Source organism: Erithacus rubecula, assembly GCF_903797595.1.
Source record: "Erithacus rubecula genome assembly, chromosome: 11".
Lineage (NCBI taxonomy): Eukaryota > Metazoa > Chordata > Aves > Passeriformes > Muscicapidae > Erithacus > Erithacus rubecula.
In genome coordinates this window covers 7,752,713-7,824,291 of record NC_136663.1, presented here as the reverse complement: position 1 = coordinate 7,824,291, position 71,579 = coordinate 7,752,713, and the positions used below count along the sequence as shown (strand labels likewise).

At 39.7% G+C, this 71,579-nt stretch overlaps 4 protein-coding genes and 1 long non-coding RNA gene across 6 annotated transcripts; 4 read left to right on the top strand and 1 right to left on the bottom strand.

Annotated features, from left to right (window-relative positions):
* The first annotated feature begins 15,284 nt into the window (after positions 1-15,284).
* On the top strand, positions 15,285-21,922 carry AHSG (alpha 2-HS glycoprotein). The gene is made up of 7 exons (XM_079314895.1): positions 15,285-15,568; positions 16,859-16,969; positions 18,083-18,167; positions 19,029-19,192; positions 19,470-19,583; positions 20,386-20,466; positions 21,289-21,922. Exons 1-7 carry the CDS (start codon positions 15,365-15,367, stop codon positions 21,562-21,564), a joined length of 1,035 nt encoding a protein of 344 aa, XP_079171021.1. The 5' UTR covers positions 15,285-15,364; the 3' UTR covers positions 21,565-21,922.
* Positions 21,923-25,589: 3,667 nt separating this feature from the next.
* Positions 25,590-35,405, top strand: FETUB (fetuin B). The gene is made up of 7 exons (XM_079315654.1): positions 25,590-25,905; positions 30,246-30,356; positions 31,741-31,828; positions 32,358-32,524; positions 33,351-33,464; positions 34,358-34,441; positions 34,918-35,405. The coding sequence occupies exons 1-7, from the start codon at positions 25,684-25,686 to the stop codon at positions 35,332-35,334; spliced, it is 1,203 nt and encodes a 400-aa protein (XP_079171780.1). The 5' UTR covers positions 25,590-25,683; the 3' UTR covers positions 35,335-35,405.
* Positions 35,406-42,900: 7,495 nt separating this feature from the next.
* On the top strand, positions 42,901-51,508 carry HRG (histidine rich glycoprotein). The gene is made up of 7 exons (XM_079314881.1): positions 42,901-43,194; positions 44,377-44,484; positions 45,451-45,538; positions 46,043-46,209; positions 47,863-47,979; positions 49,503-49,589; positions 50,199-51,508. Exons 1-7 carry the CDS (start codon positions 42,997-42,999, stop codon positions 51,105-51,107), a joined length of 1,674 nt encoding a protein of 557 aa, XP_079171007.1. The 5' UTR covers positions 42,901-42,996; the 3' UTR covers positions 51,108-51,508.
* Positions 51,161-52,492, bottom strand: LOC306806308. The gene is made up of 2 exons (XR_013775447.1): positions 52,318-52,492; positions 51,161-52,267 (listed from the first exon to the last, which is right to left on the bottom strand). It is a non-coding gene; the product is annotated as an uncharacterized lncRNA (long non-coding RNA).
* A 1,444-nt stretch (positions 52,493-53,936) lies between these two features.
* On the top strand, positions 53,937-70,320 carry KNG1 (kininogen 1). Of its 2 annotated transcripts, XM_079314872.1 has the most exons (11): positions 53,937-54,297; positions 57,091-57,201; positions 58,131-58,215; positions 60,472-60,644; positions 62,300-62,407; positions 64,001-64,082; positions 64,578-64,744; positions 66,182-66,289; positions 67,226-67,315; positions 68,795-68,954; positions 69,303-70,320. In XM_079314872.1, exons 1-11 carry the CDS (start codon positions 54,103-54,105, stop codon positions 69,485-69,487), a joined length of 1,464 nt encoding a protein of 487 aa, XP_079170998.1. In that variant the 5' UTR covers positions 53,937-54,102; the 3' UTR covers positions 69,488-70,320. The 2 variants fall into 2 exon arrangements, with proteins under 2 accessions (XP_079170998.1, XP_079170997.1); XM_079314871.1 differs by having other exon boundaries at positions 68,795-70,320.
* The last annotated feature ends 1,259 nt before the right edge of the window (positions 70,321-71,579 follow it).

Genomic DNA, 71,579 nt, shown 5'->3' with positions numbered 1-71,579 from the left:
TGACATGACCCAACATTAGTTAAAGATTGCTACATTTTATTCCACTCTCCTCTCTCTGTCCATCTTATCCTTCCTCCCTTATTCTTCCCTCCAAAGTCTATTCATAAGTCTTACATGCTACTGTTACAAGTTAAGCAACCCTGTTGTTACTGTTGGAAATACAGTGCATTTTTTATTTGCTGTTCTCCAATCGCAAGCCTGAAGTTCTGCTTTCTCATTCTCATGCCCAGTCTAAAAGGCTTCTAGTACAAAAAGTGCCTTGTCCCCCGTGCCCACTTCTCTCCATAAAAGTGTACAGATTTTGCTGTACAAATACAGATTTTGCTGTGACATTTTCTCTCTTTCATCTCTGCCAATGGCTTTTTAGGGAAATGGTAAGCAGGCAGTTTGTTGCTAATTCCTTTATGTTATGTTTGGAACAAGGCTACAGATCATCATAAAATGAAGAGATGCAAAAGGTTTATGCACCATTGTCATCAGGCTTAAACAGACTGGGATTGTCTCTTGGATGAACCACAAACTCCTCGTGCATGTCTGCAAAGATGCAGCTCTTTCCAATAATCATTCCTCTATTTAACTCACACCCAGCCTTGGGTCTGCTCAGCTGCTGGAGGCTCCTCACACAGGCCAGCAGCCTGTGGGCTTGTTTTGGGGAGATCTTGATTCCCAGAAAGGAAATCAAGCTCAGTTTCTTCTCCAGCACAGGACTTGCAGGCAAGACCCCTGCCACAGGCTGAGGTCACAAACTTTTGATATTTAGTCCTTCCCCCCTTCTCTTGTCTTGCCAGCTAGGCAGGATTTTTTTTTTTAAATAATCCCACAGTACCTATCACCAGGTGCTTCCTTCCACTAGAGAGGATTCTAAGGCTGTCGTCACTCATTCTCATTTATTTATAATATTTTAATATCATTCTCCCTCGGACTTCTCCAGTGAGATGAGGCTACCTTAAAGTATATATGTGCATTAGTTATCCCTGCCTGCATTTAACCTTTTCAAGGCCAGTGTAGAGTTTTTGCATGAGGTCCCAAAAATATAAAAAAGAGAGAGTTAAAACGGACTGACTGTGAGCTTCTCCTTATTGCATCACAGTGTGATGGTTTGGGTATTTACTAAAGAAAGAAAGTGGTTTGGTGTTGACCTAAATGTTGTTCATTAACTTATTTTCCATCTCCCATGTTTCAAACTATGCTGAAACACAGTATTTGTTCCTTTGGAGAACATGTTATGTAAACTTCTGATGAAAAGTAAATATTTTCTTTGAAGGAAATGTTTATACCTGATCCAGTCTGAAACATGGAAGCTACTACAAAGGAGCAAAGAAGGTCTCACTACTCTGACATGTCTCAGTTTAGGTAAACAAATATGAAAGCCAATACCACATAAGGAATAGCTTCCAGGCAGTCACTGGTTTTAAATCTACTGGGAAACAGATGAATATTTAGGACTGTATCATCCCCTCTTTAATGGCATTATGGTTGTAATTTTTTTCTATAAGCTGTGCTTAGAAATGCTAAAACTTGAACAAATTCAGCATTCTTGTGCCTGAAACATTAATCCATATCACAAGCCTTATACAAAGGCCATGAAAAACAGAATTCTTATCCTTGACCACCAGCAGCTTTGAGTAGTCTTGTACCTCCTTCAAGCTAAGGCAGTGCTTGTTGTCTGTTGATTTCCAGATGCTTCACCAAACAGGTATTCAGCTTCCCCAGTGTGGTGCCACCTGTTTCACATGCCCAGGAACTGAAGCTGACGCAGCTGGTGCCTCCAACCACCACAGTAATGCCGGTGACAGCCTTGCTTTGCGTCGGCCGTTTGCCCAAGTCATCTCCAGAGATCCCTTCCATAAATTTTTTATGATTCAGTGACTCGACTGATTAGATTATCCAGGTTCCCCTCTGGCGGTTGTTGTTTCCCATGTGGCTGCACAGCCACTCGCAGGATCTGCGTTAACCCAACTGCTGGAGTTAACCTGCCAAAGAACCAACCTCACCACAGCGAATGATTCATCTTCTGATGGCAGAACTGCCGGCATCACCGCCCGGCGTGGCTGGGTGAACGAAGGAGCAATGCCAGGGCAGGGTGAGAGCCTGTGGCCAGAGCCGGGAACGGGACCTCCCCTTTCCGGGCCACTTAGCGGCTACATCAGCGACCCGGAACAGCAACCGTGCCTTGGGGACAGACGTGGGAACGAGCCTGCCCCGTCCCCCGCCTGTCACAGTGCCACAGGTGTGGCTGAGCACCGCTGATGGACACCTGCCAGATTGCCCCGGGTTTGCTTGGGGAGCGTTAGCCATGGCTCTTGGCATCTGGACTGCAGGCACAGAGCCGTGGCTGAAAACAGTTGGCAGGGGCAGTCCCTGAGCCTCGTGATTAAAATCTGTTAGTAGCACCATCTCCTCAATTTTCTGCCAGCATGTTCACCAACTTGCTGAAGGTACAAACCCCTGCATCATGAATATGCCTCTCTGGGACATGCCACTTGTGAACGTTTTCCACAATTTTCTGAACACCAAAAATTTAAAGCATTAAGAGAGTTTGGCATGAGGTAAAATGTTCTTAAGCCCATACACAGCACTTCCTCTAGTTTCTAGCTACTCTGAATCATTTTTTATTTGTAGGCTCAGGTTCTTCTGCCCTAATAGCTTATCTTCAAAAACATGCTCTTATTTCAGATTCAGTTTCTTTGACCTTTGTTACACAGCAAACTTGAACTTCTGCTCTAAGAAAGCCAGTTCATCTCTTCCTGTCTTCTTCCATAAGCTTCCCGTAGAACTCTGCAAGTCTGTTTAGCACCATCTTGTTATCTCTTTTGCTCTTGGAATTTTCCATTCTGTAATGCATTCAAAGTTAGCTAAACTGGTTTCCCAGCTCAAGTTTTCCATTTGAATATCAATCATCCAAAAGCGTGAGTACAAATTTCAGTGTTAAGTATCCCACATTGTCCCTAGTCTGAAGGGGCAGGCCAGTAATGCTTCTTTAAAATATCTACAAAACTTTACATGCTGGCTATTCTAACCTGATTAGTTTCAGTGGAATTTAGTGGGCTTTCCTATTTTCCCCTCCTACAATTCCTTTCACAGGCTTTAGCTACTGAGAGGTTTTGATTTGTGGAATCCAAGGTCACAAATATCCAAAGACCTCCACTCCATCTCCCTGCTCTACCCAACCTGTCTGGCTCATTGCTCCTGTGTTTTTTCCATGGGCATTGTTGCACCTTCTCCATCTCTGGTAAATATAAACTGGATGGGACAGAGTGGGAACTGGAAATGGAAATACCTATTTCAGAAACTATTTCTGCCCCCAAGTAAGATGTTTTGTGTTCAGCTCCAGCTGCAGAAAGGGCCTTTGGACTGGGATAGGTGCATTTACTCCTGAATACAGTGCTAATCTGTTGGAACAATGTGTTTCTTCTCACAGAGACCTACTTCTTATGGAATTATTACTTTTTCTGGATTTATTAGGAGGCATCTTTGGGGTGAGTTACCGTTGATTTCAGAATGCAGAAGAAGCAAAGGGCATATATTCCTTACAGAGCAAACTGTCTTTTACTGACAAACACATATTGATCCTAGCAGTTGGACCCAATTGTGACTGAGATCTGTAATCCCTATTAGTTTATTACTTAGAGATGCAAGGAAAAAGGGTTTTCCTCCCTCATTACTGTCATAACACAACAGAGAAATTGTTCATTTCTTACTGACTTAAATTTTATTTTCAACAAAACTGAATAGAAATTATTTAATCATTCATCATCTATTTACCTTTCATATCAAAGCAAAGTTAGCATAGGCAGCTTCATGATGCATATAAAAGAAATCCCAACAGAGACCATTCCAGGATTTTAGGGGAAATCATTTGTATCATTATTATTCTACCGGGCTGCCTGCAATTTTCATCTCAAACCCAATACATTTTCCCCCCAGTATCTGCAATGACTTCCAAAATTATGCAGATGATTATTTTATTAGCATGTACCCAGATGGTAGACTGCCAGGCACAGTTACTGTCATTGCATGTAGCTCTCTGTAATGCAAGAATTACTGTGAAAACAGTGCATTTGGCCACTGGTTATATAAATAAAGACCAAAGCAACAGTTACAAACTCAATTCAAACAAAATCAATAAAAGGTATGTGAATCATCAAACTAGCAACATTAGACATAATGTTAACGCTAATCTTTTCATGTCAGTCTAGCCCAACACTGAGTTGTAGGAAATGTCTGACAGGCTTCTGCCCCATAATGTAATTTCTTGTTGACTTTATTTAAAGCCAGTTCTATTTAAAGCAGTTCATCACAACTCTTGCAGTTTACTCTATGGATACATCTTAGACCACAACTGAAAGACAAGGACCTAAGAGCTAAGCAGCCTACAGTAAACAGGGAAAAATACACATTCACTTTAAAACATCATTTTTGTGGCAATCAGATCCCCCTGCGACATTTGCTACACTAGAGTGGTAGCGATGTTTATTCCAATACTGTATTTTGTATAAATGGAATGTTTGTCTCTTCCTACCTCCAAGGGATACAGTTTGTAAAATCATTTTGGATATGAAAAGCACTGTGGGGATAAAGTAGCCTGTGTACTGTAGGATCACCTAGTGCACACAAAGCCCCAGAACTGTGTGGCTGCAGAGAACACTGTGGAGTGGGGCTGGATGGGCTGCTGGTATCAACAGTGGCTGATGAGCTGCCACGTGCAGAAGGAGCCAACAGAGCCTTGGTATGTCAGCATCCATCCTCACCCTGGGGCTCCTCGATTGCTGAGCACTCCCCTCCTCCTCTCCTTGCTTTGATTTCTTCCTCTGGGGTCCATCTGGTCTCTATGGTTCCTCTCAGCAGCTGTGGACTCCTCTTTTCTGGCACTGACACGACAGTGACCAACTAGCCTCGGGTGGTTTGCCCTTACTCAGCCCCCAGACAAAGAAGTATTTTATCCTGTCTGGGCACAAGGACCAAATACAGCCTGGGGACTCCTTCCCTCACCGAATCCTGGACCCACCTCTCTTCTCTGCAGCACATTGTGCATTGCACTCTGTCTTCCCCCACAGACAGATCTCTGTGGGGAAATGGGATGGCAGCAGAAGTTGCCTGGCTTCCTCTGTTGGACTGTGACATGCAGGTAGAGAACTGTGGCAGGTGCTTGGAAAACTTCTCCCTGTCTTCTTCAGGAAGAGGCAGAAGGCTACCAGCCTAACCATACGGGTTAAGGCATGCCCCAAAAGTGTGAAAGCATAATCCACAAGAGCAGGAGTTAGCATATCAAGGAGACAGCAATCTGAATACACCTTACACTGTTTCAGAAATCTGTTCTCTATCTGTTCAGGCACGGGTGGGAAGATTGTACTGCTGGATCTGGACGAGCTAGAAGCCAAGTGTTATATTAAAATCTGTGTGCCACAGGAGGCTTGTGAACACAGGTCTTTTGTTGAAATATACTATATATACTATATCTGCAGATTTGGTTTAGCTTTACACCTTGATTCTTCTGGCACAGCTGTTCACATTAGGAAAGTCAAACATGATGACAGATCTGATAGCTGGCACTGTCTGATGCAAACATGGGAAGCAGGAAGCAAGAAAAATCAAAGAAGAAAAATGTGTCTGTCCTTTAATGCACAACAGCAAACACTCCAGCCACATTCTCGCTGAAAGGAATTTGATGTCTCGGTCAGTGCTTTGCCTAATGAGCTACCAACATCAATCTGTCATCATCTGTATTATTTGAAATGGCCTCTGCTGACACAAGGTATATTCATGTACTGGCCCTCCTGGGCACTTGAGAGTTCAAGTCCTGGGCAGTTTATACCACACTGAATGATAATGAAGGGTAACAGAATAATCATTGGCTTTCTTCTCTCAAGGGGAGGCAAGAATGTTGTTGCAGGGATCTCCCCCAGCCAAGAATGGCTTTTGATTGCAGAGCTGGGAATATGAGTTATTTGTTTCTCTGTGCACAAATAGTCTCCAGCAATTCTTTGCAACAGTGCTTTAGCTCTCCAAAGCACATGTAGCGCATCTGTCCATCTGTCCTGGCATTTCCACGAGCCTGCCCCAAATATCCAACTCTCAAAAACTTGAAGGGCTATATCAAAAGCCAAGGAAGAGATGAATACTGACAATAGGTGGGAATTTCAAACAAAGAAATTTCCTTTTAGTGCCTGTCTTTACCTGTTCCTACAATACACACATAACATTACACAATCATCTTTGACATCTTCAGCCATACTCAGAAAATTACTGTTTCTGGAAGTATCTTCTGAGAGAGATTTTAGATTGTAAGGTTTCTAACCAACACCCAGCAGTTGTTTCAAAACTTGAATCTTTAACTTGCATCATTTGACGGAAGCTTCACAAAAATGAAGCAAATAACTTGTCAAGAAACTTAATACAAATGACAACTATATTTTTATTGGTCCAAAGTTTGCAAAAGATCTTGTTTCCTTTCATAAATTACCTGGCAGTTGCAACACCATAATCCTAGCCAGGCCTTATGTTCCCATGTTAATGCACACATAAAACTGCAGTTGAGCTGTAGGTGAGTTACATAACAAGACAAATAACAATGTTTGACACCAGTATTGCCAACCTTTCTCTTAGGAACTCAAAGGTTTCAAAATGTATGAACTAGACCTCACCTCCTCTTCTATAACAAGCAAATATTATGTTCACTTTTGTCAGTGAAAGTATTTAATCCAGCTACCCCAAGGACAGTCTCATTTGTGAGAATTGAGTATGAGCTACAGGATGGTTTCTTTGCTCCTCACATATCCTAAAGTGAAGGCAAGAGTTAGGAAGAGGTCAAATAAGAGTGTTTACAAAGAAATGTTTCACACCAAACTGCTTTTGGTAAGCAAAGAAGATAAGACTGTCCCTAGAGAGGCATTGCCATGTGTGCTCTTAAAGGTAGATTAAGAAAATACCTGTCAAAACAGAAATAAAGTGGCAGATAAAGTCACCATTTCAGGTGGTTTTCAAACATTTTGCCTTGTGAAGTCCTAAAATTTTTCAGTGTAAGCGCAGCTAACCCTATAACAAAAATGGGTTTCAAATTCATGTAACACTTTACTGCAGATAATGTGACAAGGGGCAGCTCTTCAGACCCTATGAGAACTCAGGGAGGTGATGGCCTCAAGGCCAAGCTCAGAAGTGGAATTCTTTCTGAAGAGAGTGCAAGAGACATATCTGTCAGTGACAAGGCTGAATGGCTCAAAGGGATGGTGATGGCAGAAGGGACAAGGTGAGATCCAGGTGAAAGTTGAGCAAGAAGGTCTGATCTTGGCCAGGGCATTGCAGATACGAGGAGAAAATTGAGCTTGATGCTCTTGTGAATGGGGAACCACTTGGAGAAATGTTGAAATACTGCCTTGCTTAGGGAGTAGGACCTATGGTAGAGGAAGTCGTCATATGGAGATCATCATAACGTGAACATACTGAGATACAGTGACAGATAAAATAGGGATTGTAGATACATTTGACAGGAAGAAAATTATGCTCTAGACCCAGAGTAGTTGTGTTAGACAAGAGGATTCAAAAAGACCCAAGATCCCCTTCAAGAGACAGAAAAATGGAAATAACTAATGGAAAAATCAGAAATTTACAGAGACTAATGATGCTCAACAGAACAGCAGAGGGGATGTGCCAGGGGCAAAGGCTGAGATGCCCAATACAGAGCCTTGTAACCTCACCAAAGCAGTTCTGTGAGTTCTCTTTGCCTGCTTTATTCATAAATCCGTAGGTACAAAAACTGTATTCTGCACTAGCCAGTTACGTGTACAGTTTCTAACTGGCAACACTTAACATCACTGTTTGGTTCAGAATTTCTGGGCTGAGTGTAAACAAAGCTACAGCTCTTTCCTCTGGCATAAGAAAACAAATTCACAAACATATCAGGAAAAAAGTGTTGACAGGCACCTCTTTATAGAAATGTGACACTGGATGTTGTTTTTAATCAGCCCATGATGCTCACATCCACATCTCCTTTTCTCAGAGACACTAAGGAGGAGGTCACCTGGGCACTGGTGTGTCTGTTCAGAGAGCCTCGTGTTTATTGCTCCTGACAGCCTGGGCTCCCTGTCTACTGAGAATCTGAGGCTGTGTAAATTAAGCAAGGAAAGCTGTAAGTGTAGTTACTTTGTTGTCATAAAAGTCATCCGTACTTTATGTCTAACATGCAAAATTTCAACTCCTTAAGCAGGAATGTCTATATAAATTCTTTCAAACTGCACTAACTTGAAAAGACCCACTTCCCCTGTTGCAAATGTGTTATTAATATATCGCCTCCATGCTATTAAATTAAAATGTCCCCCTCATGTTTCCAATCTTACTTCCAGATTTTTAGCCATGTGGCTGGAAGGCACCAGAGAGTTGAATTAAATGGGTGATTTAGGGACATGTAGCAGTGAAAAAAAAAAACCCTATAGGACTTCATCATCTGCCTCACTAAAAATAAATAACTTTAATTTTTTTAAGACTCTTGCTTGTCAGAATTATGTAAATCTCACTGGGATATTGACTGAGTTTGTCATGCCCCTGAAGGAGTGCTCCAAGGTGAGAAAGGATATCAGTTTGCCATCCTCCCACCTGCCATTCCCTAGCCCTGCCTGAAATAGTGTGGACTCCCCTGTCACTCATGCCAATGAGCCTCTACATGGAAACACATGCACCATTTTCAAAACAGGAACCCAGCATAAGCAGGATTTCAACAATTTCATGTACTCAGACTGCCACAGCATAACAATGAATGTGCAATTTTTTCTACAAAACTCAGTGGAAAAAGCACTTACCTACAGTGCCAAGAGTGAACTTTGTTTCTCACATCAAAAATATGTCATTGCAGCTGAGCATGTGGGTATCCAGAGAGCACAGCAGGCTGCCCTTACACTTGCTACTAAATTCCAGGATTTAACTCAGCAAGGGAAGATAACATGTGGAGTTATCATGTGAAGTTCCCCATCAAAGAGACTAAAAGCGTCATAGAACATGACAGCACCCAGACAAATTGTGCACTTACATCTTTAAAGATTTCTGTAGTAGAGGGAATTAATGTGGGCATGTTTCAATTTGTGTTTTTAAACTGCAGCCATGTGTCTGTGGATACTCTGGTAATGCCAGGACAGGCACTGGTTCTCCCAGGGAGTGGAGCTGAAATTCCCTTGCTGTTCATGGAGATGAGGAGAGGTCAGAGTGACTGCAGGGCGTTTGTTTACTCAATGTGAAATACCTTGTTTCTGCTTCTGAACCACTGTTTGCTCCTGTGGTTCAGCCCTGGGTCTCTTCCCAGGTATCCTGCTCTGTTTGTTCTAGGTTCTGCTATGGAGCAATGATCAGGGGAACACCCACATAAGCTGAAGAATAAGCTATAGCATAAAACCATAAAGCCAAACCCCCCCAAATCTCTTTCTGCAGCTGCTAATCTCTGATTTCACAGTTGCCACCTATCCATCTCCAACACAGCTTTCCCACACCCATCAAATTGCACAGGAATGATACCCAGAGAACCATGACATCCCTGCAGGGCTGAAGCAAAAATATCCCACTGTTTAGAGTTGCATGGCAACATAAATAACTTTGACCTCGATAAAAGGGTAAAAAAGTATAACAAATTTAGGAAGGGGGGGGTCTCCCATGCCAGATCAGTGTAACACAGGGTAAGTCAATCAGGGGCTTGAAAACCCTCAACTCATAAAACTGCTCTTGTTACTGATTGCAACATCAAAACACAGAGCAGGGAAAATGCGGAAATGGGGAGGAAAATTTAAATCAATCAAAAACTTCCCTAAGACAAAACATCTTATATAATCTTCCCACTGGGAAGAGAAGGAGAATAGACTTTCATGTAATAAGTGCTAGTTTTGTCAGTTGATGTACTTCTGGAAGACACTCAAGTATTTCACTGGCATAGACAATAGAAGAGCAAAATAGAACAAGAGAGAACAGAACAGAAATAGACTTGATTGGCTTTGTCTGGGAGAGCTGGTCAAAAATTAAAATTTCCATTTCAGTAAAATTTTCAAAATTCTTGACAACTTTTATGCTCTTTCAAATGAAAAGAAAAATAAAAGCAATATAGTTTTTTTAAAAGAAACTCTAACTAGTGAAAAATGTCTCTGAAATAATAAATACTAAATCTGGAAGATCAAATTTCAACTCTCTCTATCTTCCTACATTTCTGATAAGTCCAGGAAATATTCTTATCTAAGGTTTTACTGACTGGCATCTGGTTTTCCTGACTCTTGGATTCCTCTAATGTTTTGAATACATCCTTCTACCCAGTGATACCAAACACTTGTACAAAATTCAGTGAGTTATTTCAGATCACAGAATTAAAAGGGAAAATAGTGATTTTCATCCTATAGTTAAAATGCAATAAAGAATTACATACTGAGATCAGCAAAGCTGGCTGAAAAAGAATGTGTAGCTGGACATCCAGGACTAGAGGCTCCCAAATTAGACGTCGTGTCTGCACACTTTATATCTCATAGTAAGAAATTTCTCAACTGCACATAACATAGCAAACTAGGGAATGTGGTCAGCCTTCCTTCTCCTAAAGACTCTCATATTTAACAAAAATAAATTAATTTACACATAATATTCTACTATTACAATCTGGTAAAACTGTTCAGACTTCACAGTTTTCCTTCAGCCTGAAATTCCTGTTATAGGGACAATGGGGGTCTCGGACTGAAGTGATTCTGAGCCAATTTACATCTGCTGAAGATTTGCCCATGTAGTGGAAAGGGGCCAATAAGACTATGCAAATCAATTAGTCTAATTTGTCATGAGGTTTTCCCAGACCTCTATGGATTTTCACATACTTTATTTTTAAATGCTGATTATACTGTCATTTAAGGGAGCAATATGCTGCTTTGACAAGACTGGTGACTTAAACTTTCTGACATTTTCCCTGCAGACATTTTCTTGCCTTTGCGTGCAGGTTTCTGAGTAGGTGATGGCTATATAGAAGGCAGCCCTGATGTTCCAATATCTTGTGAACTCGATGATCCAAAAGTAATGTACTTAATCAAGTGTAAAGCAAAAGGTGATTAAGTTTTGCAGTACTGTACAATGCCTGACTGCTCAGAAATGCATCTTTTGATGTGGTGCAGAGAATTGGACCAGTTCTGTCTGCTTTACCAAAAAATGACGTTTTAGTAATCTGAAAAGAGAGCCTCAGAAATCCCCACAAGTGTTTAACTTTGATGTGAAGCTTTAAAAAGATGATATTTATCTGTTTGCTTGGTTAATTTGCTTGAATTTTAAGCTCAGGAAAGTGTCAGTTTGACATCTAGGGAAGTGGTTCTTTGCTTTTTTTTCCAAATGAGGTTGAACAGGGGCAGCAAGTTTCCAATCATCACTAGTTGTTCCAAGCATCCAACCAAAAAAAAAAAAAAAAAAAAAAAGAGAAAAAGCAAAAAAGAAAACCATCAACTCACCTTTCCATTGTGGCTTATATGAATTATTAAGAACTGAGATTCAGTGGAGCCTCAATTTCTGAGCATAGAATCAATACTATATTTTATATAACAAGTGCAGTAAACCCAGCTTGTTCTGCTTCCATTGCAGTGAAGCTTTGCCAAGTCTCTGAGGCAACCTAATTCACCAGGGCCTGAGTCTCACACCAGTGATGTGAAAGGTGGATTAAGGTGGATTGAAAACTGGCTGAACAGCTGGGGCTGGAGGAGCTGACCATGGCACAAAGCCGAGATGGAGGCCAGTAAGCAGTGGTGCAGCACAGGGGCAATACTGGGGTCCAGTCCTGTTTAATGTGATCTGGATGATGAGCAAAACTGAGAGAAGTGACTGATATGCCACAGGGTCATGCTGTCATTGAGAGGGACTGTGACAGGCTGCAGGACTGGGCTGGCAGCAGCCTCATGAAGTTCAGTGAGAAATCTGAAATCCTGACCCTGGGAGAGCACAAGTAGGACAAACATGCTGGGCCCCACCTAGCAGGAAAGCAGCTGGTCAGAAAAGGACCTGGGGGTCCTGGCAGGCACCAAGCTGAGCCAGTGATGCTCCCCTGCTGCACAGAGGGGTAACAGCACCCTGAGCTGCACTGGGCAAAGCATGGCCAGCAGCTTTAGGGAGGGGATCCTTCCCCTGTATTCAGAACTGCTGAGGCCACACCTGGTATCTGTGCTCAGTTCTGAGCCCCTCAATAGGGAAAAGACAGGCACATACTGGAGACAGTGTGGAAAAAGGTCACAAAGGTAACTAAAATACTGGAGCATCTCCTGGGAGGAAAGGCTGAGAGAGCTGGGACTACCTAGCACAGAGAAGAGAAGGCTTGGAAGGACTGAATGGATACAAATACCACAAGGGAGGGTGCAAAGGGGTGGAACAGGACTGCAATCAGTGGTGTCCTGTGACAGGACCAGGGGCAATGAGCACAAACTGAAACAGAAGGTTCTGTCTGAACATCAAGAAACACACCTTGCTGTGAGGGCAACCAAGCATGGGCACAGGTTGCCCAGAGAGGTTGTGGAGTCTCCTTCCTGGGAGATAACCAAAAGCCACCTGGACATGGTTCTGGGTGACTGTTTCAAGGTGGCCTTGAATCCCTACCTGTGCAGTGGGGCTGGACAAGGTGACCCCCAGATGTCCTTTCCAAACCATTCTGTGGTACTGTGATGCTGTGAAAGACTTGTTCACTTCAGTGGGGTTGAGATGTCACCTTCTGTGCAGGAGCCCGTGGGATGCAGCTCACTTTCTTGTGCTGTAAGAACTATTTGCAGCCACTACTGCAAATATAGGACAATGTGTTACTGTGTCTCAGGCATGAAAGAGAGAGAATAGATCAGCCCTGAGTTCAGTGAGAAGTTATCTCTGCAATTATTGCCTCTTGAGTGAGGGTGCTGTAAAAGGCCAGCTGTGATGGGCCACAGACCTGCAGGGAACTGACACCACAGAGGGAATAATTAGGCAGATGTGTGTCAGGCTGTACCCAAAAGGTGTGTAAGGCTCCTTTGTCACATTGCCTGTGTCACGATCCTGATTGTATTTTTAAACTCCTTTCCCAAACATAAAAACCAAACACACATTTCTGCACACATATCACAAGTCACCAAAAACCTGCTAACTGCAAACATTCTGTATTGCACTGAACATTAATAATCATGTGGGCACATTTCTGATCCTCTGAACAAAGAAACTTCACAGCCCCTGAGAGGGGAAGGGCTTGAGTAAGCCTATAGAGAAACTAAGGAGAGGTACAGCAGGCTTCAAAGTATTTCCTTTTTGTCTTGCTTGGTAAATGGAATACGGAATGTGAGTGACAATGAAGAGGGAAGAAAGAAGATAATAAATCCTGTTTGCTATTTGAGGTTTTAAGTTGTTCTTTGAAACTGGAACCTGAAGTTGACTGAACTGGGTTATATATAATATTGAGGAATATGTAGAGTTTGACTGCAGAAATGTTATACATCCTACAGTATTTGCTATTCTGTAGTAGAAAAGATGTAACCTAAGAAACTGAGTAATGACCACATGAAATTTATGAATAATATTCTAAGTCCTTCACTAGCATAATTATATGTCACTCAGGTGAAAAGCAATTTCAATCTGCACCTGCTGGAAGTTCACCTCAATGTTTCATACCAAAGGAAAAGGGGAATTAAAAGATTTACAGGTTAGAAACTGAACTGTGCATTAACAGTAAAGAGTAAAATACTATCTTTCTAAATAAATTTCCCGTGATTCAAAAGATGCCCACAAGGAACACTTAAAGAGTGTTTTTGGGACACCCAAACTTTATTATTTAATTGTTCCAGGCCAAAGTCAGGAAAACAAATGATCATCCACACAACAGAACAAATGCCAAAAAAACCCACCCTGCTTCAAGTCATGGAGAAGAAACAAATCATACTTAGACCAATTTTTTAATGCAAGAGAGAGAAAAAGCCTTTCTTTTTTCCACAAATCTCTTCAATTTGGAAATCCTAGCATACAAAACACACCTCATGCCACACAACTGAAGCAAATCATCCAATCTTTTCAGTCTCTTTCCATTCCTCTTTCTTTATCATGCAGTCTGTCCAATTGAACCATTTCTATTTGTAGTGTTTTCTGTATTCATAGATTCTAGAAGAGAGAGGCATGACTCAAGACTACTTCTTTTCCCAAAACTTTTACCCTCTCTCACAATATTGTGTAAACTGAGGAGAAATACTTATTATTAAAAGTAAAAACCCTCCAACTTCTAATTATGCCAAAGTCCTTCTATTGATCTCAAACCCGAAGTTAATTCCTCAACTCTAAAAATGACAACAGAGATTCAGACATGTTAAAGCCAGAAGGGACCTTTACTGTCTTGCAGCCTGGTCACTGCCCTAACATGGATGGTAGAAACCTGCTCTGAAACCCCTGCATGAAAACCATTTCTATTGGCTGAGCCAGACTGTCTAGCTAGAATCTGTCCAGCCAAAGTCATCTCACCTTAAATTAAAGATTGTAAATGCTGGACACGTCATAGATGCTTTATTCTGCTACATAAAATATTTTTTTTTATCCTGTTACTCTTCTGTAAATATGTACACTGTGAATATAAATATAAGATTGGATCCAGCATTCCTAAGCATTTAAGCAGCTAATTTTCCTCTATATTCTTCTTAAAACACTTTGTGCTCTTTAGGATCTTCTGCCAAATCCTCAAATCTGTACAACATATTCCAGAAACATTCCTATAAGATGCCTGCTTTGCAAAATAAAACTCCAAGAACCATTGGACATATTCAGATTATTCAGAGAAAGAAAGAGCTGATGCAAAGGATTTAGGAACTATGCCTCATTTCCTATTCCAAATAAATTCAGTAGCAAAAGTTGCTATTCAATTACATTTGCTGTTGAATGTGATCCTTAGAACTACTTAAAATTCCATTTTCTAAATTATCATGCTACTGATCTCACAATTTAGATTGGTGTCTGGTGAGATTTGGGCCCCAACAGAATGTGTCCTGTTTACAAGAAAGCTTAATTAGCATTAGCATCTCTACACATTTAACAGAAGGGATCACATTCCTCTTACATGGACAGTATTTGGTTGGTAGAAGTGTCTAAAAATTGTGCTACATTTTTGCTGACGCTTTCTTCTTAAGCTGCTTTAGCAGACTTCGCAATATCCTACCTGATAAAATTTACTTTGGCCAAAATTAATCAGTCAGCTTGATGTCCCAACATTTACTTTTCTCTTTTGTTGTTTGCAATGCTTCTTGGAACTGGGACAAATATCAGGTGTGTGCCCATGTAAATCTGAGGTATGTACTATATAAATGAGGCCCCAGTTCTCGCTACCTAGCTACCATCTGAGCTGTATTCTTAGATCTTTATTTCTGAAAGGGATCAGTTTTCCTCAGGTGCCATGAAGGCACTAGTAGCTTTAATACTGCTTGTTCAGCTTCCAATTCACAAAGCTGTACCAGCAGCTCCCCCTGCTCCCTTGGGCTGTGATGACCCAGAATCTGAAGCAGCAGCTGAAGTTGCTGTGAATTATATTAATGGCCACAGTCATCATGGATACAAGTTTACCTTAAACAGAATTGAGGATATCCGTGTGGTACCCCAGGTAAGTGAGGAGCTTGCCGGCAGAACACTGTGTTCACCTGGGGATGCTTGGAAATCACCAGTGCAAGAGCCAGCAAGGGCTGTATCCCCACACGGGGAAATCAGCACGGCTCTGTTGATTGAAATGGGGCAAGGACACCTGCTAGCAGTGGAGAATCCAGGTCACTGGAATGTATCTCTCAAAGAGCAGAACCGACAGGGAGGGGGAAATATTCAGTTTTTGTACAATGCTAGAAAGGGCTCAGTTTACAAATGCAGCATGTTTGCTAGAGCAGATTATTGCAGTTGCTGATTCGTAAACCCAGCAGCTAATCTGCAGAAAAACTGAGGATAATATTGAGATACAGGTAATTACTTATTGGCTAAATACGTACCTATCAAAACTCCATGCTATTAGTGATTTTGTAGTAGGCATTAATTTTACCTAATGTCCCATTGAGCTGTCAAGAGGTCTAAAAGGAAATAACAGAAGCTTATTTTCCCTAAGATCTATTGCCATCATTGCAGGCAAAGGCCACAAAAATGGTCACGAATACAATGTATGTGCCAATTCAGAACCTTTGTTTCTCATAAAACATGGAAAATAGCCCCAAACAATGACATGTGTGAAACTCCATGGCTGTTTCTCACTTGTTATGAAAGAGAAGGTACCAAAACATACATTTAGAAAGACTACAACAGACATAAATAAGATTAGAAGTGTGTCCAGAGTCACCCACACAAAAACACTGGTGACACTGCTTTGCTCATATTAATGCTTTTACACTAAAATGACTTAATTGGTTTAAAAGGAACCACTCATGACTTGAACATCAGAATCAGACCTAGGGAACCCAAGGAACTGTGCAAAGGAACTGGTGCAATTCAGTATAATTCCAAAGGGCTAAACAAGACAGGGCTAAACAATATTCACTGGTATTTGTTTGGTATCTAGTTATAGAAAGCTTTTTCATCAAAGAGAAAGCTATTGATTTTTTAAAACTACCCAAGAAAATAAAATTAAGTTAACTTAAGAAAACTGACTCACTACATACAAGCTTGACTATCTAAAATTTATGAGCCTGTTCCTTATTAGCTGGAATAAAATCAGTGTGATTATCTTGATTTACTCCAGATTTGGGGTCCTGTTTTTTTATGAAGTAAAAAGTAACTTTTCAGTTACTCTGGTGTATATCTGGAGCTACTGATGATAGCCAGCAACAGAGATCCCTGTGCAGACCCAGGGAAGAAATCTGGTGATGTTGTGTGAAAAAATGACATCAATTCCAATTATTTATTTTTTTTCTTTCAGGGGCCAAATAATGACATCATATTTCTTGAACTTGACTTACTGGAGACTAAGTGCCCTATTCTCAGCCCTACACCTCTTGCAAATTGCACAGTGAGGAGCTTTGTAGAACATGTGAGTATCTGAACACCACCAGCTGGGTCCAAAGGTCCATGTCCAATATGCTGATGCCAGAGGCCAGGCTATCACCAGATTCCCAAGCAAATGTCATATCCCTGTAAGAGCCTATAACCACCCAATCACTTTGCTGACTTCACTGCTTTAATGTCATGAAGGACTTCACTCCTGGATTTCTTTCAGGTCCTGTTATCTGAGGAGGCCAGATCTCTGCCAATATAACATCCCACATACAGTCCATGAATGCCTTAGGGGCTCCAGATTCAGCCCAGATGTCACTGTCTCATTGTGAACCACAGACAGGGTGAATCTGGGCAAAAATACCCTTCCCTTGCCTCCATGTGGGTTGTTTCCTGGTGCAATTCCACCAAGCCATCTTTTCCTAGTTACAACTGCAGAGGAGCTATTCTCTTCAGATAGGGCTCTGCCTTCGAAGCAATGCTCAGCTGGAGTTTACTGGACTCAGATATTTTGTTCTTATGCAAGTGTGATCCAACTGTGAGACGCTTCCTCTGACCAAAGCTGTGGAAATGTTGTCTGAGCCTGCTGTTTCTAGAATGGGGCCCAATTCACAGAGCTCACTAAATATGAATCATGATCTACCCCTGTATTCATCAGGGCTCAGATTCTATTTTCCATTGAGGGGGAGGTAACTGTTCCCTCTTCCCAATGCCTCCAGCTTTGCCTTTGACATCTCCTCCCTGCTGGATCATGTTGCTCACATAAGACAGCACACTCTGCTGTTACCATGGCCACTGACCAGCTGAGATTAGTGAGAATGTTATCAAACAGCTCCGTGGAAGGTCTTAATTCATATGTATTCATATTCTTTGCTCTATATGAGAGATGAACCTGTACTAAATGTCCACAATCTTGCTACCCTGGTACTTTTGATACTTTTGAGATCCAGATTTGGATCCCTATTTTGTAGTTCTGATCTGCCTCTTACAAAATCAGAGACATAAGGACATGCCTAGAAGTGCCTTTGCCATCAGACCAATGTTGCCAGGAATGGTCAGCCAGGATCTGTTCTTTTGAATTTAGTGGCCCTTTATCAGAAAATCCAATTTATCTGAACAATGTAACCCTTTGATTTTTGTCTCTCTCTAGGCAGTTGAGGGTGACTGTGATGTTAAACTGCAGAAGGTGGATGGGATATTATCTGTAGTCGCTAGCAAATGCCACTCACATGCAGGTAAAGGCTTTGTTCTATAGGATTGAATCTAGAGGCTGGACTATTTTTATAGCAGTGGTTACAGCTCAGTAGTTTTCTTATTCTAAACTGCTGGGTATAAATATAGCATAAAGCACAACAGTTAATGGGTTTACTAAATCCAGCCCCCTTTTCTGGTTTCATTCCCTTACAAACCCACTGTTTCTCTTTGCTCCTCTTTACTGTGACAATTATGATACTGTAAGACTAACTGGGGAGTAAGTCCCAGATTTGAGTCTTTTCAGTCAGTAGCTTACCCTTCAGAATGTGGTTGAATTTAATCTTAACAAGAATTTGATTCCTTGCTGGTCTGAGTTTACTTGTGCTTGTTGGTCATCAGTCCCATTGGCAGATGCAGTTTCTTTACTAAATCCAGCTTTTTCAATACTGTCACAGGAAAGCAGAATGTCTATTCTGTGTGCTCACTGTAAGATCTCTTTGCTCTGTACAAGTTGTCTTCAGTATTAATGTCAAAACTGATGACTGAAATAACACACACAAGTACAACTCAAATAAGTTAAAATATATTCATTTTTCTACCATTCCTTGTGTGAGTTGAAGCACCTTTTCACTGATGTCATAGAGAGGTTTCCAGAAAGAAAATTTTCTAAAAACTGAGTAAGTATAAAATGTGCTACTGAAGTCCACAGCACTTTTCCTTGCAGAAAGATTTGAATGGCCAAGTCGTGTGACACACTGCCATCTATAGTCCTCACTGGAAAAATTCCTGCTGCTTTAATTTGGGATGGACTTTGAAACTGTGTTTTGTGTTACTGAATAGGTCTACAATGCCTTTCTAAACAATTTGCAATCTGATCAAAACATGATCCATTCCTCTTGCAGACTCCAGTGAAGACGTTCTAAAAGCCTGCCCTGACTGTCCACTGCTGGCAACAATGAATAACACAGAGGTGCTAGAAACAGTGTCAGCTGCACTCAATGACTACAACAGCAAAACCACTGGTTCTTACCTCAGGCTCCTCGAGATTGGAAGAGCCAATATACAGGTAGTTTCTAGAACTATGTCTAGCCTTTCATGTAAACATAATATTTCATTTACAGTAATTGTGCACTCCTACCTAGTTATGTTTGCAAACAGACACAATTTGCTTACTCTAATTCACCCTCCTGATTTGCTTCTTATTTCCTATTATGTGTCATTTTAGCCACAGGATTCCCTTTCACTCCAGTGGGAGATGAAGCCACATTTGCCTTTTATCTTTTCTCAGCAGCTCTGCAGTTTCTGAGTGCAAAGTCAGTTAAACAATTTTCCTGTTTTATCAGTATCACCCAGCACACACTGTTGCTACTGAGTTTGCTGTGGGTGCCACGAACTGCTCTGCACAAGAAGCTAAAGCCAATGTGGGGGCTTGTCAGCTGCTGCCCGAGGATCAGTCTGTGAGTATGGCAGCACTTCAGCCCCATACCATCCCCAGCTCTGAGGTAGAAAAGCAGCATCATGCTGGGATGTGCTTGCACTGGAGCAGGAATAGACCCCTGTGGGGATCAAAGTGCAAGAGATGTGTACCATCATTATATGTTTTTTAATATATCATTCTTAAAGCTATATCACACCTTTCCCTTTTCTCTGAGGTATCTGGACTGAATTCAAATGGATTTGAATACATTTCAAATGCCAGAGACAGAATAGTTCTAATCAATGGGATATATATTATTGTTTATTCTTAAAACAAGCATCTGGGAAAATTGGGTCTTTGTACTGGACAGCACACAGTCTCATTAAAAAAACAAAAAACCAAAAAAAACCAACCCCCCCCCCCAAAAAAAAAACCTGTTTCTCCCTCCTGCAATTCCAGTGCACTCAGTTCTGATATATATGCTCTTGAGAATTATACTGTATACTTTACCATGCTAAAATTCTTCTGTTTCTGATGCAACTGAGTCCTAAGTAGTTTTAGGAGGTGGATGCTCTTTACCTAGATTCTTATATATTCTTCCCCTCCCTCCTATCCAGACAAAGGAGCTTACTATAGAAGAATACAGGAGTTTACCTTATTTGCTGCTTATGCATTTAAAGAGCTTGGCTTTTGAGCCCAGCAGGCTAAGAAGCAAGCACTTTACTGCTCAGATAAAACATGAGAACAAGTAGCCATTTCAAATTCGAGCTGAAATTAAAACCTCTAATGCAGCTCCCTCTATTTTCTAACAATTTTCTCTCGACTATGTTCTGCTTTGCCAGAATTTTGGGTTCTGCACAGCAGTGATGGTAAAAAGTCCCTCACAAGACCTTCAGGTGGACTGCCAGTTGTATGGACATCAGGTACCAGCTCTAGATATTTCCTTGCTTTCCTGGGTATTCTAGCCTACTGGTAATGTTACAAGGCATCATCTTGAGTTTACTTCTTTCACTGTAGATTTCACTAGCCATCTGTGATAACTTTATATCCTAAAAGCCAAGGTGAGGTAGTTCCTGATTTTCCTGTGGATTTCTGTACTTGGAATTAAGTCATGTCTGCCATCCATGCTGGACACAATTTGTCCTCCTGACCATCTGGGAGATTCACTTGTCTAGCAGGGCAAAGGGAACCAAACTCTGCCTCAGCTAAAGGGATGTGGCAGACAAATGTAAAACAGAAATCAGCATTGTGAAGCTGGAGGCTTTTAGTCTTTAGACATGACTGAATTGCAGTGCTGTAGCAAGGTGAGGGACACATACACACCTGACCTGAGTACTCTCCAGGTATTTTAGCCTACATTTAGTCTCAGGAGGACCAGCTGGTGGTTGAATACTTCCCATGGACAATAGCCCTTGGTAACTCAACAGTAATTAGCTGTCTAAGAGGTGTATGAAAGAGAAAATGAGACAGCTGGTCTTGAGTGTTTTGCCAGCTGTGCAGGTGGCACTGAAAGATCATATAGCACAGAAATTGGTCCTAATGATTCACTGGCTATAAAAAATGTATTTCTGGATTCCTGTGCATGTGTACCAATGCAAATCAAACTTCTATGATAGTCAGGAACATTTGAATCTGGTTGCAGATATATAGCTAGTTAGGAGCAGGGTACCTAGTGAGGTATCAATTACTGTATGTCACAAGCCCCAAATCAATGAAAACCAACATGACTCATTTTTCTTTTCCAGCCTGGAGTTACCTACATTCATCCAGGTCAAGACACATCAGCAGGACTGGCACCCAGTGCTGTAGGCGTCACAAACCATAATCTAGCACTTGTCCACAATAACCCTGTTGCATCTGAATCCAGCTCTTCAGAAATTTTGCGTTCAATGCTCTCAGCAAAGTCACTGACAAAGAGAGCAGTTGCAGAGGCTGCTCAGCATGACAAAGTACCTCGGCCAGTTGGCTTTGTGCCTCCTCCTCCTCCCTGCCCTGGGAAGATTCGTCATTTCGATATCTAGGCTGTGTTTCAGACATGCAATGCATCCAAACTGAGGGATCAGTGCAGCAGCAGCAGCAACACACAGACCACAACATCGAGTACAAATAGATGAGAACACTTGACTCTAAGCCCAAATGAGTTTTACCCTCCAGAGAGCAGAGACACGGTCAGGATCTTGCAAAGGCCTGCTTCAAAATGTAGATGATTGCAACAAACAGCAGTAGTTTACTTTGCATACACAGATTCCCTAGTTAAAATACAGAAAATATTGTTTCAGTGAAACTGTTGTAAGAGCTATGCAACGGTTGTAGCTTTGTGATAGAAACACCACCCAAAAGGTTAGTGCACAATAAAATGTTCAATGCTTTGCTACCTTCTATTTAGTTGTCAAGTATCTTCTTCACAGCATTATGAGTCATATTCTAGGCTTGCTTTCAAAAACATTAAGCTCCTGCACTTCTCATCAGCTGGAATGTGTGGGTGCTGAGCGCTGCAGAAAATCAGGTCAGTCCTCTCTTTTGATCACACACCAACACTAAAGAAGTGGCAGGAAAATAAGTATTTTTCCCTTCCACCTATAATGTTTCCTACCATTTATGTACTTTTGATATCCACCAGAAGTATCTCAAAACTTTTGGACAAGATGCTCTTGGCACAAGAGCATCCATGTCCATGAAAAGAACAGAGAGTCAGAACACACTCATTGCTGGCAGGCCGAAACCATCAATCCCTGCAGCCAAATCCATGTGCATTGTCTGTCTTCCAGCAAACACTCAGGTGCAGTACAATCATGGGGTCCTGCATGGTATGCCAATGCAATGGAATAAAAAATATATGACTGGTATGTATCTCATATCACAGGACCCAGAGAGTGATGGCAATTTACTGTTGTCCTAGCAGTCAAATCTTTCCTGAATTTCTGGCACATGTTAGAAGCAGAATCTATTCTAGGTGAAGAATTAATAGGGGGCTGGGGCCAGAAGGATCTTTACTGCCAGCCAGACTGGAATTCTGCAGGCCCTGGGGAGCAGTCTCAAAGACAGTCATGAATGTTTAACCAGGAACAGCACTTGCTACAAGATAATTATCATGCAGGCAGCAAAAAATTGCAGAACACATGTCATTTCTGAGCTGTTTCAAATAACCTGTCCTGTTCTCCTAATAACAACCATCCAGTACTCAGTAAGCAACACAACTAACACTTGCTCTTGGTGATAGTGCAACAGCTCACAGTACAGAAAGGTTCTGCTCTGCTGTGTCAGTGGGGAAGAGTAAAGTCATTGGCACTTACACCAGTGCTTCAGCTGGGTGTGTAAATAAAAGGAAGATCAGCCCAGACTCTATAAACCTTAGTCCAATGTGATGGCAGCACACTGAGGGCAAGCTCTGCCTGTGAAGGTAGCTGCTCTCACATTTCAAGAAAATGCTGAGTTTTGCAGGAAGCACGTTGTGGGCAATTGTACCAGCCACAGCCAGTCAGTGGCTCAGAGAGTTTTTGCTCCTCTGTAAAGCAAAGACTTCAGTTTATCCTGTATGCAGCCATTTCTTCAAAAAGTGCTAGTATTAAGCTGTAGAAATGTCTTAATGCAGTAAGATAGGTGGTCTTCCCATCTCATTGCATAAGACACAGTACAGGATTTAATGAAATAGCAACTATTCTGTTTTGCATCACTGTGATGCTGGATACATGAGACTTTTCAAAACTAGCAATCACCATTACTAAATGATAGAAATCGTCTTCTACATAATGATATAGGAACTAATTTACAGTAGAGAGAGTGTTTTCCAGGCTTAGAAAATTTTCTGTTGGCAGAAACAATGTTTATAGAAGGGATCCCTGCCCCTGGGGATCCCTGAAATCCATAGATGCTGCATTTTTTGGTTGCCTTTTCAAACCACACAAAGCAAAGATATATAGCAGAAACATCTGCAGGCTCCCTACATCACAGATATTCTCCTATACCTGGTGTAACCACTCTCTTGTTTTCTAAAACCAGAAGAAAAAACATGTTCTCTGTGCATTCCATTTCGGTAGATGCACTTCATCTTCTTTCTCCATAACACTTGTCCTCTTAAGGGCACATTGTGCCTCCTTGCAGATTTGTTTTCAATGACTGCTTAGATGCAATCACTTTGTCTCCCACCAGTATTGCTCCATTTTCATGCACCTGTGCCTTAGTTACAGATTCAGTATTAAACAATTATCTGGGCAATGTGACATACAAAATGGTGGTAGATGAAATACAAATGTATCCTCCTTTGAAATGCAGCATGAAGAGTTTTGCCTGGTCTTCATGGCTGGCTGAAAATGTTTTTCAGCTTTTTCAGACCCTGTTTTGCAAAAGCCCATGTACTTCATGTGCTGCCTTGCCTGGACATGCTTGGATTTCCCAGCTGTGTCCATGTTTTGAGGTCAGCTACTTCAACAGAGAAATTTTTCCTTTCCAGGCACAAGAAGAGCACAAAGAACAGAGTCAGGGATATAACAATCCCCTATTATAAGAAGCACCGACACAGCCAGTACTAACTGGCACCCATCTCCATAGAAATGCCACGCACTGTAAGGATAAAGAAAATGAGTTATTATCCTTTAGCCGCAGGGGAAGCATCCCCAGGCACAAGGAACAATGTGAGCGAGTCTGCATTGCTGCTTCTGTGGTTCCTGTACTATGGCTACAGCAGTGCTTCTCAACATTCACCCCTTGTGTCCCATCCCTCTGGGATACAGTCCGTGCATTATCCCTCATCCAACATGTGAGGGGCTCATTCTAGCAGCCATGTACCCCTTCTGTCTTGCTATTGGAGTTTTGCACCTCTGCCACCAAACAAAATCTTCTTAAAAGTTTCAGCTCCAGTGCTGTTGCAGGTTTCTGGCTGTATCTATAATCCCAGCTTTCTATGGACATTTCCTGAGACACATTCTGTTGTCCCCTAGATGCTTTAAACCCTTCTGGGCTAAGATTCTTTACACATCCAGTGGAAAAAAGTGACAATACAGAAATCTGTAACTACTCCAAACATCACAATAGTATTGAAGAGACAATTATTATCACTCACATTTTTTTTCCTCATTACAGAACTTGCTAAACCTAAAGGTATAAAGGTACTTTGTGTCATCCAGCAGAAAGCTGCAATCAGAGTCCTACGACAAAAAAAACCAAACAAACAAACAAAAAAAAACCCCAACAACAACAACAACAAAAAAACAACCAAAAAAGCAGCGAGGAACATGATAACTCAGCTTCTGGTATCCTTCAAGGTGAAATGCTACAGAGTTGCCCCTTACTAGAAAACCAGTGACATTGTGACACTCACTGGGATCCTCCCCAAGTAATGGTTACTGTCACTTCTCCAAATCTTCAAGACAGAAGCTACTTGTAAAGTTATTCCCCGTTGTCTCCAGCATGGAGTTCCTGACAGGTTATTGACAAGGCACATTGCTGTCATTTCAAACTAAATTTTCTCTGGGAATAATTTTCCATGACCCTTAAGGGGTCTCACTGTCTCCAGGGCTAAGGGGCAGCATTCAACTGTAGGTGTCCAGATGAGAAGAAATGCTCAGGGAATTAATCCAAACTGATTCTATTGCAACCAATCTGATTGCATAAAATAGAGTCAATAAATTTGTTTAAATTGGAATTTAACAAATACAAAGTGCAAAATCAGTCAACCTTGTGACATTTATCCATTTTCTGTTCAAATTACTGAGACCTTTGTCATGGTTTTATTTTGCAGAAGAACTGGTCACTGACAGAACAGACTTTCCTGCACATAGGTTTATTCAAGCAAATCTGGTTTCTTAAGGAAGCAGCTTTGTGTGTGTACTCCTATTCCTTGCTATGAGGTCAAAATTGCATGAAGTGCCCAGTGAAGTCCAAACTAGAGATAGAAAGCCAGGAGGAAAAAATACTCTCTGGTCTCAGGGGGAGCAACAACACTTCTGTGAAACCTTGTAATCATTGACATAATGTTTACTGTTGCAGCTGCAGGTTTAAAGGTGAAGGTCAGTATGTGGTAAAGAAAGGGCGCAAGTTTATGAAGAGACACGGCTCCACTATAAAAGTGTGATCTTACTCAGATCTCAGCACCTCCATCCTGACTGACCACCCTGATCCGCAGCGCTGTCTCTCTAAGCAGAATGGTTTGGCTCGTTGGGATGCTCTTTGGCATGCAGGTGCTTTGCTCCTGCTTTGCTGCCCCTCCAGGCCAAGGAGCAGGGGCTGCCCTGCTCTCCCCCCGCTGTGATGATGCTGCAGTGGAGGAGGCTGCAGACCTGGCTCTCCGCCAGATCAATGCTGACCGGCAAGAGGGATACGTGCTCAGCCTCTACAGAATTGTCAGCGCCCGAGAGCAGCCGCAGGTAAGCCACCCTCTTGCTCAACATATGCCTCTCCCCATGTCTATTTCTTAGAAATATCTATTTGGATGAAGAAATATTTCAAAAGGCAAATGCAAAGCTCTATTCACAGGACTCCAGAGGCCATGTCAACTTTACGCACAGACTAGAAACAATTTTATCACACTGTGGGCAATTAGAGAGCAAATCTCAGTCATGACTCTGCTGCAGGCCCTTGGAATAGCTCCAGGCATCAGTTCAAATTTGATATGAAACACCACTACTCTGATTTAATTTCATTTTACACCTTCCTCCCACTGCCTTGAGCAGTTGGAGTGCAAAGGCTAGTAAGTCATCGTGTGTTTTGCACAAAAGATATGAGAACTAACAGGTGTAAGCACATCCTGCTTGGGACCAAGAAATTCCTTTACAGACCTCTAAAAGATGACTCATTCTCCAGAAGAAACCTGAAACCAGCCCAAGGACAAAAAATACACTGGAAATACCTACAGAATATCATTCACATTTCCTCAAGTATCGTATTTCTCTGTGTGTTCTTAATTTATGATGATTTTGTGCTACAATAACTGAATCTACTGGCATTAACTAGGGACAGCCTGAAATGAATTCACAAGGCCTGCAGCAGATTAGGCACTATGGAACTCTGCTGCTAGCATTCCCTGCAATGCCTGCTCACTTCCCATAAGCTTACCTGAAAGGCTGAGTTCTGAACTCTAAAGAAAATTAGGCTCATTGCCAGATGCTTAAAGATCTGTGCTGGCAAGGATATGACAATTCTTCCTGCTGCTCTTACAAGGACATGGTTCCTGCAGACACACTGTGGACTCCAGCAGCCTGAGATCTCACAGCTAAAGATGCTCTGCTGTGTTTTGCTCTATGTTCTCTATGTTGCCTTGCTCAGGTGACAGAATGTGCCCACTAAGCAACTGGATCAGTTCTCTTCAGAATTTTTCCGCATGATGCACGTGAGCTGGCCCAGAATCCACATCACCAGGCACGGAGTTAGGTGCTCAGGCCCCTTCCTGGGGCTATCTCATGGAGTTCAGCACTCAACCCCCCTCCTGGGGCTATTTCCTATTGACAATAGTTAGAGCCCCCAGTGACCACCCTAGAGTGTAGCATGGTGGGTGCAGACATGCTGTAAACCACCTCAGTTATCTCCCTACTTCTCCTTTCATCTGTGCCGAAGATATCTCAGCACAGGAGAATTTTGGTCCTTGGCTGTGATTTGTCAGTCACTCAATTTCCTAAAGACTTAACTTATTGCTTTAGAGCAAGCATACATTGTGGATCTGGGGGTTTAATTTACTTATTTACTTTATTATTTTTAAAAACCTATTATTGCATCCTGTAAATAAGGTGTTTCAAGACATTGCATTAACAAACTAGACATTCTAAGCCCTTTGTCCCATTGTGCTGCTGGGACTGAGTACATAAGGAGCAATCAATAAGGTCAAGGGGTTCATGGACAGTAACAGCCTTATGCCATCTCCTGTTCCTCTCAAAAAAAAATTAAGAAGTTTTTTTTCCCCTGCACCAGTCAGTGGTCGTTCCTCTCACTTCCTTAAGCAGTACTGAGGATAAAAACATTTTCAAAGTTACTTCAAATTCAAATCTGCCCTTAAGCAACCTGTGGTTCAGCTTTGCTCTAATTGAAACTAATGAGCCATCTGCTATTAACTTATATGGAAGTAGGACAGAGCTTGCTTTCATACAGGATACTCATGATTAGCTTCACTGACAGGCACTTAACCAAAATTACAAAACATGCCAAAACATTTTATTTCTTTCCCTTGCACCAGGTCACCCTGCTGCCACATCTCCTCTGGCTCCCAGGCTGCCCAGCACACATTGCAGCCTGGCACCAGCAGTGCTGAGGAGGGGATCTTTTTGGCAATGGAAAGATATACAACTTTTTATTCAATACTAAGCAGATATCAAAAGGCCTTTGCATAACTGTCTTTTAATGAAAATTAAAATAAGGATGATTAAACCTTCAGTGATCTGCTGAGCCCTGAATAAGCCCCAAATTATCCTTTCCCCAGGGGAAGATGATACATACAGAAGCAGGTAGACCAAAAGATGTGTAGACTTTGTAATAACCTTGTCTGCTTATTAAAGCTGCTTTTATACAAGAGACCTATAGGCAACAAGAAATACCATTTGGTCTGTCCTGATTGTGTTTAGTTTTTCTAAGATCACCATGCTTTATAAGCAATATTCATGATTCAGCTGAGGAAACCCATCTAACACCAAACACATTTGATTATAAGAACATTTCTTTAATGAGGTATTTGTGTGATTTGGCCTCAAGAATACCTTAACAACCAGTTTGAAAGCTCAAGTCACCAATTCCAAATATGAGACTCCTTAAAGATGCACATTTTTCTTGGCTATTTCTTCTTCATTTGGATAGTCTTAGTGATGTTTTTTTTGCTTATAGAAGTCATATTTAAAGTTAAAACTTGTACCAAATGCTGCACTACTCAAAAACACATTTTCAGCAAGTAGCAATTACTTTTTGACTGGTCTTACTTTGTGTTTACTGATTTAAGCTGTATTAGCTATCATATTAAAGAGAATTATCATCATGGCATTTAGATATCTTGTATGTAACAAGAAAATTATGATTAGTCCCTTCCACAGAAGGATTTCTGCAGCCAAGTGTGGGGATATTGCCACTGCACAAACAGCACTGCTGCACCTCAGAGTCATTCTTTGTCAAAATAACTTTTGATCTTTCCAGAGCCTCCAAAATGAAATTTATAATTAAACCTCAGGATTAGTGTAAGCAAGCCCTGAGATCTCAGTGCAAGTTCTCTTTATAGAACACTTAGGAAAAAAAAACAAGATGAAAATACAAAAAATAGTAGAAAACATGAAAAGTTGCATATGTAAGAATAGAACTAAGAGACAATGGTAACTAAACAATTTAATAATTCTTTATATTTCTTTTCTATTTGTTTTGCCCATTTATATTTAAAGGGTTTAGTATTACTAGTATATATGGTAGAGCTCATATAAAATCACCATCTCACAGACCTCTGTAGGATGTGATCAGAGTAGTTTGTATCTTTTGATCTGCCCAGAACTCCAGTGCAGATACCACTTAGTGGTTTTCTAAGCATTATGAAGACAAAAAAGACAGCAGAACTCCAGCTTTATAGGCTCTATGGACTGGTATTTAGTCACTGTCAAACAGAAGCCATAAGTAAAGCCAAAATTATACAGATATCAGCCCCAGACTTCCACAAGACTGTTGCCCCATTTAGTGTTTTCTTCACAAACCAATGAAATCAAGCAGGGATGAATGAACACTGCTGTCATTCAGTTTCAATATTTTTCTCCCTTCAACAAAGACATAGTCTAAACATGCAGCTAACGCTCACATCTAATTCTTTGGGATGGATAAATGACAGCTGCCCTCTTTCCAGTTTTCCACTAAGGATATAAATAAAACATGATCCAACTAAGCTGTATCCTTGATAAATATGCTGGAAAGGTGCTTACCCATATCTCTAGTGGAAGCAGAATGAGGAGCTGCACCATGCAGCATCTCATCTTCCTGCACTACATGATGCAAGCACTAGATAAACAGAGCTGTACTTTTAGTCCTTCCTTGTACTTCTTGTCTGGCAAGATGTTTAGCCAAAAGTTGAGCCTGAGTTGCTTTGTGCACCTTGTGCTGCAGTGAATTGAATGAAGACTTCTGGACTTAAGCACAGGTCAGAACTCCAGCACTGGATTGAAGCTTTAAGTGAGTCTGAGACATCCATGTGACTCCACAAGGTCTCTCACAGCACCCCCTGATAGCTGAGAGAATTTAAGCTTTTCTATCAATGTAGCCTTTGCCTCTTTACAGCAAGTGCAAAGCATCCACACTTGAAGAAGACACTGCCCTAAGAAATAAGATATTTCTCTTTCCAACGCCTACTGGGAATGTTCCATGTTACCAGTTTTTTATTAGCTGTGGTATTTATAAATCTCATTCTTATTTCAGGCAAAGTAACCTACTTTCACATCTGATAATAAAATGCAGTTGACAGTGAACACATCAACATGTTTAGTCTTTATTCTTGGTTCTGGTTGGTACCAGAATCAGAAGAATAAAACTGACCAAAGGACTATCCTTTATATAAAGCTGGCTAGCTGCATGACCAAACCTGTTCTAGCAGGACCTGAATTTCAGCTGACTTGCCACTTTTGCCATAGAGAGTGTTCAGTTTTCAGGATATCTATGCATCCCACCTCTATGTTTTCCATTTTCCCATTTCTCCTTTTTATGAGTCTCTATTTTGTTTGATACAAAACTGGAATGTGACCCTTTTGTTTATTGTTTTCAGGAGATCACTGGTTCTGTCTACTATCTCATCTTGGATGTAGTAGATACTGAATGCCATGTACTCAGCAAAAAGTTGTGGAAGGACTGTAAGACCAGATCTGCTCATTCAACTGTAAGGATTTCATGTTTCTATTTAATCTCACATATGATGAGTTACTCAGGTACTACTGATGGCAAAATCCCTACAACTTGCATTTTTAGTAGGCAACAAAGCTTAGGAAAAATCCAAACCCATTTTATAATGTACACAGTTTTACTTGGTATCTTCTAATCAGTTTATAGACTCGTAAGATTTACTTCAAAAAGTGAAAATTAAAATAAAGTTTTTGAACGGAGCTAATAAAGAGACCAAACTAAATAGCCACGCTAGGACACTATTAGAATAATTATTTACTTTTTATAGCAACCCTATAAGAGTTTATTTTAAAGACAGCCTGTCAAGGAGGGAATAAAAGGAACACTTTTATATAACAAGTGATTTTGGGTTCAGTTTAATTCCACTTTTATTCTGACAACTTTGCAAAAATTGCACTGAAATAGGAGAAAAATGAAAGCTCAGCAAAATAAGCTGCAAAGACAGAAAGTAGTCCAAGACTGTTGCTACAGGTGATCAAAACTGTTCTGAACAAGTGACAAAAACTCTGAGAAAATGAAGAATTACAAGAAACAAGGTTTATATATTAAAAAAAAAAAAGGAGATAGTTATGATTAAATTGTTCTGGACTGCTTCTAAGGCAAATAAATTTTAACTTTTCAATTAAGAACTAGGAAAAAACCAAACAAATTCTGCTCATTTCTCATTACAGTGTTTTCAGGAGAAAAAAGGCACAAAGCCTATATGGTTGATATGCCTTCAGTGAAGCCAAGAAATGCATGTCCAGAGGCCTTGAGTACACATGTAGGAATATCTAAAAATCTCTCAGAGAATATACTTTCAACTCTTAAAAATAAAAGCACAATGGATATTAACAGACAAATACTTTTTTTCAGCCATAAAGTCAGAGATTTTTGTGTGCAAGGATGACCCTACTATGTCACAAAACTTGGTTTTTTGGTCCTTCCTACCACTCTCCTTATGATTATAGGGAAAAGGGGGAATGTGGAAGACAAGTGACTGGATTCAGACACTGAATTATCTCTGGGTTTAAACTCTATGTCTGGGTTCCAGACATAGACCCAGCCCAGGACAGAGACCTAGGAGCACTCTGTGACACTTGGGCACTTCCCAGCTGCCAGAAGTGTGGCCCTGGGCAGGCCACCCAGCAGCCAAGCACTGCATCTCTATAGTTCAGATTCACACCAGGGGTTGAGCTGGCCTTTTATTTTTAAATGAGATTAATAGAAATGTGCTTTGTTGTCATTTGAGTATTAACAAAACTTTTGCCTTGGAAAGAATTCCATGACTGCAAAAAGAAAATGAACAACTCCATTCTAGGTATTAGATGATCAGTAAAGGGTGCAATACTAATTGTTTTTAAATGTTTATATTATTTTAGGTTTACGGTCAGTGCAAAGCAATTATCTATATTAATCAGGCAAGAAATATTGCTCATCTGAATACTTATGAGTGCACTTTACAACCAGGTATGTCTTTAATATACACTTTATAAAAGAACTGGAAAAACTCTTTGCCAAATAGCATTACTTTAAATTTTAAATGTAATTATGACACCACAGTATCTCCATTAGCTTCAGCTGCCCTAATTTTTCAAGTCAGTGATCATAAGGCCAGGGAGGTGCTGCAGCTCAAAAGAGTTCTGTAATAACTGTTTTAACCTCTGTGACACTCAGCAGAGCCTCTATATGGGCTTTTACCCTCTGAACCAAAAAACTTTTTTGTGGGTTTGTGAAAGGCAAGGAAAAACAGCAAGCCCACTGTCAATAGGTTGAATTTTTCCTTCAGTATCTGCCACCACTGGAACATTTTTATGGGTCTGCAAATACATAAAGATTCAAAATTATTGAGGGATGCAAATCACATATTCTTACTCTGGGGGAGTGGAGGACAAGTGGGCAGGGTTGTGGGCATAGGTGCATTTACAGTGACCTACACTGTCAACATGCTTTTATGGTTATGCCTTCTCTAAAGACATTGTTGTGTTTGCATGAAAAGTTCCAAGCAGATATATTTGGTCAATATGTCCTGACTGCCCAGTTGATGATTCTCCAAATCAGCCTAAGTACTTGGATGCTGCTGTTCTAAGTCTTGCCAAGTTCAATGAGGAGAGTGAAGAAACTCATTACTTCTCTGTCCTCAATGTCACAAGAGCTTCAATGCAGGTAAGCCAAGGTTCATGTGACTTGTTTTAGACCTCAAGAATCCTTCTATTCAGAATACTCCTGATGTTCTTGATCCAATACTCTGATTCCATTTCTTGAAAAAAGAAGGGCTTTATGCAAAAGTCAAGACATAGACTTGCTTTCGAAGTTCAGAAAAGCTTCACTGTTAACTCTTTCTTCTTCCACCACCATGAATTCACAAGTCCCTGATAGAAAGTATTTAATAAAGCACAGTCATACCTTCCAATAAATACTTGTAATTCACTGAATGAGTCTAAGCATGATTTACAACTAATTTTAGACTAACAGAGACCTCATGATCTCATGGCTAAATCCTCTTTGTTTACCACAAAGTCTCTCTAATAGTCAGTATGTGTAGATAGCAAAGTAGTTTTTCTTCTTTGTCTAAACCATCAGATATTACTACAATATACCATTTAGTCACTTCCATTTTTTAACTTCAATTTCAGAAATAGTAAAGCTATCCTGTTAATTAAAACTACCAGAAATTGTCAAAAAGACACTGAAGAGGGTCTTTGGCTATGTATTCTATATGGATGCTAACTTATGACAAAATCTAAACCCATTTCCACTATGCCAATCCATGAGTTATTACGATTGTGCATATATAAGAAGTAAAAAATGACCAGGCAATAAAGCAGCCCTGGCAAAAAAACATTCACAGTTACACAACTAACAGTAATGCCCCAAGTATCACCTGTTCCAGACTTAGCAGGAGTTTTTTATATATTTCAAGGTCAGTAGAATTCTTTATTCTTCCTGACACATGCAAAAGTTCTAATTGCCACTGGCCTCTCATTTACAGTGGGTCGTTGGTCCTGCATATTTTCTGGAGTTTTTAATTCAGGAGACATCTTGCTCCAAAAGTGACGCAGTCATTGACATCTCGAAATGTGAGCCACTTCCACCAGAAGTAGCTGTAAGTACTTTTCCTTGTATAAACACCAGTTTTCCAGATACTATGCTTCCTCAGTGAGTATTTAGTATTTATCTCCTTGGCTTTTTGCTGACAGGAACCAAAACCCACAGTCATCTTTTTATGGATCGTAGCTCTACAGTGTTTTGCAACTCTACAGACTGCTTTACAATAGAGAAACATTTCAGTAAAAGTTCTGAATGCTTAGCAGAAGTTCATAAGCAAAGAAAACAAAAAAATATCATCCAGAAAAAGGTGGAGTAGCCATTGTCTTACAAAAGCAAATGAGTCTAAAGGATTTCTTCCAAATAAGCAGACAAAAATAATAAATCATAAACAATGCAAGAAGAGTATATTCATACTACAGTCAGGTCAGCTAAGGAAAACACTTAGGAACTAAGGAAAAATTGTAAGAGAAACTGGAAGACTAAATGAAAGTTTTGTCAATAAACAACATTTCAAGCCCCATGTTACGTGAGACCCAAGCCATGATACCTACAGCCCAGTACAAACACAACTACTAGCAACAGCATTTTTTCATGGTTTCTTTCACTAGTATGGCATGACATTGGTTCTGTGTGGAAAATTATATTATGTTCCATGCAAAATTTGCCTGCATAGGGATATTCTGCTGCAGGAGAACTTAAGCAAGCTGTTGTAGTTCGGCTTTAAGTAGCCAGCTTAGTTTTGCTATTGTGTTACCTAACCCTCCTTTGCAAACACTGCCTGCCTTTGTGAGGTTGCCAATCTCAAAATAAAAGTTTGCCCAAGCTGTTTATCCCTAAATATACTTAGAAGCTACAACTATTCAGCCTTTCCTAATTACTTATTTTACAAGACAGCAGCTTAGTATCAGGGCTTCATGTGAACAAAATGCTTGTATTTTCTTCTTACAGAAAATCGGTTTCTGCAAAGGCTCTGTAGTAGACAATCGTCAAGAACGGTTTGTCTCAATATCCTGTGAAATCTACAGTCATCAGGTATTTCTTAATGTAATCTTAATATTGCAAGGGTAATACTCCTTTACAAAACAGATATTGAACTCTTGAAAGCCTAGCTTTTTTAAGTTTTCTTATTCACAAAGACGTGTGCTTCAAGAAAGAGATAACGCCAGATCACGAAGAAATCTCTCTTGTGATAAAACAGACTCTTGTTGGGTGGATAAAAAGGCAATAGAGTGACTACAGAGACAATCCTGCAGAATGTGTTCAGAATGCTCTACAGTGAAATTGTAAATCACAAAGGGAATGCAGGGGGATATTACTGTAGTTACCCAAGTTTCATGCACCCATCTCCACTGGCACAAGAAGTTGTTACATCCATTTATCCTTTGAGCTTCTGTTCTGTTTTTGAAGGACTAGAGATGCAGCAGATCTTTAGTGTGAAGGGTAATCTTCACATCTGAAGGAATTTGGAATTGTTTCAATTTAGATAATGCTTATTCCTTGTTATTTAGGATCCTACCACTGAACAGGAAAACCAGGAAGCTAATCAGACACCTGGAAAATCCAGTGAGGATCAACAGGCTTCCCCTTCAGATGCCAATCCTTTCTCCCCACACCTGGAAAAAACAGTGGGCTGGGTTAAAATTCTACCCCCTTCAAATGAGGACATCACTTTCCATAGCCTACGAGAAAGTCAAAATGAAGATAAAGGCAGAAAGCCAGTTCCTCCTAAGGCTGGAGGATCTGCACACAGTAGTGATGGAGAAAAGACTCAAGTAAACAAACCAGACTTGACCAAACCAGTCACTGGACCAGTTATTCTCCCTTTTCCTGAAGAACCTTCTCTATCAGATTCATGTCCAGGAGAAGCAAAGCAGGCAGACGGCATCCTCCATCCTTTGATAACTAGAAAGCCGACCACAGCCTAGCCAGCACCTGAGCACCTCAATTGCCTGCAATAAAATAACAGCCCAAATGGCAACACGGTTTTCAATTTGTGCAATAAAGAAATTATTTATTACAGTCTTCATCTTGGCATTCTCAGTTTTATGATTGGAAAAATAAATTTAACTAGGCCATTTTCCAACAAGGTATTTGGCTTTTAATTCTCAAACTTCCCCCATCAGGCAGAGAATGAAGGAAAGGTAACTTTTATGGAAGACAAAAGAACTTGCAGGGCTGGAACAGCCCAAACACATCAAAAATATCCTTGTTAGCAATACCTGTCAGGGCCCAGTGTGGGATGGCTGCTCCCAAGGGTGGGGAGATGGAGCCAAGTGTGACACCAGGCTGGGGGCAGGGGTCTGTCCTGGGGTGTCGGAGGGAGGCGAGCACAGCCAGGGATGAAGCCAGGCTGTAGGAAGGAGCAGCTCACTCCCTAAGTTTGGGGCAGGGAGGCAGGTCTGAGGCCAAGCTGTGAATGTGAGCTAGCAAGGAATGGTCAGGGGCTGGTGTGGTTATGGGAGCCAGAGGCAGGCACTGCTCAGAGGTCTCCCAGCAGGTCTGCAGTGCCCAGACAGGTGAGAGGCTCCAGGTCTGAACCTGCAATGCAGCAGCAGCTGGAGCTCAGGCAGGAGCCCAAAAGCTGCAGCCCTGGCCTAAAGCAGTTCCTGAGGGAAGCAGGACAGGTCAGCCCTGGCCCTGGGCTCCCCCCAGCACTGTCCCCACGGTCACCAAGGAACAGCCCTGGTGTGCTGAGCCTGGCACCCAGCACCAAACCCTCCCGGAGCAGGGACACTCCCGGGGCCTTAGAGCAGCACAGCAAGTGACAGGGCATCAACAGGGAACAGCACTGCAGCCCTGGAGGGCATTAAAAGCTAGAGAGGTTTTGCTATTTTGTGAGTAAACTTCTTAATTACAATGTGAAGAGTTTAGCCTATTTTTTAATTTGCTGTAAAAATTTTCAAGAAAGATTATTTTTTTCTTAATGCTTCATACCTCACTTAAAGAATGTGGAAGAGCCTACACACGTGTGAAGCCTCTGCACGTAATTCTGGCTGCTGAAGAATTAAATCCAGGCTATTGAGATTGTTATGCTCTAGTGATGCTGCTGTGCAGGAAAAACAATGATTTAAAAAATCAGCCTAATTCTTTCTTGAGATAGGTCATATTAACTGCTTTATAATAAAAGCCACAGGGACACTCGACAGCCTGCAGCCAAGAAAAATCGATTTCACTAAAGTCAGGCATGGTAATTGTACTGACAAAAACAAATATAAATAAATGAGAAGACAAGAAGAAAAAGAACAAACATAGGAAAGAAATGTCATCTGTGGCCAGGAGTACACTGATATTTGCAATAATTAAGGGGTTTGTAAGAGACCATAAAGCCTTTTTCCAGTTGCCACCAGATCTGTAAAACCATTTCTTCAAAACAAAATCAATAAAATATTGTTTCTGAAGCTTTTATGATACTGTATCATCCCTAGAGATCCTGGATAATTTCTACATTTAAAGAACCTTCCAACCAAAAATTATGGTTTTGTCAAAGTATCCTGGCATTTTGCAAGTTGATTAAAATGTATTATTTTATTATTATAAATAAAATATAAAGTACTATTTTATTTTGAATGGGACAAAAATAATATTGAAATATTGTGTAGAATTATATTCACAGAAACTATGCTTGCATTTCCAAATGCAAAACTCTTACAAACATAAATTTGATATGAAGGAGTAATTTAATTGCTTCAAAGATTAAAGTAAGCCAAAAACTGATGTGTGAAGCAGATCAACTGAGCCAAAATAATTCCATTTCAATCTTACATTAAGAGAAATTTCAATATATTTTGGGTTCATTAATTTCAGAATAGAAAAGGTTACAAAATCAAATAGTTCTTGAAAACTCCTAAAATTTAACTTCTAGCTAATTCTTATTGCAGTGGAGCTCTAGGCTGTGTCAGCATTCCCTTTTTTATCAAGTCATCGAATTACAGCATCTTTTTCCCTCGGGAAGTTTCACCTTTGCCAGCTCAGGTTTCTCTAACACAACCACTGTGTTCTCCTTCCCTGGACAGGAACTGCTGATCTGCCATATGCCAGAATTTGGGATCCCAGGCACTGCTCCATGCCCTCACACAGAGCACCCATGGCTGCCTTTAGTGAGTCAGGGAGCAGAGCACTGGGGCAACAGCCTGCCACATTTCAGGGATTTTCAATATGCTGGGTTTGCCCCTCTTCTCAGTTAATCACCACACTTCTCACTTCTGCTGCACAGTCCTTTTTATTAACTGTTTGCATGTTGATTCTATTCTCACTGTGGCTCCATCAGTTTAATGACACTACTGAGACTTTTATCGACATACACAACCAGATTCTTCCCCTAAAGGAGCACTGAGGAAGAAATCAGCTTCATTACCTGCTAGTCACAGCCAAGAATACTCCATTTCACTCAGTTCTTTCTCTTGACTATGGCTCCTTACAACAGTAAATTGAACAGCCACAGTGAGTGAAGATAAATGAACTGGAGCTGGTGTGAACATAAGCAGGGAAACTGGAAAATCTGGATGCACAGTTTTGAGAACTCCATCTGGATACTGTTCTGTTCTGCAGATGAGGCTCAGAAATGACATAATTTCCCTAACTTGGATCTTGGATTTGTGTTCAAAAACTCCTCTGATTTAAAAATAAACACCAGAAGGGGTGTTTATCTGAGCAGTAACTGTACCTCTAGCACAGATCAACAAGGCACCAGTGGTCAGTGCAGAGTCATGAGCATTTCCTCTCTTTGCTGTGGCCACTGCAGCACAAAGTCCATACTCAGTTTCAGTGTCACCTGGGCCCACCGCCAGTGTTTGCCATAATAGAGTCTGATGTCCAAGATTAAATTCCTGAATTACAAGAAGGAGTCTCAGGTTGTATAGTTTCTGTGTTTCCTTTGTCCTCAGGACATACCTGGATACTGCAGCACTCCCATATGGCATTGATATTATTAACAGCTGGTAGCATTTAGTCATCAGGACTTCAAATCCTGCTGCTGATTCAGCGCCTTTATTCCAATCTGTCAGTGGGCCAGCACTGCAGCATTTGCCCTCCAGCACACTCACATGGGCAGCCTGTCTCCACACAGTGACTCTGTTAAAAACACACCCAGGTAGTGCTGAACCATCTTCTGGCCTGATCTCAGCTTCCAGCCAATGTGAGCAAAGCTGGGCACTAACACACGCCGTGTCCCTCCAGCCACGCCCCAAGTGCTCCTCACCTCCTCCCAGGACTCTCAACTGTTACACGCTGCTTGTCCTTGTCTGGCAGAAGACAGGCCAGTGACACAAAGAAACCCTTCAGCCAGTCCTGGAGATGAGAAGCAGATGGATTTGGGTAGACAATTCCCAATTCACTTTTTCACAATTTTGTTTTATGGTTTTTCAACACTTCCTGATCTTATGATATAATATCATCCCTTAGTAACTTGTTATCTAGGCAATGTCCAGCTAAAATGTGGTCTGATGTTTATTTGAGCAAACATTCTGATTTCACATGAAAGACTTTTTTATTCAAGCACAGATAAATGATAGTCAATGACCTCCAGGACAGATAACATTTTTATCTGATATTTTCAAGCCTTTACCTCAGAATATAGGTGAAGGCACCATGAATGCAGAAATAGGAATATTCAAAGGAAACAGAAGATTTAAAAAAGCAAAACCCAGACATAAAGTTCTTAAGATGGGTTTTAAAAACAAATATTTTATAAAATAAACTAAATATAAATTATATTTGTGTGACTTCAAAACCTACTTATTGCATGCATTTCATATTTAAGCATTTTCTTTTGCATCTGAGATGTAGAACTCCCTCTGACTCCATTCTTAACACCAAATTTTTAACCTCACCTTTCCCCCAGTCTCTCAAGCCCCTCTGCATAAAGGTCAGTCTTTGAACATATCCTTACAGTCAACAATTTACAATTAAACTGTTTTTTTCTAAAAAGCAATTTGCAGCCAAAGACACTGAGGATGAGACAAGGGATACTGACACCTTTTTATTCCCTATATTAGTCCTTGAGGCCTCCCAAGCAACAAGACTTCTGTAACTACATTGTCAACCTGCTCACTTGACAGTTTGTCTCCTCCAAACAGCTTTTGAACTTAAGGTCTCTTGGAATGAAATTTGATAGACAAGGTGATGAAACTTCTACAAGTTTGATAAAAAACTGATGACTGGTAAAGAAAAATAAGCTGCAGGCAGAAAGGAGAAGCTGTAGTTGGAGCTGCTGCTCAGAAAACCATAACCAAAGCAAATTTGTCTAACATTGCATTTGCATTGGGGGAATCCTGTTTACACTCTGCAGATAAAAATAAGACATGTCACATTTACATGCTTTTCCATCCTACTTGGGGGCTTTCCTGTTACGTGCAGAGCCACCCCAAGAACTGCAAAATTTTGGGTTTTGCATCAAGACCAATAAGGTCTGAAGCTCTGGGGAATTTCAGACTGAAAAAAACCAAGAAGCCAGCCCAGAATTCACCTCTAAGCAACTGGAGCCACACATGTCTGTGTTGGCTGGGCTCTGGCTTGAGAGCAGCTCAGTGTGAGGTGGGAAAGGTCTGGCTGCCTGCACAGGTGACTGAGCTGTGCCTTGTGGTGACACCAGCCTGGGCACCAAGTGCTCCTGCAGAAGGCAGAGAACAGTCTGCTCATAGCAGTTGAGCTCCCAAGAAACCTGGGATATCTGTAAATAGTTACAACTGTACTTTAGGAAAGTAGGAATTGGTTATTGTGTCTCATCTCCTTTATGTATCAGCTCTCCTTTCCCTATCCCTCTAGTTTAAAGTTATATTTATTACACATTTCATACAGTGTTTTTCAAGTGGGGAAGATAAGCCTCTTTTTGATATGTTGTTCCAGTGTTCTGGAGAGGTTTAGGATGGATGCTGATTACCACATCCTTAAAGTCTGGATGTGGATCATCTCTAACTGTTGCAAGTCAAGCCTTGGTAAAAGTCATAAATGAGGTTTTGATACACTAAGCAACAGAAATACCATGTTTGGATAAATATTTCTATTCCTTCCAGCAATCTGTCTAGAGAGATATGTTCATCTAAACAGCACACAAAACTTAAAAGTAATAAATATAAAAACAAAATAAGTTTTTAAAAAGATACTAAATCGAAGGAGAAGTGATAAAAATACATTATCCCAACTTAAATATAACCAATATTTAATTAACTGCTCTCACTGTGCCTGGAATTCTTGTCAATGTTGTACTTTAATAACACAGTCCAATCTTCTTTTTCCAAAGAAATCAAGGACAAAACTCTCTAGAGTGGGAACAGAATCCTACTTTATGTCCGCAGTCAATTTTGCAGGAATTGCACATTTTCCACTGTTTATTCATACTGTTTCAATTTCATACAAAAAATATACATAAGCTATGGTAAAAAAAAAATATGAGTGTCCCAATGAACAACCCAGAACAGAACAGGAAAAAAAGAATCTGCAAACAACAGACGGCTGAGGGAATTATGCTATAAATCACCTAATCCAATGCCTTTCTTCACTATCACTGCCCATTTGAAAAAATTAACCAGTATTGTAATAAATGCATTGGGGTGAAATTTGGAACACAGCAATAATGGGAGTTTTATTTTTAACTGATGAGATATATTTCAAATGTCTTTGATTATTTACACAACATTTACTTCACTGTTGTTTTTTTTTTTTTCATCTCCTGGAAGAGACTCTGAGTAATTATAATGAAATATTATAAAACCAAACCAAAAGAAATCCTTATTTTATCAGAACAGCTGTACACTCAGCTCAGTATCCATCTCTCCCAGTGGCAAAAGACAACTGTGGTTAGAAGAAGCTTATGACCTGCCCCTCTCTGCAAACCTTTCCCTTTGTACTTTTTCAGCACCCAGAACCATTGTACCAGGGACTCCAAAGGGTCCTCTTCTGCTGAATCCTTCTAGTATCCAGGTAAGGACCTGCTGCCCATGGATTTTCTAAGCAATTTCTGTCCCCAGTGACAGCATCTGCATTCAGACCATTCTGTGGCAACAAGTTCCACAAGTGAGGGGACTTTTTTGAACCATTTAAAACTTATTCATGATGATTTTGGGTGCTCCTGGTTCTAATATTGTAAGATGCTCCATTTAGCTTATCAGAGAACTGTTAAGTGTGTCCTGAACTAACTGTGAACAAAATCTACTGCTTCAGCTCCGTTAATTTTAAAACATGATTTCTTAGACAACAGACATGCTAAGAGGTGGAGTTTTTTAAAATAAAGATTAATAAAATGAGGCAATTGTTAAGAATGATTATTCACTGTATTTCTGAAAGTTTCTTAAAAAAAAAAAAAAAAAAAAAAAGCTAAAAAAACCTTCATGGTTGAACTTGTAAATCCAAGCAATAGAATCATTGAATGCTTTAGGTTGGAAGGGACCTTAAAGATCATCTAACTTCTGGCCCCAAATCAATTATACAGCCAGCACCTTTTCTGTGAGAAGCTAATCCAATCTTCACATCAACCTAGATTTGGAAAATTCCTCATATAAGTCTGACCAAGTAATTTTGGACTCATTTTGCATTTTTGTATTTTCTTATTCAGTGTTTGGTTTTTGTATTCCATCTTCAGCCAGTCCTTGACAAACAATTACGGCCTTTTAAGAATGTCTTAAACTATCCTGAATAAAAGATTTTGAATTCAATGAGACAACATCTCATCCTTTCTGTTTAGGAGACGATATTGGCATATCTTTGAATGGTATAAATCTTACTAAGTACTGCATTATTTTATTAAATACAAAAAGAAAAATTACCAGCAATTCTCTAAAGAAGTCTATGAAGGCTACCAGAGCCAAAAAGCACATGGAACTGCTCAGGTTGTGAATGCAAAGGCAGCTTTATTCATTATGCTTTAGGTAACTTCTTGCCATACCTAGACTACATGGCTATTAGGCCACTCAGTCCCTTTCTGAGTACCAGTCTGAAATGATGTAAAGCTGATGGAAATGTGCTCTAAATATTCATCTAGAGGAGTAGTGGGTATTCACATAGCAGCTACAGTAGCAGCTACAGACCACCAGCCTGCCGTGCACCTTGAGCTATATTCCTTTTCCACCTGAATGATTTTCTTATTTCCCTTTCACTAGTTGCCTGGTGGTTAAGGACCTGTAGAAACAGGGATATGGATATAGCCATAATTTAACCACAAATATTTCAGCATATTTTCAGTTCAACTGTTTTAATAGAAAACAGAAGACCAAGGTTGTGTAATATCTGCACACATAAACTGGACCTTCTTACTGCCAGGTTCAGCCTTGCACTGTTAGAAGTGCTTTCCAGGGTAAAGCACCATTGCACAATGCCTGCTTAAAGAATCACGAGCAGGCCCTTTCATGGGTAGTACAGGGAGTGTTATAAAGCCCACTTTCCTCAAAATCTGCTCAATCACTATATAATCATTTACTTGCTGTTTGCAAATGTTAATCCAGGGTCAAGGTAATGGCTGTCTGACACGACACTTAAATTTATATAAAACCATGCCCTTTTAGCATTCATTTATGACTTTGGTGGGCTGCTCTGATTTTAAAAGCAGGCTGGCTTTATCAGGGCATGGGCACAAGTGATCTAACACTGCAAACAAAATGCTGCTTTTAGCTTCAGCTTTTTTTCTAACACTACTGCAGTGCTCTAATGCCCAAAATGAAGCAAGCACTACACCTGCAGACTGTAACACCATTGAAACAGATGCAGGAGTGGCCCTGGATTTGGTCAACAGACATCGCAGAGATGGTTATGTTTTTGGTTTATTCCGTGTTGCTGATGCACATGAACTACATTTAGTAAGTATGAACTTAAAAGCTAATTTACACAAGACCGTGATTTTTAAATAATGAGCCAGGTCATTAAGAGCTTACATTTTACTATTACTTTATTATTATTATTACAGCCCATAACAATTGCTTTTACTAGAACAATATTGATGTAATCCAATGAATTAGTTGTGATTTACACCACCTCAGTATTCATTTGTGTATGCTTTATTGCACGTAAGCTTGATTTCAAACAATGCTGAGTGGCCTCCCTACTCTTGGTCAGCAGGATGCTTGCATAAGAGATGCTCTGAACAGCTTTATACAACTCTGGAAATTAATCTGGCCAGTCTGCTGTCTGGTTTCAGACATTAAACTCGAAATTTACATTCAGAAGATTTCTTTAATCCATGAATGTCTAACATCACTTAGACCAAAATATCCTGCAAGATTGGTATTTTGTTATTACCTTAATTTCAGAGATGGCTGAATAAACTGGTGGAATAGGAAAAAGGCAGAGGAAGTCAAAGGAGTTGCTACTCTGCAAAACAGGGCAGGGACTGGATACAGAATCCCTATTCATCATTTCTTATTTCCTTCTTATGTCTATTTCTGTTTCCCAGAGAAGATCCATAAGCCTTTCTCAATGACAGTCAAAATGACTAAACAAATCAATAGCTGAAAAAGCAACAGAATAAAAATATCTTTAACTGGTAGCTTTTAGCTGGTAAAACTGGTATCCAGGCACACATGCATTGTCCTAGAAGTCTTTAACACTGGCATTTTCCCTACTTGATGAATGTCAGATTAACAACAGACACTTCTCATAGATTATCAACAAATGGATAAGAGGCAACAGTTGTAAATTGCAGGAAGGAAAATTCTGACTGTACATAAGGCTAAAAAAAATAATGGAGAAAGTTGTTAAGTACTGGAATGGTTCAGAGAGGTTGTGGAATGTCTGTCTTGGTGATACACAGAATGCAATTGAAAATTTTAAGTTTCAACTTTGCCTTGAGCAAGTGGCTGGGCAAAATGCCCTCCAAAGATCCCTTCCAGTCTGAACCCCTTCTATGCTTGTCAGCTCTGAAAAACCTTAATAGAGAACTAGGGAAGCTTCATTAAAGATTAAGCCCATAGACCTCCAAAACAATTTCTTTCAGATCAAACTTCTTGTCTACAAACTCTTTTTTACTTGCACTTCTCTTCCAGGGAAATTCAACGGTCCTCTACTTAACTTTGGATGTGCTGGAAACTGAATGCTCTGTCTTATCCAGAAGACACTGGGAGTCCTGTGAACACAGTGACACTTATCCAATGGCAAGTACTGTCATCTGCACCAACTCATACACCAATAATGCACTAACTTGACCTTTATCTGAACTGCCCAGAACTTTGTGTCACAAAACCTTCAAGTGAAGACTAGGCTTTAATATGGCTCATTCTAACCCAAAATCTATCTAATTCTAGAATTGTTAAACATATGCGAAAGATTTGGGAAAGAACTGACTCTTCAAATAAGTATAGCTTTATTTAACTTGTTGTCTCAAAGGGACTATATTCCACATTCCACTGCTTGCAGCAGAACTTATGTTTTAAGGGTAATTTGCTGACAACTAAAGGGCACTAGAAATTATTTTTTAAGCATGTTCCTGGTATATGAGCCAGAAATACCAGTGGTATATTTTGTCAGTTTCCTGTCATAACATTTGAGGTGTGACAATATGAAATATTGGTAGTGTCAGTACATAAACAATATACAGCAATACTTGTCCTTTCTCTTGCACTCCAATGATGAGAACTCCAGTCCAAAACTTTTATTGTGATACTATATTCTGATACTATGACAAAACATAAAGTAGAAAGGTCAGGAGGAGAGAAGAGAAAGCATTTATTCTTTTATCTTAAATGGAGAAAAAGAATGGATGAAAATGTCCATTCACTTTTGACACAGGTTTGTGTAACCTGGCATTCTAACTTCCCCAGCCATCTTGTCTTATCCTACCCTAAATAAGTATCAGGACAACTAGGAAAGTTGGTTCAGTTTTCCACTGTCTACTCAATTGTGCAAACTGACAATTAAAATAAAAGCTCTTGTAGAGAGAGATCCCATTTTATCTGAAGACAAATTTGGAGTGGTACCTGATCAAACATTCCATTAATGACCACATCTGTTATTCTTAGAGGTACTGCACATTAAAAGGAGGTATAATTTCTATGATCGCCTACATCCAATTAAATCCAGGGAAAATAACATCATAATCATGTATTCTTTTTTCCTCTCAGGACTTTGGGCAATGTAAGATTATCACATATACAAACCATCTGCTGAAGAAACCTCAACTATATGGATTTAATTGTACATTAAGTCCAGGTAAAATAACCACTGCTGTATGCCAATGCATACCTTAAACCAGCCCTCATACCAGAGTCTTTACACTACCAGTGGATGAAAACCGTAACAGTTTCATTCATCTGCTTGTAATTCATATTTTAGATAATTCAAATGGAATGTTAAGAATGAGTAATAGAATTAAGGTTACCCTGCTCCTCTAAACCAGACTTTATTGATGTCAGATGATATCACCATTCCAGTCTACCAAAATATGATAATGAATATCAGAACAAATGTAAACTTGGGAAGACTGGACGTTTGGGGTGTTAGGATTCTAAGGTGATTTATAAGAATATCCATTTTCATGGGTTTGGGGTTTTTTCACATTACAGGACAAACCCATATTTGTGGAGCAAGGGACAGGTATTTCACTTCCAAAGAAATGCTGCATTTAAGTTTCTTATTATGAGTTCACATTAAAGGCATCGACACACCGCCAAGAGTATTACTATCCACTGTAATATTAGTAATTTTTTTTCACAGTTCCATCCGATGTAGTAGAATGCAAAGATTGTCCTGTGAAACTTGAAGCCTTAGAAGTCACAGAGCAACATAAAGACATTGCTGAAAAGGCCCTGAAAAAATTCAACAGTGAAGGCAACCACACAAGCAACTTTGCTGTGGATAAAGTTGAAAGAGTTATAAAGATGGTAAGTGGCATTTTCTCCTAGAATTATTTAGAAATTACACAATTTTATGAGAAGCTCTAAGGCCATGGGATCAGAAGTCAAACCCTTCTAGGATCAGATCTAAGTTGAAGGTCATACTTTAGCAAAGACTTGTTATCAACTTCAATTTAGGTTTGTGAAAGCATAAGGATTTCTCTTTTGCTAAAGAACTGTGGCAGTGTGTTGGCATTCAGAATTCAAGGCCTTCTTTATGTACATATTTTAATTTTGAATGCCTATTTACCTATCATGACATATATGAGCTTATTTACTACTGAGTAGACTTTGAGATGGACAGTCATGTATTATCACAGTCACACATTTTGTCAGTTGCAGACAGATGATTTTTTACTCTTAGAATATTTAGCACACGGGTACAACAAATAGTGGAACATGCTCAACATCATTTTGACTCTTGCTGCAGAGCAAAGCAGCACTCTGAGGATGGGAGGTGAATTTGTGCTGTAACTCTTGAAGAACTTCTAGGTCTGCTAAATATCTACATATCTAAGTGAAGTCAGCATGAAGACATCCTTTGGGTGATCTGAAGTATATTAATAACAAAATTTCTTGTTGGTAGATACTTGGAGACTCACTTAAACAGCACAGGATCATTTTGCCAGCACATGTGTCAGCTCAGGACACCTCTGTAATGAGGTCCCATGGCTCCCACCATAATACATGTTGATCTTGGAAACTGCCTAAATGATAACATATCAAACCCATGTCCCTGCAGCTTTTAATATTGCTCAGAAACCTGCCAGTGTAGGCACTGTAGCCCTGTGCACAATGTATCCCTACTGCCATTTAAAAAGGGATTGTTTTCACATTGCCTGGGTTCATGTGTTTCTCCCCAAACACTTTGTTTTCACACTTCACCATCTTCAGCTACAGCAACACTTTGCATTGTACCACTGATTTTAACACTCAGAAACTATGAACTACAATAAAAAAGCATACCATCAAGTATGTGCATGCACTTTTAACCAATTTAGTTAAACTAGTAAAACTCATGTGTGCACACATGCTAAGGACACCTTCAACACAGACTTGAAATAAAAGTACTGCTATACTTGGAAATTAAAATGAAACACCTCTTTATGGATTTTAATAGGATCACAAAGGCTTTCTCCTGTGTTCATATGGAGTAAGAACTTCTCAATAACTAACGCCCTTGGCAACAGAGAAAGCAACATTCTCACAGTAACTGGCAGAATTTCACCTCAAACTAACATCAGCACTGCAATACTATGCACTCTCATCTCAGGAAAGGGATGGTTGCCATCCAATAGATCTCTTTACTTTCACAGGAGAAGCAGTTCAGTTTAGGGAGAAGACTCTAAGGACACTACTTCCTAAAAACACAGGCTGTAAAAGTAACAGATTTTATAAAACACACGCACTAAACAAAGAATTAAAGCAAGTGTTCCTGGAAACTGCAAGGGTGTGAGATATAAATTATCTAACCTGTTTCTCTTGATGAATATGTTATGTGCATGAACATTTCAACAGGACAAGTAAGGCAAGCATGAGGTAGATGGGATTTTGACAATAAGATGATGTATGGTTGCTTTGAAAATTACAAGATTTTAAATACACCCAGTTACCACTTCTTCTTTGACCTCTTGGTTTCAGACTGCCTCCCGTGAAGGTCACATTTTAGGATTCTCGATAAAAGAGACCAACTGTTCCAAATCTATGCAGGAAACAGATCAGGCACTGGAATGTGATTTTCTGCATGACTGGCACGCTGTAAGTAAAGTCTTAGAATGAGAACTGATAAAATGGGTGGTACCAGAAAGACTCTATCAATATATTTTCAAGTGTTTATTATAAGCATGTACCCAAACTCAAAACTAAAAATCCAGCATGTCCAAGCCCAGATCCTAATTTTACAGCTACTTCTTTATCTTTTTTCTTATAAGGAAACAGTCTGAACTCTCAAATCTTAATGTAACTGGAATTTGGCATGTAAAAGGCCTAGAGTTTTTCAGGTTGTATCTGGCTTTTGCATTCTAATTGTGGCCAATCCCTTGCAAATCATACATGCTATGCCCATATAAACTTTTACACCAATATGAGTCATACAACGTGAAAAAAATACATGTCTTCTGTCATCCCAGTGAGTTCAGGGTCACTTTTTTTCTTTGCTGCAGAGGAATGGATAGTGGAATAATTCAAGCTCATCTGCAGAAAACTATCAAAATATTCTCTTCATCCCATTTTTCCATTACTATAATAGTCTACACCAAAGAAACAGCTAGGCAAGATGTCATAATTTCAGAATAAATTATTCCCCAGAAACTAAATTGAAATAACTAAATAAAACATGGAAAAAATAAAATATGTAAAACTTTTGGTTTATATACATACATCACCTTCTCTGGCTTTTTATACTCCAGAAGACTGGAAAAGTTGGTGAATTAACTGTTAAGGGAACCACAAGTTCACTAGAACAAAGCATGAGGCAGATGGCTATAGAGGGTCTGAATTCTGTTCTCAGTACTGCCATCGCTGCTGTTTGTATGTAAAATTCCATTACCATTTGTAGTCATCGATTGCAATGGGCTACTAATGGCCCTCACAAATAGCAAGATAAAGCATCCAGTACAGAGAGCACACACAACCTGTCACCTGAGTTGTGTGCTCTATCACATGAGCAATTCCACACACAATGACTGGACAGCGGGAGAAGGTCTCAGTAAACAGGATGCTAAGAGAAGTAATGTAAAAAAATTACAACAAATTGCTTTTTAAAAAATAAATGGAAGAAAGCTCTGCCTTGAGCTTTGTCTGAAGCAGCATAGCTACACAGTGCCAGGTTTTGAGAGCTTCGAGCAGAATTACAGAATAGTCTAATCTGAACAGATGTTTGACAAGCAAAGACAGGAAAAAGAAAAAGAAGAAAGAAGAAAAATCAGACACCCAAGGGTACTTATTTTGGAGGCATCAGTAGCTGGCCAATCTCTCAGATACCAAAAGGGAAGCAAGATGCAGAGTACTAGCCCTCTAGGTGCACATGGCAAAGTGCATCTAGAGTGCATCACACTCTAGATTAAGAACCCTCAAAAAGAACCCTCAAAAATGGCACGTATTTTAATCATTATTAACCACTGGCAAGCATTGGTTGGAAGGCTAACTGGCTAAGTTATGTGAACACAGGTGTCAAAGGAATAGCTTAACTTGTAAAATGTTGAACATTCAGTAGTTTGTATTAATTCCACCACAAGAACCCAGATGTGCATTGTGGGCTTTTTTCCTTGTCTTTTGCTTAGCATACCGGATTCTGCAAGGCAAGAATTATCAGTGATGCAGATGAAGCTGATGGAATAGATATAAACTGTGAAATCTACCATCCTTGGGTATGTACTCAGTTATGGATACATCTCTGGCTGTATCCTCATGCAGGCTATAGCAACCTTGCTCAGTCCAGACTGGCAGATGATTGTGACATTCATGCCAGTTTTCTGTTGCCTGGGTGTGATGCAGCACATCAGCACAGACTGACCTGCAAGTCCTAGGTCAATCAAAGAATGAATTAGAATTCAGCTGTCCCTACTTCTCCTTCCAAGTGTGTCTTTTCTCAGTTTAATCACTTGACTAAGTGTGAGTAGAGATTGGCAAACAAGTTCAAAGAAATTTTAGAAAGCAAAAGAAGGGGAAATTATGTTTATTTTGGTTTATATCACAACAGCTACTCCGGTGTGGATTTGTTTTGATCCATCACAAATATTTCTCAGCTGGTTATATAATTTTGACATGGTGTACTGTTTCCAGCAGATTTTCAGTAACTTGGTATTTTATTATCTAATCCTTCTCCTCCATTGTGAAAAAATGCAGATTTTTTTTCCTTAAAGATCATCAGACTTATGAATGCAAACCTACTAACTCTCACCTCTCTCTTTCTCATAAATTTCTTCTGCCCTATCAACACCTGATTAATACTTCCTCCCTGGTGTTTTCATAAACAGCACCATGGCTGTGGGCGAAGAGGGAAATATCCACACAGACATCCCCACTATCATCATCATTTTGGTCACAGACCTCGCCATAAGCATCACCACAGACATGAATGCCCCCCCTCTTCTCAGTCCAGACCTGAAGACCCCGAGCATAATCTCAAATCCAACAAGGAAGATCAAGATGGCAACGAAGAACCTTCTACTCCCCCTCCCCTCCTTGATGAACCAGACCACCACCATCCTACTCCACCTCCTCAGGGAACAGACCATGACCACCCTCCTCACCACCATGGACCACCCTGTCCTCCTCCCCACCATCATGGACCAGATCATGACCACCCTCCTCACCACCATGGACCAGATCATGACCACCCTCCTCACCACCATGGACCACCCTGTCCTCCTCCCCACCGTCATGGACCAGATCATGACCACCCTCCTCCCCACCATGGACCACCCTGTCCTCCTCCCCACCATCATGGACCAGACCATGACCATCCTCCTCCCCACCATGGACCACCCTGTCCCCCTCCTCATGGCCCAGGTCACCATCATCCTCCTCACCATCATGGACCACGCTGTCCCCCTCCTCCAGGACACCCTCCTCATCACTGTCATCACTATCACAGACATCATCACAACAAGACAAGCATACCAGGGAAGTATTTTCCATGCCATGTAACAGGAGCTGTCTATCGCATCCCAGTTCTAAGCCAGCAGGATTCTCTCACACCTCCCACTGCAAACTTTCCTGAACTATCCCAATGCAACCTTCACTTTTGCAGCATTGGTTCAAAACTAAAGGAAACTACAGAAATTCCAGGCTTTCCAGATCACCCTACACAATCAGAATCATGCCCTGGAAAACCTAAATTTGACCTTCCAAAAATTTTGCCTTTATTTCCTCGTAGTAAATGAAAACAGCACATGGAGAAGTGGGAAAAGCATTCAGTTTCTAGGAAGGAGAATCACTGAAAATAATCATTAAGTATTTCAACCAGCTTTTTCATTCTGGCTATCTCAAGCTCCACTGTAACTGAAAGGCTCAAAATTCTGAGTCTCTAGATAATGGGAATGGGTAAAAACCTCCCCAGAAAACTCCTTCAATTCTAACAAAAAGGAAAATTCCGTAATAGTGCAAATTGCCATCTAAAATCTTTCATTTTTTCATCATTCATAGTTATAATGTACATCTCCAAAGAATCTGACCTAGAGGAAATTTGTCTGCTTCCCATTGAAAGTAATACATGACATTGCATTCATGCTTTATACAGATTCAAAGAAAATAAAAACATGCAAGTGTTTCTTTCTTGACACAGTCTGTTTTGTTTGTTTGTTTGTTTTTTACTACACATAATTAGCTATTAGATATTGAACTAGAAATTATATTAAAAAATTAAGGTATTCCACACAGCAAGCTCTAGCATAAATTGACTAATGGAGTTTGGGCTATCACTGTTGTCTAGAAATGGTCTGAGAACTGTTAATGACTTGCTGTCTCACTGCAGGGTGGCCTGCACAGGTGCTTCTATCGCTACAGCTGCTGGTGGTGATACACAGAAATATTGCAGTCAAGGACACCCTTCTCAAGTAGTTCATAATTGCTCTCAGGGGAAGAGAAAAGCAGATGCATGTAATAACTCTTTCATGTAAATGTTTTCTTTATTGCTGAACCTTCCTCACTGGAAACTGAGTTGGGAGGAGCAGGAAGAAAGAACAGTGGTTCCTCTTTATACTGCAGCCCACTTCAAGGTCGAGTCCATTCAGACTGTCCAGGAACCAGAAAGCTGGTTCAGAACAGCTATGTCATAAGCAAGAATATGGGATTAATCTCAAAAAGTTAGTAATTTGATTGTCCAAATCGCTTTTTAATGGCATAAAGTGAAATACAGTGCAAGGACCACATTGAAGAAAAAGAAACAAAATGACGACTCAGTGTGACTGAGTGAAGATTGACTAATTTTTAGCAGTCTCTTATCGTGTATGAACAAACTTATTTCTGGTGCAATTTATCCACAGACTCTAAAATGCATTTTCTTTAGTCAAAACTTGTAGCAAGTATGATGACTTGGCCCTGGCTGGGTGCCAGGCACCCACTAAAGCTTCTACTGACACCCACCACAGCTACAGCCTGACAGGGGAGAGAAAATATAGCAGAAGGCTCATGGTCAAAGTAAGGGCAGAGAGATCACACACCAAATATCTTCACAAGCAAAACTGACTGGACTTGGGCAAATTGGTGTATTGCTAATCAAAGTAGAGTAAGAGAATGAGAAATAAAGTCAAATCTTCAAAATACCTTCTCCCCACCCCTCCCTTCTTCCTAGGCTTAAATTTACTTCTGATTTTCTCTACCTTCTCCCCAGCTGATGCAGCGGGATGGGAATGGGAGTTGTAGTGAGCTTCTGCCCCTCAGTTTTCCTCAGGATAAGGACTCCTTACACTCTCTCCTTGCTCTGGCCAAGGATCCCTCCCATTGGAGGCAGTCCTTCATGAACTGCTCCAGTGTAGGTCCTTTCCATGATGTGCAGTCCTTTAGGAACAAACTGTTCCAGCATGGGTGCCCTCACAAGTCCTGCCAGAAAATCTGCTCCAGCACAGGCTTCCACAGGGTCCCAGCCTCCACTGGGCATCCACCTGCCCTGGTGTGGGGTCCTCCATGAGCTGCCAGTGCATCCCTGCTCCATCACTGACCTCCAGGGGCTGTAGGGGCACAGCTGCCTCGCCATGGTCTCTTCCATAGGCTTCCATAGGAAAATCTCTGCTCCACAGCAGTTCCTCCCACACATTCTTCATGGGTTTCTTCATGGGTTTGCATAGCTGTTTTTCTCACATATTCTCACTCTTCTCTCTCCTGTTTTTTGCCAGTTCCTTTTATTTTTTTTCTCCCCTTTGTCCACTATGTTATCCCAGAGGCACTACCACCAGCACTGATGGACTCAGTCTTGCCCAGAACCTGGAGCTGACTGGCATTGGCTCCATGAGACATAGGAGAAGCTTCCAGCAGCTTCTCACTGAAGCCACCCCTGTAATCTCCTGCTATCAAAACCTAGTCACACAAACCCAAAACAGCAATACACATCTGGAACACAGGAGTCATGGCAATCCCAAGGTATTCACAGATCCAAAGCAAAGCTATTTGGTGCCAAACACATGAGACAAGCACCAGATGTTCTCAGCCAGCTCCAATCCTGGCTGGACCAGACTCAGATGACAGTGTTCAATTCTTTGTTGTTGGGTGTCACATATCTGTAACAATAACAAAGCACTATGATCACTGACAATCCATGGTCCAGGCAGCCTCCACGTGGCAGCAGAGATGGACTTTTCAATAGGACCATTAAGGACAAGGTCTATCAAGTGCTATTGAAGGGTTAGGTGACATTCAACAATATGTTTCTGTCCAAAGACTTTCCAAACACATTCTGAGTACCATAGTTCTCAGAACTGTAGCAGCCAGAACACTAAACAGATCTATAAAATTTACAACATTGTTGTCCAAAACTTCATTGCCACTGTGACCTTCTTGGGTGTTTTATTTAAGCCTTGTAAAATTCATTTTCAGCTGTAGTTTAGGTGCTAAGAAGTCAGAAATCTACAGTCACTTCTTTCTCCTTTGCTTAGCCTAAACAGGTCCCCAGCTGCAGCTATTTATCCTGTTATCTTGATGGCAGGTGGATAACCTTAGTGTCATTCTGGTGAACAAACAAAGTTTATTTAGATAAACTCAGAAGTTTATTTGCAGTATAAACAGGGTATGATGAGAACCAACCAACCCCAGCAAACCACTCATTCTGTTTACTTAACTATTGCTCCTGAAAAACAGAAGAGGTGACTAAAATCCTGTCAGGCATTCCTTTTCCATTTGGTTTTTAAAGAGCCTTCTAATTCAGGGGGCCTTTTTCATCCAGTTATGAAGGCCTTCATTGTACTAGCACTCTGCTGTAGTTTTTTCTCTAGCAAAGCCATTCCTCTTGCATTTGAGTTTTCGGACTGTGATGACCCCAGCGTCTTTAAAGCTGTTGATGCAGCACTGAAGAAATACAATGGAGAGTCAGCAACTGGGAACCAATTTGTTCTATACGTGGTGATGGAAGCCAAGAGAACTGTAAGTAGACTTTGCAAAAAAAAAAGTCCAAAACAACAAATTGGAATTGTTTATGCACTCTGAATCAGCTTATCTCCATCTTGTTTGTAAGGGGACAAGTATGACAGCACAGTGTCTTCCAAAAAAGTTTTAAAAAATCAAAGTGATTTGCACAGTAAGATACTTTTTCTCATGACAAGCAGGGATGTATATTATGTTTTTATCAGCAGAACTCTGTGCTGGTGATTTGCTTACTAATGTGAAGACTAAAGAATAGAAAATTTCTATCACCAACACAATTTGTAGTACTATTCCACTCTGTTCACTTTTTCTTTATTGGGAATTCTACCCCTTTCCATCATCTGTAAGGTTTTCAGACCAATGTCATAACCACACCCATTAAAAAATATGAATATAATCTTGACTTGGGAAGAGCTGGTGTCACACATAAAAAATAATCACCTGATAAAGTTTGGCAATATTCTGAATTGTTTGTGAATACTATTTGATTGACACTAGACATAAGTCAAAGATCTATCTAAAAGCACTAGGTGGTATTTTAGTCAAATAGGGTGACAGCTAAAATTACAGAAGAAAGAAGAATACAACCTGATCCTTTGCCTGAGTCCTCCTATATAGACTTAATCTAACAAAAGAGTATTTACCTCAGAGAGGCATACAAAGATGGTATTACCATAATAATGACAAGCATTATTTTACTTGAAAATAACATTAGCATTTTTTCCTACTGGATTGGATTTTCAGATGTAAACCACAAGTCAACCAGTGTTAGAGATAAAATTTTGTACTCCAAAATCACAAGACACTTTTACCCAGATAGAAATTTACCTTGGAAAGGAGCCATACATTGCTAAACACTTACAGCAAACTACCCACATTTCCTGGCACTTGCTCTCTTGTGCTCCTGTTTACACACTGGGGAGATTTTAACATGTGGAGACAAAGAGTAAAATAAGAAAACACTTTATATAATTAATATTAAGTAAATGAATAGTCTCACTCTTCTCACTGAACTGCATACATCCTTAACAACAGCGACATGAAAGTATCTCTATATCAGAACTGCAGTACCATCAACCTTCCTTTTGCTGGTGTTCCAATAGGAGAGATAGGAGTTTCAGAATTTTATCCTAAACAATTTTTAAGAATACATATTTATTACAATTATTATTCATCTTTTCTTCTCCAGATATCCATCTTTCCTTTTCTTAAAAATATGAAGTGGAAATCAATTATGACTTTGAATATTGATCTGATTATGATGTTAAGAAAAAAACAGAGAAAAGAAATCTGCAATAGAAATCTCCTCATATTTGAGATTCTTTTTCTAAAAAAGAATCACTCCTCACCAGTCTCACAATGTTGAAACATTAATTAAATAGCTGGTTATTACATATTCATGTACATTCATTATTGATAGGGTAATAAAATATAAAAGCTGAGTAGTGAGTAGTGCCCCAGTTAAAGGCATATCTGTTCATAATAATAATAATAAAATAAACTAATAGCAAGTAATACGGAAACAATGTCTTTTCTTATTTTGTTTACTTACTGAGTTGATTTATTCAGATTTAGAACACTCTAACAGAGAACAGAATTTTGCTCTTTTTAAATCCCAAATACTATAATTTAATGCAGTTCTATAAAATTCAATTTCTACCTGCTAAGGATAAGTCTATTATATTTTTAGAGCTTCTTTTATTCTTTTTCACAACCATTATATGAGGTACCTCCACACTTCTTCATACTTGTAACAATACACAACAGGAATTGAGAGAAGGCAGAATATAGTTCTGTGTCTACATCAGTGTAAATCCAGTATATGCCAACCACATGAGCTCAGCCTCATTTTTTGTGGTAGCACTTAGGCAAAAATTATCAGTTAATCCTCCCAGCAGAGACAAAGAACAATAACTGGCTTTTTAGAATAATCAGTGCTAAACTACAGCAGCTGCCTGTATTTGAAAAGTCACATTGGTAGAGTTTTTAGTGGCTGTAAAAGGTTAGTAACTCTGACTTTATATCTTCTCCAAAGGATGAACCACAAACCTTACAATGTTGTCACTGTCACACATAGGCACAGGCCCACTACTTGGTTTATGGCTGGGCCAAACTTTGCTTAATGTTTTTTATTTCATCTTATGGGATTCCTGAGGCTGTCCTGCCCTGCAGCCCAGCCTTCAATGCCTGTAGAAAACTGCAGGCAGTGCCCAAGGCTGTCTCCAGAGCACATTCCTGCTCCTGCCCCCTTCCCAGGCAGCTGAAGTTCCCTGGCACCTCTGAGCAGAGGCTGCTTGGGCACTGCCAGGCTGCCTGAGGGCTGCTGGTTCTGGGCGGCCAGGAGAACTGTACAGAAGGAGAGTGGACAGATCTGGGAGGAGGCCAAGAGTGAGAGCGAGGGAGTCAGACAGAAGCACTGTCCAAGCTGCCAATTATGCTAACTATCCAAGCAGTCACCCAAAATGGCTTTTTTGGAGTACATTTGAATGAGAGTATAAAACATAATCACTTTTTTTTTTGTTCTAAACCCATTGGTACTACAAGTTAAAACGAAGGTAGTTGAGCATATTGTATCTATTATATTAACATATTGTGGTTGTAGGTAACGGCTAAGTAATATAATTAGTTAAGTTAATATTTGAACTACCAAGATCTGAGAGACCAGCAGCTAACAGCAAAACATATAATGAAATTTAAAGTAACCAATTAATATTATTTACCTCGTTAAAACTCTTATCTTTTCACTTGATTTATTACCATGCAAATGATGACATGTGTATTGTTTTAATCCAGGCAGGTCCTGACCCACAGTTCTATGTAAAATACAGAATACTTGAAAGCACTTGCACCGCTGAGGAAAACAAACACTGGCAACAATGTCATTACAAAGTATCTGCAGATGCTGTAAGTATCTGTTCTCTTTACGAATTCTCTGTGAAAAACACCTGCATAATGACCAGAACTGCAATTGCCTGGGGAAAAATACAGTAGAATTAACGTTTTAAGCTGCGTTGCTTTTTGAGAGCTTATATGACTACAGTACAGAAATGTTTACAACCCCAAAATTAACCATTATAATCCTGGGTTTTCTGTTACAATCCTGAATATATGCAGAAAGGAATATTTCAGTGCTTCAATATGATGATTCACAATAAACCCAGCATAAGATTTGTGTGCTGTGAGAGTGTAAGGACTGTAAAACTTGGTATTAATGATGTATAATGGAAACTTGCACAACCAAATGCTGTCATGGAAGCCACTATGGCAGAAATGTTGGCAGAGAGCTTTCAGATGTGCCAAGTGTGTCTGGCTCGTGCTACCAGAGGGCACCTAGGGCAGGTACAACAGGGACACACTGCAGGGACACTGCACATTCCCAGGGGATGGCACTGCTCTTTCACACAGCACAGAAAGGGATGATGGTGACAATATAATTTGAATCTATGTGAAATGCCATGGTCATTGCTATTTATCTTGTACCAGCAGAGAAGAAAATGGATCAATACATAGTTTATACAATCGTTATTCATGGGCATGTGCTCATTTCCATTATTCTGACTGTAAAGTGTTTAGTTAATCAATACACCATAATCATACAAATGTATATACAAAGCAAGCATTCAAATCATCTGCTCAGTTTATCCCCTACTTTCCTCACCATCAATGAAACTGATCCTTTTTCAGTAACAAAACAGCAAGTTAGACATTACTACAAATATACACATGAATCTCTTCCCCAAAATCAGTCTGCAACTATAAGCTGTGTTCAATATCTAAAGCACTGTATTTTTCTTTAGCAAGTGTCAGACAATTGTTGCCATATGTTTTTGCAGAAAACAGGAGAATGCACAGCTCGAGTTCATATGAATGATGCTGATAAAACAACTAATGTTTCACAAGAGTGCAAAATTTTCTCAGGTATGTAACCGTTTGGGACAGCATTCAACAAATATGTTGACAAATAAGAATGGAATAAATATAATACTGAGACTTTTCAGTAATTTTAAAGGTAGATGCTCCTCACCTTTCTAGTCAGATGTTTATAAATAATTTTTTGTAAGCAACTATATGTTAAATATAAAGTTTCACTTCATTGTTATACATATACAGGCTAAGTCAGTGAAGCACAGGCAGTTTCTGCCTAGGATAATAAAAAACCAACACATGTGTGTGTGTAGTAACTCTCTTTGAGCACTAGAATTATGCCAAGTTAAAATTTAGTTTGCTTAAGACCAAAAGTATACCAATAACTTAAAAGACTAGGTATAACTTGTCACAATCACAATTCTTTCTGTCCTTACTTATTTAAGTAAAAATTGTTGCAGGAATTATTAGAAAAAACTTTGTATGTCTAAATTGCACCTTAATTTTCTCCAATCTAAAAATGACTGAATTATTCTGCTAAAGTTTACCAAAATGAATATTTACCCCAAACAAGAAAAGAAAAAGAAATACATTTACAAAATAAAAATCTGGCAGTGAAATAATTATGTAAGAGACTGATCTTTTAGACCTTAACAGTAAGCATCACTTCATTTTTCACCTATAATAATACATTCATATATGACTATTGCATTCACATAGGAATTTCCCTTGTTACAGACATTGTTCTAAAGCTTTCCAACTGAGATCCCTGTGCCTGGTCTTCTGAAAGACATACCCAAGCTTGATTTAATATATACATCTAATTATTAACTACAGAAATATTCACCCCGATTTCTGATTTTTGGCAGCTGGTATTTGTTTTTTGTTTCTAGCTCTCTTGTTTAAAGCTGAAATGGCTTTACCTACAGCCAGTGTACTTCTAGGAACTGCAGTACACAATCTCCATGTTCTGCACCGAACAAATGCTACATTTGTAGGGCAATGGTGACACCTAGTTGCCAGCAAAAGTTGTGGGAATCCCACAGAGAACACACGGGAAATTTGCATTTGAATCTCTGCTTAGAAAGCAAAAATTTCCCATATATAAATTAAATTAATCAGGTATTCAGCCTAAGGAACTTACCTCTTCTTACCAAGTTATAGCAACTCTGAAAAAAGAATACATATTTGTTCAGCATAGACCTTATGAAAGTGCTGAGACCACAGTTAGAAGTGGGTGTGCTGTTGGTTCATTATCTCCTTTGTGACTACTGAAAATGTGGTCACACTTTTCTGTAAGGTATCTATTTGCCATTACTGAGTCAAAACAAGACATATTAGAAATACGAAGGGCAGACTTTGGTCACATCTGGCAAAGAAGGGATTTCCCCACCATATTGGTACCACATTGTTCAGCCTCTTTGGTGGAACAGTTTGATCTAACTGACCCTGGACTGGTTTCCTGGCTGGTGCAAACTGACATAACTTCATTTAAGCCAGTGTATGCCAGCTGAAGACCAGGCACACAAATTTTACTTCAGTTCCATAGAGACCACATATTGTCCCACTTCCATTCTCATGCTCACTGACTTGTGAAATTGATTTATGTACTGAACTATAAAATTAATTTATGAAAATCCAGTCCATGATTACTAGAAAGGAAAGAGAGTTAATAGGATTAGTAGTAGGAAACAGGAGTTTGAGCATCCCTGTCAAGCTTGTCTATCCACAGCCAATCCAGCTGGTTAAGCCTGAAGGTAGCACCAAGTGGTAACTGGCAGCTACAATGAGTGGCAGGGACAGCAGAATAGTCCAACTGCAGTCTCTGGGGCACTCAGAGTCCCAGCAGCTCACATGGGTGAGCCAAAACACTTCTGCTGAAGTCCCCATCCTGAAACATGGTGAGGACAGCAAGCAGCTGCTCACCGTGGGTGAGCTTTGAAGAAACTTGAAACCATCCCCTTAGTTGTAGCCTCCACTGGTTCTTCTCTGGCTGAATGAATAATGTACCTTCCTTAATGTAGTCAAAACTACATACAAGGTTTTTCTGAAATTCAGTAATTGCTGGAATGGGGTTCACTGCCAAAACCATACCTGGACCCTAAGGTCATGGATGGTCCCTGCCACCACCACCAGAGCATGTTCTTAAATATAAAAATGTCTTTGTAGGCCTTGAAACTGGGCTATAGGGTCTGTTTATCATGCCAGTGAAAAGTAGGAAATGTTCTTGCACAGTCCCAGATAGGAAAAACGAAAACCTAAGGCTGTTTTGCATGGAGCCCTATGTTTTTTTGTTTGTTTCTTTTCCAGATGTGTCAAAGATAAGAATTTCTGTGGTTCCATGTCTTGGATGCTTTCATCATATATCAAGTGATGGTGCAGAAGTGTCAGAAATTCTGAAAAGAAACATTCAAAACTTTAACAAGCAGAGTGGTGAAGCTGCCCTTTTTAAGCTTGTGGAAATAAAAGAAGTTAAGAGACAGGTTTGTGCATGATTTTTCTCTAAATTTTACCAAAGTAATCCAACCCAAAGCAGGTACCTTGTTTGTTTTGTGCATGTTTCTGATATTAAAGTGGCTTATATTTAATAGAAATCATACAAAATACATATAAAGGGTAGACTCAATAAGTAATTATCTTCATTTATAAGGAATCATCAACAGTTATGTACAGAATTTTCAGACCTCCCAACTGATAGTATACACATTTTTTTTCTTTATCTGCAGTTGTTTACAAACAGTGTTTAGCACCACTTTATTTGCATTCAGTGCTGCCACATACATCAGATTCTCCTGGGTGATTCCTTTGGCCTTGCCCTGAAGCTCCAGCAGAAGCAGATCCCTCCTAGGGGCTGAGCCAAAGCTGCCAGCCTGTACTCCCCAGCCTCTCAAAGAGCAAGAGGCATCTCTGTTTCTGAAGGCAATAGGGCTCATTTGCCAGGAGCTGCTATATGCTATAGGACAGGTAAACCCCACATAGGAAAAATAGGTAAGAGAACTAAAAACCCAACATGATGCTGCAAGATTTCTGCTCATGAGAATATCTGCTTTGCAAGAAATGACTACTCAGATTGCAGAAATTCTGTATCATCTGGCATTCCATGCAAGAACTCCTTCCCTGTGAAAGGCTCTCCTATGGATTGGTGTGACATTGCTAGAAAGTAAAGTTTCTCACTCTGTTTTTAACTAGTGTACAACTCAACAGCAAATATATAGACCCTTTTCTTTGAACCTGTATGTATTTACTCAGCCAAAAAGCAACTTCTGGTCTCATGTCAATTTGACTCATGATTTAAACCAGACTGTCCTCTTTATATTTACTGATGACAGCAATCCTCTTGGCTGAAAGACAAACTTGCACAACCTTTAAGCCACAGGACAAAACATTGCAGACAGACTGCAATCCAGCAGCTGGAAAGACAACCATCATGTCACCTCTGGCAAACAAAGTCACAGCTCTCCACTTCACTTATCTGGGATAAAATGTATATTTGATTGTTTTTCCTTTCAAATCAAATGTTACCTAGCCCAACACTATGATTTGGAGAGGTTTCATGGGTGAGAAGAAGTAGCCACTATTAGGAAAATGGAACCACTTCCTGGAGAGAAAATTTTTTAAAAGGGTTATGAACTTGGACAACACAGTGTGTATGTGGTAAAGCCCAGGACAGACACAATTATGGGTAGATGATAAATGCAGAACACTCAACAAAAAATGATGCCAGCAGTACAAAGTTACATTATTCAGATACTGTTTCACGGTGTCCCATGCTCAGGAATGCAGGACTTGCCAGGCTGTGTTACTGTAGTCATCTATCCTGTCACGGGGAGTAATGAGTAACAGATCTTTGCAGGATAGCGAAGAAACCCAGCAGTGTGAGGCTGCAGGCTTGCCAGAAGTGGACACCAAATACATAGTGCACTGCTAACAAAAGCAGGACTTAGTTTACATTTTGTACTGTCAGGACAAGATTTTTTATTGCTGTCCATGAACATGCTATGGGTTAATGAGTGCAAAATTATTTGATAGATAGAATGCACTAGATGAGTAGTTTTGCTTCTTTGCTAATCTCATTTAATAGTTTAACTTTCAAGTTTGCACTGTTTTACATAATGTATGACCTAAATATCTCTTCCAGGTGGTAGCTGGATGGAATTACGTAATCAGATATGAAATAGAGGAGACTAATTGCACCAAAGACCAATTCCAAGATTTAACTCCAGAATGCAAAATCACTTCTAGAGGTGTAAGTAATCTTCAAAATCTATTTATCAAGAAAATATTACATTAACAAATAATCATTTAGATCTGACCAAAGAAAATATTTATAGTCGCGCTTCATTTAATGAACAAAGTTTAAATCCAGTCTTACATACAACTATCCAATTATGCAACTAGGACATTCATGTCTTCTGAATCGGTGACTAAGAGGAGCATTGAAAGGTTTACAGATCACACTACAGAATCTAACCAATCTTACTCAAATAATAAGTCCCTTAAGAAGTTTCTATCCTGATATTCAAGCAGTTACTCATGTACAACCCAAAAAGTGATAATTAAAATAAGCACAATTTCCAGCATAATAATTCAAATTTTCTCAGAAAAGTCAGTAGCTGAACTATTACTTAACCTTTACCACAGTCCAAATAATATCTTCAAAATAAATTGATTAACAAATATACATAATCGAGCTAAACAGTGCTGCAAACCCAGGTACACTCCCTTGGTTTCACTGACCTGGAACTGAAGCAGCTACACCAAAAATAGAAGCTTCCTCTCTCAACTGACCTCTCTGAACCAGCTCACGAGGGGATCAGAAAAATGATTTTGCAAACACAAGACAGAGGGCAGGAATGCAGAGTCACTATGAACAGTGGTGGTAAACGGGAGGGGACAGACTGGCATCCATTTCAGCTGCTGAGGAAATATACCATTGAGTGTTACATTCAAGAGCCACTCCTGTTCAAAAATTACTCCTTGTACATCTCAAGAATGTTTCAGAAGTATTGATCAAAAAAGGAAAGAATGACAACACCGGTAAATAACAGATGCATGAGAGTCAGACTAGTTGAAGAAAATCTCTCCACTACCTATGTGCCCTTAAATGTTAAGCAAGTTACTTAACCTGCTTGAGTCTGAGTTTCCCCAGCTGTCACCTAGAGGTGATGACTTCTGTCACCTCACCTACTGCAGGAGCACTGCCTCACTCACATACTGCCTTCGTCACACAGGCTTCTGGAATTAAATGATAAGCACTTATCCCCTGAACTTGCTAGTAGATTATTGACAGGCATTATTAGAATACCATATTCCAAGAATATTCCATACCAGGGAATGACCAAATTCCACTGAAGTTTTCTCATACCTTTATTTAGCTCTGTACTATTAATTTTTAAATGGGAGAGACAGAATTGCACTCTGTATTCAACACACATATGAACCACTGAGTTATACTGGGACATTATGTCAGTCCCTTTAACCTGAATAATAAGCCTTGGCATTATTCTTCATTAGTTTTTCTAAAATAAAAGTAGTTCTTATAATTACATTTTCAAGTAACTGCTGTAGCCCTAAGATCTTAATCCTGAATTTTAAGTCTTCCTTCTTATTCTACAGTTAACTTAGTCTTTGCAGAAGTTTCTTTCATGGTATTTTTTTCTCTGAGTGGCCATTTTGATTTGACAAGGAAGGAAGGAAGGAAGCAAGGAAGGAAGGAAGGAAGGAAGGAAGGAATTATTAAAAGCATGCTTGACTTATTCTCTTGGCAGGAAGGTATTAAGATTTAAGCTTGTTCATTATTTCTAAATAACATGGAGCTGTTTTGCATTTTTGACTCCAGCGTGTAGCTAAATGTGAGGCCAAAGCTTTTCAGAATCTTCAGGCAGAGATTGTGGATACCATCAGTGACTGCAAGATTCCAGGTATGTCTTAGGAACTACTAGTTTTGAAAGTTCCACAGTTTCCAGCAGCTTTTATTGTCATGTATTGTTACTTTTTCCTCCAGCCTATCTGGACACAGGTACTGCTCCATGTAGTAAGTGCTGCATTCTCACCCATTCAGTCTAGGTTTTCTTCAACACACAAATTCACTGCCAGTTACATTCACCTCCTGTTCACCCAAATCATGTCTTTCCATACATATAGCTGTTCCCTCTCCATGTTTTCTGGCTACCTACAACTGGAACATGCAACTCTTGTTTCTACGAGAAAACTGTTAAATGTCTCATGTGCTGATCTTCTTTTACATAATCAAGATGCAATATTGCTGATCATATAAAACTCAAATATGTTTTGCTTCCATTTCATAGACCCAAATATGAAGAATTCCAGAAAGAGGGGCTTCATTACAGTTTTTCCCAGCCCTTATCTACATCAAATCTTGTTTCCTAGATCTGAAACCAGTTTTTCTCTTTCAGTTGAAGAAACGGTAGTTGCTGCCATCTGCCCAGGTTGTCCAAGGACTATCCCAAATGACAGTCCAGAGCTGAAGGAACCACTGAAGGTTTCCATTGAGAAGTATAATTCAGAGAGCAATGATGATTTCTACTATAAAGGTGGAGAAATACAATCGGCGACAGTTCAGGTTGGCATATATCACAGAGATGAGGAACAGACATGACATTATTATTGGCCTGAGCTGAATACTACCTAAAGTTTGTATTTAGATTTGAAATAATATCTTTGCCTAAGTGCTGATACATATGGAAATTGAAATATCCATGTAATTCTTCCTGTAAAATATAATCCATATTGGGCTTGCATTCAAAAATCATTCAAAAAATTCCCATCTCTTGAATTTTCTTTTTTTCTTAAAACAAACTTATTTTAAAAGGATGTGAAGAAGGTTGGCTTAGGGCATTTGATTTCTGTGTATCTACTCTACTTTTTACCTTTGTAACATATCTGAAAGCATAAAAGTTTCATTAGACAGGACTATTCCCTTGATCTACCACATCAATACTCCCAATGTTATTTAAAGAAGTGTCTACCCTACAGTTGTTTTATGGTCCAAGAAGTGAGGTGTCTTAATTTCCCTTAGAAATCTATTATTTTATATACTGATTGTGCTGCTAATGATACTCTAGCTAGATTCAGAAAAGGACATCTGTGCATAAGTTAATACATATTGATAAATAGAGATAAATAGATAAATTTCTTGATAAATAATGAGGAATCAGGAGGATAATATTGGTCAGCATTTGCATAAGCCTTGTTTACTGTCCCAACATATCAAAACAGAAGTTTAGGATCGAATTGAAAATTCAACAGTGGAGTAGTTCAGAAAACACTTGGTTATAACTACTCCTGAGCACAAGGTGTCATTGGAGAAGGCACTAAAAGCACGCCAGAATTTTTCCAAATATCTCATGTTATGTTACTGAAAATATCTGTGCCTTTTCTTCTTTCAAAGTTTTTTTTCCCCTTCTGACTTTCCCTATCATGACTGATATTAGCATGCATGCACCTTTAAAATAGATTTCAGGGAAATAGAATTTCATGTCTTGCCTGATGTCCCTGAAGGAAGATATATTATTTCAAGCTCTGAAAAATACTAAGAGAACTCATAGCAGGCACATTCTTGAACCCATGCAGTTTCTCTCTTTAATGCATTTGGCCAATAGGTTAATTTTCAACTGAGCCTGTTCATCAGACACTTTGTTTTATCCACATTCCACTTTTCTGACATCATATTTGGCTCTCTACAGTGCTATCACTAATGATTTCATCTGTTACTAATGAAATTACTACAGACATTTAATAATGGGCCTGATATTATTCTGACCTTTTCTGTTTCCTTCAGCTTCAATGCTGGAATTTTTGAGAATAGGAACTGCAGTAAATAAGTTACCCAATTAGAAGCAGATAAGTTTACTGCCAAATACTGTTCTTCACATATGCTGGCCCAGTGGTTAGGACTTGTAGAATACAAGTAGTATAAGCTTGTAGAAAATCATCTTTCCTGTGAAACCTTTTCAATATGACGCCTTTAGCACAGAAAACCTTCTTTCTAATTTTTCAGGTGGTTGCAGGAAAAAAGTATCAAGTAAAATTTACAGTCTGGAAAACAAACTGTTCTAAGAGTGAGTTTGAAAAACTTAATGAAGACTGTACAGCCACATCAAACAGTGTAAGTAATGACAATCCTGCCAACTGTAATGTTTCTAATGGACAAATTCATTTGCATCAGAAACTGTGAATGCTTAAGCAAAATCACATCCTTGGTTCTATTACCTCTTTCAGTAAACTTTTGTTCCAAGAAGAAGGGCAGCTTTCACTGTTTGTAACCAAAGTTAAGAAAACCTGAAACTTAAACTGCAGCTGCAGGATCAGTGCTCACTGCAAAACCAAATGAACTTTCTTTTGATGATAATCAATCAAAGAAAAGAGAGGAGAAGGCTGCTGCCAAATGAAAGAGCTGTAATATTCCTGACTGTGGACTTGCAGTTAAGGAAAACATGAGGCCGGATTGTCACTTGTGTGCAAAGGAATGACATTTCTGGAGTGCATGCCATGCTGTTGATAATAGGAAAATGTGTTCCAGACACTGGAAAGAAATGCTGATAGGGCCAGAAATCATTGGCATGGGAGTTGTTTGAGGAGAGGGCTTTTACTTCCCATCTCTTTTCCCACCATATGAACAGGTCTTACCAGTGAGATTTTAAAATTTATTAGTGCAGCAGGCACTAAAAAGAAAAAATAAGGCTTTATTTCCATTTCCCAACTTTTAGTAGGAGAAACACCATAAACAAAAAATATTCCTTAGGAATGTCATGAAGATTATGCAGTTAGTGGCCAAAAAGTGATGGAAATGAGAAATACAATTTTCAAGATCCAATCTGAAATCCAAAGTTAAATTAAAGTGTTCACACAGGCCTTGAAAAGCTAAGCTGTGATGTGCCCCAATTCAGAAGTATTCATCACTAAGATAGTTTTCATAATTATTTGGTTAAAGTTCCAAGGATTTTAAAGTATTATTTTTAAAAAAGTTTATTTTTCAGGCCTAGGTATCTCCCTGTGTCTGAAGTCTTTTTGCCTTAATGTGTTGGTTTTTGTTTTGTAACAGGCATCACTGTCATGCAATGCACAAATTCACGTGATTCCGTGGGAGGATAAAATCTATCCCCAGGTGAACTGCACTGAAGAGCACCAAGTGGTAAGATTCTTCTTCATTACTCATCCTATTAAGCACAGTGTAGGACAAAGGCAGACAATACATTCTTTATCCATACCAAATTATCCCATATTTTATACCAAAACTAAAGGAACACGGCTCTTTTAACAGCCTCATTAATGTTGCACTCTTTTCTCTCACCCTCTGACCTCAACAACCAGTTATATCAAATCACTTTCACCACCAGGTGAGACAATGGCCAACAGGGTGATCACACAAACAAAGACATTGGGATGGGGAAAAGTTCTGCCTGTTGGCTGCTCCTCTGCATTGTCAGTTTAGCTCTGGAGTATCGAGCCCCATCAAATCCCTCAAACTGCTACTCATACTAGGTTTAAAAGCCAAAATTAAAATGTATTTGCTGACACAGTAATTATATCCCACAGACTTCCAAAGAATTTGTGAACCTTTCCATATTAGTTGAGTGGCACCTGCTGCAGCTGTCAGTCTCTGCATAAGGATCTTCCAATTTCTTCCTACTCAGCTCCACGATGAATTAGCCCTGAATGCAAGTCAGTTTGAAAATCTCTCAATGGAATACAAATAGTTTTTATTATCAGATATTTCTGAGGATTGCAGACTCCAGTGTGACACAGAACAAAGACAGATTACTCTGCCTTCACAACTAATAATTTCACTGTGCTCAGCACCTTCATAACTACTTATTCATTTGTTATGTATTAACTAATGTCTCTCCTCTCTATTTTCACTCTAATATTTTATCCATATCAACTTTCAAATTTAGCTCCAACCCAAATAACTTTGATTTGCAGCTAGATAATGATCAGAGACTTTGGAGGAGAAAAATGAAGCTCGTGTTGGACCATGACTATACACCATGTATTCAGCCTTTGTCTTCCAGCTGAGCACTGATGAGGGAGTAGGGATGACTCAATAACAACAGAATGTTTGATATTATCAGCTTTAATCCCTGTGTGTTATTTCCAGGCAGTATTCTGAAATGCATGTGTCAAATCTAAAAGTAAAAAAACTGAATAGTTACATTTTATATAACAAAATGACAGAGACCTTCTGTATATTCTGCCATTGATGCAACTCAGAGATGTGTTAACCCTCAGGGTAAATTGATTCCATACATGGAAGTGTAACACTCTAACAAGTGCTGGGACCTTTAGTCCTAGAATCCTACTGTATTGTTCATAAATTTAAACCAGTAGATGTGCTTTGTTCTCTGTACCATAATTCCTCTCTTACACTGACAGAATTTCAGTGATACAGAAATTTTTCTTTTACATATATAGCTACTAAAATACTCCACAATTGTTTGGGAAGATGTTTATATTTGTATGCTTCTCACAGAAGAGAGAATTATTTAGATTTTAGTTTAAAAATCTGCTAAAAGATTCATGTATTGCAATGAGCAGCTTCTGAATTTCCCACATATGAAGCAATTGTTGTGTTTCATGTAACAAATGCAGCTACCATTGCAATGTTTTTCAGTCTCTCTTTGCAAGAAGGCCTCCTGGATTCACACCTTTCCGGAGCATGCCGATGCAAAAACAGCCACTTGCAGTTTCACCTGCTGATGAAAATGATGGAGAAAGTCAAAGCCCTAGCACAGAAACGAGGAAAGATGATGGACAGGAACCACAAGGCAAAGGTGAACCTGAGCATCAACACAGGCACAAACACAGGCATAAGCACAGGCATGGAGTTAAAAAGGATCGTGAGAATGACAAAAGGCATAGTCATGACTTTGGTTGTGGGAGCAGAAATGGCCATGGGTGTGGGCATAAAAAACACAGTATAAAGAATAAACATAAACATTCAAACCCCAAATCTTCTGAGGAGTCAAATGAAAGGGGTTTTAATCAAAATGAAACCTTCCCATCATCCAGTGCTGAAACTGCACTGGAGCTGATTAGTACAGGGGTTGCAAGGGAGGAAACCAGTAGACCTGCAGAGCCACTAATTCTTCCTGATACTTCTTTATTTGATGGGTTGCCAGATCGCCCAGAGTCTCCTCGCCCCAGATGTCCTGGAAAACCATGGAAACAACTTGTAGACTTTTCAGCCCCTCCTAGCTTTTCCAAAGAATTCACAAATGAGGATCTCTTGCCTTCTGCAGCAGAAAACATCGATCCAGCTCCAGAAAATGTGGAAGATTTTGAACTCGCAGATGCTTTAGCATAATTCAAACATTGTAGGATCCTTTTCAAAATGTAACATAGAAAATAAGAACAATACTGTCTTTTGAAATAAAAAAACGAAGAGGCAAAAGCTCATATTCTGTTAACTGAAATACTCAAGTAGGTCACCAGCACTTCTGGGGACCTAAGACCATATGGCAATACTGTGTATTTGCATATATTTGCAAATATGTAAATCAGTGTAACTCATCTGCCTCAATTTTCTATAAGCACAAACTGAATCACTGCGTCAAATCTTACTGTACTATATTTAAAACAATGGCAGAAAGAATTTTGTAGATTACATGAAGAATCTCAACCAAATATGGGCAAAACAGAAGATAATATAGAACAAGGAAGTTTTTCTTAGATATGTGAAATAATTTTTCTCTAATTTACTGGAGTGGATCATTTAAAGAACAAAATAAAACAAAGGAACCTTTTTACCTGCTAATTTCTTTAAACAAATAAATATTGCCACCAGTCTATCACTAGTGGTTGTTCTGTTGGATGAAATAACAGCGACAGCTAAGCGAATCCTAAATAAAGCAGGCTTATTATTCCCTATACATATTATGTTAACTACCTAGAGAAGCACATTGATTGGCAGATTTTTATTCAGCAGAGATACACAAATACTACAGATAGGATGACAAAATTGTAAACTCTTGAGACACCTAAAATCTGTGTGCCTTCTTCCCTTATTAGGTTGTGCATAATTTTGGGACTGGACTGATTTTTCTATTCTGGGTATCTTCAAAGGCTGAGTTTTTGGTTCAATGCATTAGCTAAAAAACATAAAATATTTCTTGCAAAATAAAATATGTTTTCACTCTGTATGGATGTGATAACTTGTTCAGCTGAAAAAAGTAAACAAACCCACGTGGACGGATCAGCTCACTAGTTTGAAACATTACTCCATCCTGTAAAGGGTTATTGACAGGGTGATGTAGGACCTACAAATGGTCCCACACTTCACTAATTTTGTCGTGAAAGACCACATTACTTGAAACCACAGTGGAAGTGCTCTCTGCCACAGCTGCATTTCTGCTCATCCCAGCTGCTAGGATTGCTGTGGCATCAAGACTTTATACTCAACAGCTGGAAATGGCTCCTTCTGTGCACTGTTCTTCTACAATCATCACCTGCCCAGTGAGGAGGAACTAGACAGGGGAGACAACTCAGAGAATGCAAAAGAGATGGGAACAGGATCAGGAGGATTTGGCATAACAGGCAAAGGATGATCTGCAAAGAGGAGACAGCCACCAAGAAAGATATCAGGAGACGCAGAAGTGGAAACAAGAGGCAGGGTAATATGATGCAGTTGAGGTGAGAAGAAAAAAAGAAAACAGAAAATTAGTGGCAAAAATTGAAACTGATTGAATGGGATGGAAAAGTAGGTGAAGGTACAATCATCAAGGAGCTATAAAAGTCAGGAACTCAAGAAGGGAGGCAAGAACAAAAACAAAAAGCAAGAGAGGGGTCTCTCTGAATGTGCAGGACAGTCCCCAACACATTACAGAACAGAACTCATCCTGCCTGAATCTAAGCATTCCCTGACAATGTAGACACTTCCCCCATTTTCAATGCGTGGTTCTTTTTTCTAATTGCATTAAAAAATTCATTAGAATGTATTGAAAAAGTAAGGAAATCTAAAATTAGAAACAGTGCCTGTGAGTATAAATTCAACATGGGTGCATGCATCTGAACTTTTTTTCATACAGTGTAACTGGCTGCCATATAGGAATGGATGGAGACAGACAGACAGATATCTGTCATGACTGATGGTATCAGAACCATTATACTTCATTTCTTCCTGAAAATAATAATTCAGAAGTCATACAAATTAGCTGGAGCCCATTATTAAAGAAAGAGACAATAATAATAACCCCTGGATCCATCACTAATCAGATCCAGCCTTTTTAATTAATTCCTTTTCTTGCAGCATAATATTCAAAGTCTATCTTCTTGTTTTGACAGGAACTAAATTTACAAAGCTACACAAATGAAAGCCTTGAGAGTTATCTTAGTTCTCTGCTTCTTTTCTTCTGAATATTTGATTGGTATGATTTTGGCTGTAATTGGAAACTCTTTGT

Bases quoted from the DNA above. Each gene is read 5' to 3' on its own strand.
- FETUB (XM_079315654.1), top strand. From the start codon at position 25,684: ATGGTTTGGCTCGTTGGGATGCTCTTTGGCATGCAGGTGCTTTGCTCC. The intron at 31,829-32,357 runs GTATGTCTTTAA...TTGCATGAAAAG, and splicing joins TGAGTGCACTTTACAACCAG to TTCCAAGCAGATATATTTGG. The intron at 33,465-34,357 runs GTAAGTACTTTT...TTCTTCTTACAG, and splicing joins CACTTCCACCAGAAGTAGCT to AAAATCGGTTTCTGCAAAGG.
- KNG1 (XM_079314871.1), top strand. From the start codon at position 54,103: ATGAAGGCCTTCATTGTACTAGCACTCTGCTGTAGTTTTTTCTCTAGC. The intron at 57,202-58,130 runs GTAAGTATCTGT...ATGTTTTTGCAG, and splicing joins ACAAAGTATCTGCAGATGCT to AAAACAGGAGAATGCACAGC. The intron at 67,316-68,794 runs GTAAGATTCTTC...AATGTTTTTCAG, and splicing joins GCACTGAAGAGCACCAAGTG to TCTCTCTTTGCAAGAAGGCC.
- AHSG (XM_079314895.1), top strand. From the start codon at position 15,365: ATGAAGGCACTAGTAGCTTTAATACTGCTTGTTCAGCTTCCAATTCAC. The intron at 15,569-16,858 runs GTAAGTGAGGAG...TTTTTCTTTCAG, and splicing joins ATATCCGTGTGGTACCCCAG to GGGCCAAATAATGACATCAT. The intron at 19,584-20,385 runs GTGAGTATGGCA...CTGCTTTGCCAG, and splicing joins TGCTGCCCGAGGATCAGTCT to AATTTTGGGTTCTGCACAGC.
- HRG (XM_079314881.1), top strand. From the start codon at position 42,997: ATGCTGCTTTTAGCTTCAGCTTTTTTTCTAACACTACTGCAGTGCTCT. The intron at 45,539-46,042 runs GTAAAATAACCA...TTTTTTTCACAG, and splicing joins TAATTGTACATTAAGTCCAG to TTCCATCCGATGTAGTAGAA. The intron at 47,980-49,502 runs GTAAGTAAAGTC...TCTTTTGCTTAG, and splicing joins TTCTGCATGACTGGCACGCT to CATACCGGATTCTGCAAGGC.